This window comes from Eschscholzia californica, unplaced genomic scaffold, assembly GCF_041429995.1.
Source record: "Eschscholzia californica isolate CP2 unplaced genomic scaffold, dmEscCali1.0.p SCAF_5, whole genome shotgun sequence".
Taxonomy (NCBI): Eukaryota; Viridiplantae; Streptophyta; class Magnoliopsida; order Ranunculales; family Papaveraceae; genus Eschscholzia; species Eschscholzia californica.
In genome coordinates, this window is record NW_028238472.1 from 17,938,636 (window position 1) to 18,007,685 (window position 69,050).

A 69,050-nucleotide genomic window follows, 5' to 3' on the forward strand; every position below is an offset into this window, starting at 1 on the left:
ATAAAAATAAAAAAAACTGACATTTGGACCTGCAACTAATTTTTGGGCAAGAGTGGATTTTTTTTGGGTTTACCCCCAGATTTTGGACCTTTGACTCAAAAATCCTCTAAATAACATGGAAAATTGTTAATCAGGTCAAAAGTTAAAACGAAATTTAAATAAATACCAATATTACCCTTGTACTGATTTTATACTCTTTCTCTCTACATTATGGCAGTCGACAGAACCCTAAGAAATCCGCCATGGAAGCCGATTAGGAGCTGAGAAGAGGATAATTCCGCCGTGGTTCATGGTTCTGAGGCAAATATTTCGTTCTAGGGTTTCTTATTCTTTTATTGTTCGTTCTATACAAAGAATTAGGGCTTTTCTTGAGTGTCGAATTGTGGAAAATAGTTTCCAATCTGAATTTCAATGGTTCATCAATTATTTACATTCGTTTTTTAAGTTCATATTCTTTACTATTATTTAGATTTCATAATGGTTCATCAATTTCAATGGCCATATACATGTTGAATGTGGACGCAAGCTGTTCGATGAAATGTCTGAAAGAGATGTTCTTTTCATGTTTAGATTTACGGAAAGAAATTTGGGACAAAAATTTGTTGAATTTTGTTAGTTGCTCATTTCTTTCTTTGTGTCACTCTAATTCTGTACTTCAGCATGTGAAGAAGGAGGTTCCGTGATACATTTCATGGTGGGGCTGCTGGATGGAGGTGTTGTTAGCTGAGTTTGTAACTTCAGGTGGATCATGTGCTTGATAGATACATTTATTCATTTAATCCCATGCATATAGATTAGATAGAGGATCATGTAAGAGTCAATGTTATAGAGGTCTATGAATTGTGTGCTTGATAGATAAAGTGGATGAAGCTGACCTGTTGAAGTATTGGTGCCCCTTATTACTAGTATTTTGGGATGCTTTTCTCATTTGTCTCCCATCTTTATAATAACCCCCCTTAGGTAAATCCTAAAATCCGCCACTGCGTATATACAATCCGTGATCTCAAGAAATTAAAATGTCTATTTTCCTGATAAAATAAATGTGATTTGCTCTGGCGGTGATCCTATATAATTCTGTGTAACTTGTAGGACACATATAACTGATCCTTGGTAAATTTTATTTTCTTCAGTTCTATTTTTGTGCTTAATTATATGATCTTCTTGGATTGAGAAGATAACAACATTCAACATATCATTGGTGGTTCATGGAACAACTGCAGAGAACAATCCCTCTCTTAAAGTAAGTGCAAGCTACTTAAGATATATTTTTCTTGTCGTGTTGCCGCATTTCAAGTTTCATCGATTTGGTTCAAATAATTTAAGAATTTTTTTTTTAATTAATACTTGTAGGACTCGGCTGATCCTTATTCGGCTGGAAAGAGCTTGGGAATCTTCAGGACACTTGAAAGCCCTAAAAGCATAACAACCAGTTCAGTTTCCAAAAGGATCATTGCTAATGTTGAAGCTTGCAAGGTAATTATGTAGACTTTTGCATTAGTTTAACCAGGTGTAGCTACTCTCTCCCTCAAATTTCACAGACGCGTTAATTTAGATTGTTTGGTGGCTTGGTACTCTTAAAACTAGTATTGAACCGTTGTTAAGTTTTTTTCTTTATAATCTTTCAATCTCATATTGTGGATAGGGTTTGAGAATCAGGGAATCTTAAACATCAGCTGAAAACGGAAAAAGGTTTCAATTTTTTTCCAAGTATGATGGATCTTAGGATTCAATGCTAAGAGAAAAGGTGAACAAAATGAGCATCTTTTGAAGATGAATTGTTTGCTAAGTTAATGATTTTTTTGTAATCTTGTGTAGGTTGCTTTGATATTCAGGGGCGGACCTATGTGTAGACCAGCCTAGGCAGTGGCCCAGGCTGGTCTATACGAGTTTTGCAAGAAGTTATAGCCTGGTCTACACGAGTTTTCTAAGAAGTTATAGAGAATATAACAGCAGAAGAGGCTTGGCGTAGTGGTTAAGTCTTTGCCTCCGGCATGTCAGGTTGAGGGTTCGAATCCGCTGCTAGGCAATTACGCCTTACTTTTGTTGGTTTCCTTTTTTTTAGTTTTAGTTATAAACTTACAATCAAGTCACAGAATACCCCCCAAATTTTGCCATCTTCTGAAATAGTCCATTTGAATTACTGTACTTTTTTTTATTCTTTTTGTTTTGATAGTAATTACACATTATTTTAATACCAATTGTACCTTTATCATTTAGTTCTATGAAAGATAAAGGGTTATTATGAGGGAAAATAAGAGATGGGTTCGCTTGTAGGTTGAGACTAGTTTTTGGCAGGCGAATTTAGTTCTACTTTTTTCTCCCTCCCTATTTTTTAAAAAAAACTATCTAATTTATTTCAAGTAAAAAAAACTAAATTTGTAGATATATATATATATATATATATATATATATATATATATATTTGTAAAACTTGTACACATATAGGTAAGATCTAGATTTTTTAATAGTATTTTACACTTGCCCCGGCTAGTACAAAATCCTGATTCCGCCCCTGTTGATATTAAATCATGGAAAACAGTGGATTCGAGAGATTTCGGTATTACTTCTTCCACGATTTCGAATTGATCATGGATAGTTTTGAATATTCTTCAAAGAAAAGGTATATAATCACTTTATCTCCACCTCATTTTCTCTTACTCTCTTTCACTCTAGCTTTCTCCACAATTTCCAGAGATAGATCTTCATTAACATCTTCATCCACCTTCACTTTAAACCACAAATGAAATGAGTTTTATGAGGAAGAGAGCAAGGAGCAAAAGTACTTTTCCAAGAAGAAAGACATAACCAATAAAGAATTGCAGTGGGTTTAATGGAGGATTGAAATGATGAAATATGTTAAGAGTTAGAACTTCAAGATTAATGAAGAAAGAGAAAGTAAGAAGACATTGAAGAAGGGTATTAGACATAATGAGAATGTGTTTTCTCTCTTTCATTGTGTGTATTTGTATGAGTTGTTTGTTTTGTCAAGTTATTTTCCTCATATGAAACTCATTCTATGTGATATCTATTACTAATTGATTGTAAATGCTTGTGCTACAAAAAGTTGATAAAAATCACATATTGGGGCTCTTTGATGTAGTTTTAAGTGTTTCTTAGATTTTGATTACTATTCTATTTTCTTCAAATGAATCTCTCCGATTTAGGTAGGATTGGTAATTTTTTGTTTGATCCCAAAATCCAACTTTAGGGGGGAGTGGGGGTCCGTCTTTTCTCTTGTTGTCCAAGTTTGAATTGCGAGAATCTAAGGTCGAGTAAGATCGAATCAAGCGTCTGTCCAAACGAAAAACTTTGTGCAATCTAAGAAACTCAAGATTATATTCTCGATTTGCAAATCGAGTTTGCAAGATATGCAACTCAAGATTATATTTTGCAAAGCTTGCATATCATGTTTGCAATCTATATTTTGCAAACACAGTTTGTAGTTTACATTATGCAAACACATGTTTACAGTTTACATTATGCAAACACATGTTTGCAGATCAGATTGTTGCAAACACGTTTGTAGAAAAACGTAAGTTCTGGGAGTTTTTTTTTTTTTGAAAAAATATATTGAAAGTGGATCTCGTTAGAAAGCTAATGAAAAATCATTTCTAAATATATAATTTTTAAAGAAATCCGACATCTCAAACAAAAGTTATGTCGATTTAAAGTTTAAGGAAAAATAAAAGAATTTAGTTACACAAAATGACAAAAAGGGGTATTTTAGTATTTACACACTTTTTGACCTAAATAATAATTTTCAAATATTTTGTGCTTTTCTACTCATTTTCAATATCATTTTGACCTTTCTAGAAATTACCCCTTGTTAAAATTGAAAAGAAAAAAGAATTTTTGACGCATGTTCAATTATTTCTATTTTTTTTTACTTCAATTTTTTTTATTTGATTCTATTTTTAATAAGTCAAACATGAACTTTATTTAAATATTATAATTTTCAAGAATAAAGTGAAAAAATTTATGTTTTTTAAGAACACATGGCAAGTGATTTTCTCAAAATTTATGTTTTTTAAGAACAACAATAAATTTATGACTACTATTTTTTTTATTTGATTCTATTTTTAATAAGTCAAACATGAACTTCATATTCAATACTTATTGAGTACCATTTTGGTTGTAGTTTTGGGGAATTCAACTTATTAAGAATATGTTATTTATTGCTGACAAATATAAAGATTTTTCCTAAACTACCCCCATTTAATGTAGAGTATTTCATTGAATACAACATTGATACAAGTGTAGAACCAATTAAAATCTCTTAATGGTATTCAAACTAACCGGTAGTTTTGGAAGTTTTATCATGTTAATAATTAAATAAATGTGTCTTTTTTGAGAAATAATTAAATGAATGTTATAAAAGGAACAAACAGTTTGCATTAAATAACAACCAAACAAAATGGGGCGGAGGGGTATATGATTAACCTAGACATATTCTTGTATTAGATGAATTACATATTTACATTTGACAATAATTTTTTCCTATTTTATGTCTCCTACAACATCATTTATTTCTCTATAAATATATCAGTCCAGACAACCAATTTTTCTCAACTTCATTCTTCTTTGAAAGTGAAAACAAACTTTGTTAAGAACTTAACTAGAAATGGCAGAAACAACTAAGATTTTGATCATTGGAGGAACCGGTAACATTGGAAAGTTCATAGTTGAAGCAAGCGTTCAATCGGGAAATCCAACATTTGTTTTGGTTAGGGAAACCACACTTGCTGATCCTGTTAAACGACAATTAGTAGAGGGTTTCAAGAATTCAGGCGCTACAATTATCTTCGTACGTCTTCCTCACATGAATTATTTAGAATTTTTTTGTATACTAAGAGTATTTATATCAAAAGTTTAAAAATGGTTTATTAATTTTCTACAGGGAGATCTGTATGATCATGAGAGTTTGGTGAAGGCTTGTAAGCAAGTTGATGTAGTGATCTCAGCAGTAGGTTTTCCACAGGTTGCAGATCAGGTCAAAATCCTTGATGCCATCACAGAGGCTGGAAATATTAAGGTAAATCATATCTACAAACTTATATGTACAAAACAAACATCTCAAAATTCAATTTCTATCTAAATAAGGTGGAAACATCATCTGTTTACTAAAAGAATTTGAGCAGAGATTTTTGCCTTCCGAGTTTGGGCACGATGTGGATCGTTCGACTGCCGAGTTCCCAGCTAGGTTTATGTTCAATACCAAAGCTGAAGTTCGACGAGCAACCGAGGCAAAGGGAGTACCATACACATATGTATCTACCAATTTCTTTGCTGGTCTTTTCCTCCGAACTTTGGGGCAGCCTCGAGCTACCTCTCCTCCCAGAGACAAAGTTATTGTCTTAGGTGATGGAAATGTCAAAGGTATATTCTTTACTTTTGAAAGAGCTTAACATATCTTTCGTTCAATAAAAAACGTTATAATAACGTTTTTTTTTTTTGGGTTTCAGCTGTGTTTAATAAGGAAGAAGACATTGGCACCTACATAATCAAAGCTGTGAACGATCCAAGAACATTGAACAAGATTTTGTATATCAGACCACCAAACAATACTCTCTCCTTCAATGAACTTGTGTCCATTTGGGAAAAAAAGATTGGCAAAACCCTCGAAAAGGAGTATGTATCGGATGAGCAAATTCTGAAGAACATTCAAGGTCAGTTACCTCGACCCTAGTTGATCTCGGACTATCTCTTTAGTCGAAGTCATATTTTTATGCTCAGACAAATTCAGATGCAAAAAAAGTTAGATTTATGGCTTGTAGAAAAGCAACACTACTTAAAAGTTCATGGTCTTAAGACAATATTATTTTGTGTTTGTTTTCTGCAGAAGCTCCTGTTCCAACCAACGTGATTTTGTCGATTGCACATTCAGCATTAGTGAGGGGAGACCAAACTAGCTTTGAGATTGAACCTTCATTCGGTGTTGAAGCTTCAGAGCTTTATCCAGACGTCAAGTACACCACTGTCGAAGAATACTTAAACCGGTTTGTATGAGAGAATGGAGCTTTAAGATTGCTTCAGTCACTATGAGCAATTATTATCTTTTATAATTCCTATGAAATAATGTATTCAACTTGGTTTTATTATAAAATGATGATATTTTAGTTGAACCCCGTTAAATGAAATTGTTTTCCAACTTCATTTTTTGTTGTGTCGTCGTGAAACTTGTAAGGAATTTAACAAAACATTCTGACCATACGAGCCTATATATAGAGCTCTTGTTAAAATCAGAGCAGATTTGCAATCAATTCGATCATTAAAATAAAGAGACCTATGCACCATTATGACCATATGAGTCTATATATAGAGCTCTCTAATTTAAAGCCAAAGTATGCTCAAATACTTATCATGATGTACGAGATATTGAAAATCGAAGTGTTATGCACTTAACAGAAGTTCGGATTGAATCTCACATCAGTTAAAAACGAGGGTCATTTGTGAAGTGGTGTAGTGACGTTGGTTAAAACCAGGATCAAATGCAACGTGACATTAATTGTTGGGGGCTAACATGTATTTATGGATCTTCATGACCTAAAGGTGTTCCACCCGTTGAAAACAAAACAATCCTGAGGACCACAATGAGGGTGCGCGTTGGATATGCTTCAGGCACGCTCAAATACTCGACTCGTTGAACAAGGTTGAGTCAAGCACTGATAATCTAACGAATCTTGTTTTAGACAACAAGCTATTTAAATCATCTTAGCACTTCGGGATATGTGGTTAGTGGTGTGGGCATCACAAACCTTCTAACGGTTGAAGATCCAAACACAAGTGAACCGTCTTTTTTGAGCCAACGGCACAAGACCGCGTCCTTCACCCAATAGAAGTGAGGTTTTTTTGCAGATGCCCTATTGATTCCTACAAATAGCACCCAATATCACTTATTTTCTCATTCTAGATTTTTAGCGGTTAGAACATTGTTAGAACGTCATCCTAAAAGAATTCAAGTAAAAGAAGGTTGATTCTTTAGGGCATGAAAAATGTCTTTGTGCCATAAACATTAAGTCAAGAACCATTGACTTAGGGGGTGTATCTATTTTTAGCCTCAAAATCAACCTGATTGTTTTTTAGCCCTTAGTCTTCATCTTCATCTTCACATCAATTTCACCCACAAATTTCGACCACCATCACCACAATTATTGGCCGCCGGCAGCATTGTTTTCTCTCTCTCCCTATTATAGCACACAAACACATTCATGATAAATGCAAAACATTCTTACAAGGCCATGGCTTTGGGGAATAACAAAAGATCTCCGGGGAATAAAGGCTAAATGTGCATATTAATTTTTAGTCCAAAACATTTCTATTTTACCCCCTTCTCCCTTTCTTCCTCTCTTAATCTCTCTAAAACCTATCAGATTTGGGACGATGAAGACAATCATCATACCTGAATTTCTCAAGAACCCAAATCTGATCAAATCGACAAAAAAAAACGAAGAAATCATGCTGTAATTGGAAGAAATGAAAACCCAAAATGCAAATCTTCAATCTTTCTTGGATATGAAAAACTCAAAAAACCTAATTCTTATTTGTTCATTTTCTCAAAAACTCAAATCTGAAGTCTGATCAAATCGACAGAAGGAAGAAGAAATCATGCCCTAGTTAGTAAACGAACTATTTCAATCAACACCAGGGAAAGTAAAGAATGAAAGAGGCCAAACAATGAACAAACAACTACCCAAATATCTTGTTTTTCATGTTAGCATTTAGTAGCTCAAGCTGGTATTAGATATTTAATGGAAAACCCTAATTCTTATGTTCATAGTAAAATAGCCGGATTAGTTTAGTGAACCTCTTTCTAATCTATAAATCTGCTAATTCTTCAACCTACCCGGGCATCTTCAAGTTCTTCTTGAGGATTATATTCCAAATAACCTTTTCTGAACCAAATCAAACTTGTAAACCCACCAGGCCATTTTCATAGTAATATAGGAGATTAAATGCAATAGATTGAAGTGGCTAAAAGCTTAAGAGCTTGAGAGGGAGAGAAGTAGTGTGAGAAAGAGGAGAGATATAATGAAAATCATGGAGAGATTTAGAGAGAGAATGAGCAACTGTGACAAAGAAAATCAGCATGAGAGAGAAATATAGGCCAAATATTAAAAAGTTCATATTTTTGGACTCAACATAAATATGTCCTTTATTCCCCGGAGATCTTTTGTTATTCCCCAAAGCCGCGGCCTTCTTACAAGGGTAACTTACCTCTATGGAGCTGCAATTTTTCCTTTACCCATCTTCAACTCATTCCTAACAACCGACACCATTGTGAAGTCTTCAAAAATTTCTGCAAGATTTACAATCTCTAATGGTGTTTTCAGTGATTGTAGCTTTTTTTGGCCCACCTTCCTTTCGATGATCAGTAGCTAAAGTTTCTTTAGCGCTAGCAAAGAACTTAAACCAGTGCTTGTCAACTCTAGAGATACCGCAAAACAAGACTACCCGTGAACCCGTCCCAACTCCAAACACACTCTACCGGTCTATCTATTCATTTACTAACGTTTCAAAAACAAAACCTTTTTAATATCTTATATACCTCAATGATTTCAGAAGCTTAAAGTTAATAACTTCTAAAAATGGGAAAATGAGGAACCTTTTTTAATGGTTGAATCCATTTGGCTTAATTAATTTTTTTTAATCTAAATTCAAGTAATCTAGAAACAATCCGGCCATGTTTGGAGCGCGGAAATCACGTGAGAATGGAATGTGATTCCTTGGGAATCACAATCCTGACTACTGTTTGGTTTGCGAGAAGTATAGAGGAATGAGATTTCCCCTAAATAGGGTAAATAGGGTAATAGCAAACCTAAGGAGTGTGAGTTTGTGATTCCAAATTCCCGGGAGTGACTTGGTTAAATATTTATCGACTAAATTATACTTAATAAAATATTAGAATGATCACTAATATTAAAATCGTCCTTCACATAATATTTTAACTAAAAAAAAATTAGAAACCTAGGTTATCAGCCACCGCCATAAAAATCTTTTTCGCTCGAACATAACTCTCTTTCCTAACTTTAGTTTTTTCCTTCTCTCTCGTTCTTTGGTCATTCAAATCGATTTTAGAACGTTTGAAAAGATTTTTTTTATCCATGACCTTTATTTATTTTAAATAAATCTTCAAATACAACTTAAATGGGCATATTGCATGACTATTTCATATCTACAAATTTATATAAATAATACTGATTAAATCTATTATATATAAATAACAAAGTTGACCTATGATAAATGTACTTCAAGTAAAAAGATATAACAAGACTTTTATAAAAGTTCACAATCTTATCCCAACACAAACCAAGCAAAAAATTAGGAATCTATCGGGAATAATGGAATTTCTATTCTTGGTCAAACCAAACATCAAACTAAAATAATTGGGTTATTTCCCTAATGGCCCCCAACTTTGTGACCAGCTTCCCGCCTGACCCCTTACTTTGCGAGAAATACCCATATGGCCCCCTTCCGTTATAACACCGTTACTCTCTCTCCTCCATCTCTTTTTCTCTCTCTGCCATGTCACGCCACATCATCTGTTACGCCACCTCATCACCTTCTCCGCCAGAGGTCGCCGGCCGGCGACCTTCAAACTAAAAAAAAAAAAAAAATTCTCTTCTTCCTCTTCCTCTCTCTCTCTCTTCCCCTTTTTCTCACTCTCTAAAATGGCCGGCGAAGGGGGGAACCCTTCGTCGGCCGTCGGTCTCCTACGAGGTATGGGGAAACCAGACCTTCGAAGGCCTGGGATAACCAGACCTCGTCGGTCTGGTTTCCCAGACCGACGGCCAGCGAAGGGTTCTCCCCTTCGCCGGCCATTTTAGAGAGAGAGAGAGAGTGAGAAAAAGGGGAAGAGAGAGAGAGGAAGAAGATGAGAGAGAGGAAGAAGAAGAGAGAGAAAACAGGAGAGAGAGGAAGAGGAAGAAGAGAAAAAAAAAATTAGTTTGAAGGTCGCCGGCCGGAAATTTGGCCGACCGGCGACCTCTGCCGGAGAAGGTGATGAGGTGGCATAACAGATGATGTGGCGTGACATGGCAGAGAGAGAAAAAGAGATGGAAGAGAGATAGTAATGGTGTTATAACGGAAGGGGGCCATATGGGTATTTCTCGTAAAGTAGGGGACCAGGCGGGAAGCTGGTCACAAAGTTGGGGGCCATTAAGGAAATAACCCAAAATAATTTGATTTTCAAGAATCGCATTATGGGAATGAATCACATTCCATTCCCGTGCGCAAAACATGACCTCTTGGTGGTTTTGCACAAGAATGAAAGTTTCTCATAATTAATTTCTTCCAATACCTTACTCATTGATACCTTTATTTAACAATCTTACTCATTAATACCTTTATTTAACATTCTTTAGGCTTCCCTTCATATGTAAAGTTAGCGCACAGTAGTTCGCAAGAAGTATGAAAGGATTGACCATAGTCTTCACAGGTTTTTTATTGAAAATATGTGTCAGTGTTCATACTGAATTTCAATGTTCTGAATACATGGTTCACAAGAACCACCTCACTGTGTAATTATCTTAGTTAGTGAATAAGATGAGCATTTTCGGTTTTTCTAAGGAGCCGAAGCCTAAAAAATCTACTGACACATCTTTGTAATATGATCCAACATGAAATAGGGTCTTTCCCCAATTCTTTTTTTCCTGATAAGGCCACCTTCGAGATTCATGTTCAGCTTGAGTTAAAACTTGTATAATATTATGGGTTTTTTGCACAATGAACAACAACCCAAGTTTGTGGAACTTAGGCTGGCATCTGTTCTTGTTTTGCAGATTCAAGAGGAATTTGGCTCATTCGACAAATATTGCTGGAGTTCTGTGATCATCAACCAATAAGAATTGGACTCAATTATGCACATCAAGTACCGGTTAAGACCTCAGAGGTCGAGGTAATGAGCAAGGATCGTTTAATGAAGAGGGGCTTCCGATGTGTCGGACCAACGGTTGTGTATTCATTCATGCAAGTAACAAAGATAGTGAATGATCATCTTCTTAGCTGCTTCAGATACCAGGAATGCAATTCCAATATTCTTAAGGATTGTGAAGAACAACATGTTCAGAAGGTCGAGAATATGGAAGTAGTGGGGAAAGCTTTGGACATAATGTGTTTATCCCCCCTGTTTGAAATGCAGAGTTATCATTTTTTTCTTCTTTCCTTTTGGAGTTTCCCTTGGCAAACAACATACCATTCTAGTGATGATGATGAGTAGAAAATGTAAAAGCATGTACAGATATGACAAAAGCAGGTGTCTCTAATTCTGGCTGGTAAAGAAGATATTGCATTGGTCTTGGTGTTGCATTCTCTTTCTATGTATATGTTGGGTTATGGTGACTACTAGTGTTCTAAACGGAATCTCAGACATCTATTGTCTAACACTAGTATTCCCAGGATCACATGCATAAGCTAATAATTAGCTAAGACTTATATCTATGTCATTGATGTCTCTCCATATTCCCAATAGCCACTTTCATGTCATACTTGGTGGTCAAGGTGTCGCTTAGCTCTTCGATGTCTCTATAGTCGAGAAGATATTTTAGAGTCGTCAGCAAAGTCAACCTGTAAAGCGACTATTATGTGTTGAACCTTATTCTTGCCCACGGCTAGGGATAGCCTTTAGTGAAATACTTCACAAGACCTAGTGAGATTAGATTGATTATCGGTTTCAATCTCCACTGATCGAAATTTATCCCTTTTAACGTTCTGTACTTTCGCTCTGGTATACCAAGAGAGTCGCCGTTTAATGAACTATGCCATTCTTGGGGCATATCTCAGCGAAAGGAGATTCATCCTCTCCCCCTCGGTCACTTCTCAAAGCCTCATTCTTTTTGTTAAGTTGAGTTTCTACTTGGTTTTATAAAGCTCAAATTTTCCGATTAGTATGTAATATAACGGAACCAAGTGGAGTCATCGATAAAGGTGATGAAGTACGTTTTGCCACCTTAGGTTTGAACCATCTTTAATTTACATAGTTCACTGTAAATTAAGTCTAAAGACTTGAACGACGTCTTAGTCATTTTTGACTCTACACATGTTTGACATGTTCGTCTTGAGTTATTTCGAGTTTCAAAATTAACTCGAAGTTCATTAATTTCTTGACTTATTATTCACATCTCATAGTCTTTCATGACAAATATTGGAGGTCTTAACAATATACGCAAAATTATTAATTTCATTAATAATAGGTGCCTTCGTTATTACAGAGGTAACATTTAGTTTAAATAACCCTCCACATAAATCGCCCATACCAATATATATATATATCCCTTTCTTAAATAAGATAAAGATATCTGGCAGAAAGACCAGTTTGAACCGTTCTCACTTATAAGGGAACCAGAAATCAAGTACTTTCGAATGTCTGGAGCATGGAGTACATTGGTCAAAGTCAGTTCTATATCGGAAGTGAATTTTACCACGATCTCCCCCTTTACTTGGACTTGGGTGGTCGAGTCGTTTTCCTTGAATAAGGTCTATCCTTCGACTACCTCCGTATAGGAAGAAAATAGGCTTTTGTCACTACAAATGTGACGACTTGCCTCGGTGTCGAACCACCATTCTCTCTGATTGTTAACCAAGTTAACTTCATATGCCACTGCATAGAGGTCCATCTTCTGAAGTTTCTTAGATACTTTTTCAGTTTCAGTAGTCTTAAGGCAATGAATCTAATTTTCGATGTGTTTTACTAATGAAGCTTGGTTCTTAACCTTTTCCTCTCGATTGTCATATGTGGAGCGACAATCTTTGGCTAGGTGGTCCCGCTTTCCACAGTTGTAGCATTTTCCAAACTTCTTCTTTTTCTTCGGCTTCCCTCTGTTTTAAGACGTATGCTTGCGCTTCAGGGTGAAGTCAGTTCCCTTGAACTTCTCTGGTTTTTCTCTGTATGTAATATTAGGCGGAAGAACCCGTAGAGTTGTTCTTGTTCTTGCCATTTTTCTGAAACACACAGATAACCAAATCAAAATCTTATAACCAGAGAAATAATCGTTATAAAATGTCTTAAGATTGTTGTTCCTCTGGGTATGGTTTGAGTTCACTTTTTATCTTTGTCTTGTCTTGATTAAGACAGAGTCTGGGTTGAAGTAGGGAACTTCCTTTCTGTAAGTTATAGAGAGATAGACCATAAGCGAATAATGATTTATCAAAATTCCTTCATTCGGATTAACCGAGTTAGACAAAAATTAATGGAGTCGAGGCGAGAATAGATTATCTTTCCTTAAGACATTTTACACCCCCGTAACAGTACCATACGTTAGGGTGTATGCCTTCGGGACACGACGACTTTCCTTTCAGAATTTTAAGATGGTACTTTTATATTATGAAAGCGGACGAACCTTCGTAAATAATATGAGCTCTTGGACTGATGTAAATATATCTTTTAGACACTTGACTATTATAATTTCATTCAGATACCTCTCTTTGGAATTCCAAATACACCAGAATAAATACTGATTATAGAATAGAAGAGAAGAAGAAAATAGACGAGATTCACTTGGAGATTTCTTTCTTCAAAATTCTAGATATACTAGAATACTTCCAAATCAGATTTATATTCCAGACACACTAGAATACTGATTTTTAGAAGAGAGGAAAAGAAGAAGATGAATTGGATGAAAAATGAAGTGGGGTTGGGTTGTTTAAATAGGATTCGAATAGGTACATGTGGTTTTTGGGGTCAAAGGACATATCCCATCAAAGTGGCGGACTTAACTTGAAATAACTGTCTAGACAAGAGGCGGTGGCAATCTAGACCGTTGGATTGATCTCAAGAACACGGAAGGAACGCCTACCGTTGATCTGTCCCGAATCTGGTCTAACGCGCTAAAGCATGAGCCGTTAGATTAAGATCGTAGGATCCCACCATTAGCCCGATGCCGGATTAGTCCGGACCTTTGGATCTGCAAGGATCCAATGCTTATAGACGGTGACCGAAGCTAGCCCGAGGCTCCTAATCGCGCGACCGTCGGATCTTGTTAAATCCCGCGGAGTGAACGCGAGCCGTCCAGATCTGGATGCGTTCGTTTCGCTCAAATGGCCCCAAATTGACTTTTCCAATTTGACGCTTTAGTCTCTATTTTGACCGATCTTCGTTCAAACTTTAAACTTGAATTTCTCATTCATCTGGAATTGGAATTGAGTGATTCTTGGCTCTAAGTTGAAGAGCTCGAATAGGCGAACTCGATGGCACATTCTGTTTCTGAGTTTGATGAGTCGGTTCAAGCCAAAATTGGCTCCGATTCCAACATTGGTTACACGAGAAACCGAGATAAAAATGAATCAATTGGTGAATGAAAGAAATAAAAAGTCGATCATAAATTGATGTTAAACGATGTAACAGAAAAACAAAATCGAAAAATTGGAAGAAATGTAAAGGAGCTGACTATAGACCCCAATCTCCAGCAGATTATAGACCCATTAGTCTGCTCAACACCACTTATAAAATCATCACCAAAATTCTTGCCAATAGGCTTAAACCTATCTTAACTGAAATTATCTCCCCTTTCTAGGCAGCATATGTTCCAGGTAGGCAAATTACGGACAACATCATCATTAGCCAAGAGCTTATACACTCCTATAAGAAAATCAAAGGAGCTAAAAGCAATTTTGGTCTCAAGCTCGATATGTCCAAGGCTTTTGACCGTATTGAATGGAACTATCTGCAGAGCGTTATGCATATGATGGGTTTTACCCCTAATTGGATTAAGATGATTAATACTTGCCTCACTACCAGTTCCATGGCTGTTCTCATAAATGGGCGCCCTGGCTTAAACTTCGATGTTAGTCGTGGGATTAGATAAGGCGACCCGTTCTCGTCGTTCCTGTTCACGATAGCTATGGAAGGTCTCAGTCGGTTGTTAGAGAAAAAGCATAGCAATTCCTCCTTCATAGGCTTCCCTATTCCTGATTCGGAGCTCACCATCAACCACCTTCTTTTTGCAGATGACTGTATTATCTTCAGGCAGAATTCTCTTGACAACATCTATAATCTTAAGCTTATTCTGAAAGAATTCAGCGAAGCTTCGGGGCAGATGATCAACTATTCTAAATCCAATATCTTCTTCTCTAAAAACTCGCACCTGAAATTTAAACGTATGATCATCCGGGAGCTCAAAGTCCACCACTCTTCCGTGGGCGATAAATACCTTGGCACTAATCTTTTCATTGACAGGAACAAAAAGTTAGCTTTCCAACCTCTTCTTACCCAAATTAAAAACAAGATCGCCAAATGGCAGTCTCATCTCCTTTCTCAAGCTGGTCGCTCGGGTAGTTATTTCTACTATCGCAGCGGCCTTTCCCCGATACCAAATGCAGTGCTTTGCCATCCCGAAAGGCATATGCACCAGCATTGAGTCCCTCCAAAGGACTTTCTGGTGGGGAAAATCCAAAACGTTCCAAACTATCAACTGGTCGGCCATCTGCAAGCCGCGTAAACTTGGAGGACTTGGCTTTCGTCTTCCCCTTCTTGACAACCAGGCTTTCCTCAACAAGATCAATGGGCGCCTTATCAACAATCCCCAAGCTGTCTGGGTTCAAGTGCTTAAAGGAAAGTACTTCCCCAGGTCTCATAAACCCTCTCAACCTAAAGCTAATCACTCCTGACCTTGGAAATCCATCACCAAACAGTTCAATCAGATGGAGGGTCTGATCTTCTGGGATATCAACAAAGGAGAGAAGATCAATATCTGGCAGGACTTCTGGATTCCTAATCACTCCCCTCCCATTACTAACCAAAGTGGGTCAAACCTTAAATGGGCAACTCAACTCATAACTAACAATACATGGAATATAAATGCTTTATATAATTGCTTTAACAGTGACATCTGCAGCTCAATCCTGTGTATAAACCTTCAGAGTAACCAGGAGGATAAACCGACATGGACGCTAACTAAATCAGTAATTTTTCCATAAAATCGATGTACAATTTTTTGAGAACAGGAAGTGCTAACTTTATGCAGGATCAAAACGATTTGTTTTCCATCTGGAATATGAATAATATCCCTTGTATAAAACTATTTCTATAGAAATGTTGTACTAACAGTTTACCAATGAAGGCAAAAATCGGTAAATTCATTGGAAACTCATACTCTTGTATAAACTGTAATGAAAACGAAACATTGGACCACGTGATGCTACATTGTACTTTTGCGAAAGCGATATGGTTCCATTTTCAGGTTAGAACAGATCAAATAACTACGACAAATCAATGGATACAAAAATGGAAAAATTTAGATGAGAAACTTACTAATCTGTACGCCAAAATTCTTTGGTTTATATGGAAAGCGAGATGTGAAAACTGTTTTACCACAAACAAACAAAGTCCGAGACAAATGATAGACAGGATTAATAATACCTCTACTACGCCTCTTAAGATTGAATCTATTATAACTAACAAATGCAGGGAAAAAACTAAGCAACAAACATGGAGACCTCCATCGACACCATTCCTTAAGCTAAACGTCGACGCCTCTTTTTCCACTTTCTCTGAACCAGCCGGAATAGGATGTATCATTGGGGGATGCAGAATCAAACTTCATTGTAGCAGCAGCTGACACAGTTCGAGGCCAGAACGCGAAAGAATGCGAAGGCATGGCCATCCTCTCCAGTATAAGATAGGCCATACAGTTGAACATATCCCACGTTCATATAGAGAGTGATGATCAAGCACTAATACTTTTCATCAATGGTCAAAGTGTCGGACTTCAGTGACAATCCAAAAAGATTATGCAACAAGTGACGGACCTCAAAGACAAATTCGCCAGCATTATATTAACCTTTGTTCCTAGAGAATGCAATGCTCAAGCAGACGCTCTTGCAAAATGGGGTAGAAGACATGGGCACAGGAAAGTTTGGAATGTTGTACCTTCTTTTATTTTTGATGTACGCCTGAGACCTTGTTTGTGTGTGTTGTTTAATGTCATTTCCTTTCATCAAAAAAAAAAAAAAAGTAGCTACCATATGGACCTCCGTAAAGGAGTGTTTATAATGACAAAATTAGCGTGGACATAAAGATTGCAAAGAGAATTACAATAAAAGAACAATATGAAATAAAATCAGGAGAATCTTTGATCCCCTTGTCCTCTCTTAGCCCACTGTGGGGAGGGTGCCTGTTGACTGAGGCACCCTCATGGCCTCATCTGCTTCATAAGGCAATAGACTTTAAAAAAATAGACCACGTCCACCACTTCTTCCTCCACTCCACTCCACACACCACCACCATCACCTCCTACCACAAGCATCATTTTCCGCCTCTCTATGAGACGGAGAGTGAATGCTTCACATAAACTACAATGCTCGACCAGAACCCTCGATTAAGGATTTTAGGGTTTCAGGTGGAACTCGCCATAGAGGTTCTTTAAACCCTCTCGTCCGAAAAAGAGTTAAATTTTAGAGAAAGAGAGAGAAAAAGAGTTAGAATTTTAGAGAGATTCGGTAGGGAGATTTAGAGAGAAGAGAAATAGTGGTGGTTGGAGACCTGGAAAAAAATTTAAGGGTCGGCAATGATGGCGGTTTGCCCCTTGCCAGCATGAAAAGGAAGAACGGTGGTGCGGACTATGGTTTGGCCCACGACCAACAATGTACAATCCACTCTTGTCATAGGTCTGTCACCATCTGGACATACAAAATTTTCCAAACTGCAGAGCCACTCCAAGTACTCTCTTAAACACAGAAGGAAGCCAAACCATAAAACACAGACGGGGCAAAAAAGAATTTTCGTTCAGAGTAAATTTCTAAGAATTTGAAACAAAATATATCTTCATCATAGTTGGTATACACCCAGAAGTTTCCCCCTCCAGACCTCAAAAGAAGCGTGTCTGACTCAAGTTAACTTCATGCATTTCTAATAGTACTAGACTTGAAATCGCATAATTCAATTAATGACCATAAAGTATATGTTTTTTCAGAAAAAAAAAAATGAAGGCTAACTAGATCTTGACTATTTTGCTCAGGCTCATCTTCCTTTACTCGTTCAGGAGCAGGAACCCAAGAAAACTAAAAATCAATCCTACTCCCTCGGTAGGCCACCACTGCTACCAGCTGAAGGCTTCTTCTTGTCGTACCTCTGTTAGAATGTAAAATGGAAAGAATTAGTAGAAGAAATTCTCACCTACAAAAACGACTTCCACAATTCCGTCACCTAATGGAAAAGTATCTTGGTGGTGGTGGAAGGTAAAGAATAGGAAATTATTCAAGGATTACCTGTTTTCCAATACTGAATGGAATGTATTTATATTTGATCATGTGTAGAATTTGACGCTTCATCGTGAGGACAAAAAGAACAATCCAGTAAAGGAGCAATATAGGCCAGAAGACAGGGACATCAAACACCGAGAAAAAAGTCATAACAAATGCTACACAGAAAGCCTTGGTGATCGAATACCTAAAACCAGAAGATAGAGCAAGGTTATGTAAAGAATCAGAATCCCATCAACATAAACACAAAAAGTTCATCAGCAGAGAGAGAGAGAGAGAAACATAGTAGAATAAACTGGTAAGAGAAATGTTGGCATCAAAATGAACACATATCATTAGTACAAATATAAGATGCTTTCGAAAGCTTTAAGCCTATAACAATAAAATCGAACTATCAAACAAGTGTGAAAATTGGCGCCACGGCCACCACTCTCATTAGCACGTGTTTCATCCATCCCAAGTCATAACTACTGCAAGAAGTAGAAGTGAATCTAGTTTTGGACCTCAACTTCCCTTTTAGCTTCTCTGATTAATCTCTACCATACTAAACAACATATATGTAAATATTAACTATAGAAATGATATTTCTTTTATTATATGATTCAGCATCCAGCTCCAAGAGAGTAGTTTCCTAACATACCCAAAGCAATCAATCGGAAAAAAAAAGGTGCCTAGTTTGTACACATTTCATTTTTTATTTGAAGCAAACACAACCTAAGACCCGTTCGGAAGAGGGTGGTACTTATGTTACACTCAAATAAAGGTATATTGTTCAACAGATCTCCACTTTGAAAGCTATTAAAACCCAATCTGGTTAAGATTTAAGATGATAAGAAAAATACTAAGCTCTGAATTTCAAATACGATTATGCAGAGATCAATAACACAGTGATATTCTCTGAGATTATACCTATGAATCCCAAAACTGCAGTCCTAAATAGTAGCGTTCTGCTATACTGATCCTATTCTGCCATTCATAATGTTGTTCCATATGGAAATAAGTACTCCGTACTTAATTGATGGAAATCCGTCCAAATCCCTTATGAACTTATTTCCGTGCATTCATTAAATCTTACATCCAGACAATCACTCCATCAAAACTTCAAATAAAACGAAGAGATAAAATCACAGATTCACGTATTCGGAATCATTATCCAAATCCAGACCCGAGGGAGAAAATGTTTGCAGGGATCTAGCCTCTAGGACTGCTGATCGCAGAGAGATCATATATTTACCTCAAAGACTATATTTTTTTTACCTGAATGGTGCTACATCAGCAGTCAGCCACTTTCCATACTAAAACTCAATGATCAACAAGTAAGATACGGCTATTAATTACTATTCAGGAAAGCTATTAACTGCTTTCCAAGATGCAATTTTGCATAATAGTGGAACCAAATCGTGCAAATTCCGTGCATTATCAAACGGCATAAGAATACAGATTCCGATATTTATAATTATTATCCAAATCCAGATCAGAGGTAACAAAAAAACATTCTGCAGGATGCGTAGGTAGCCAACCAACCCGAAGAGATAAAAAACTATCAAAAACATGTTATATATGAGCTGTTTCTTGCCTTGAATGGTGCTCGGCTATTAATTACTCTTCAAGACACGCTATTAAGTATTAATTGGGTTGCTATTACAAATGCAAATTTGCATAAGAGTGAAATCAATTTGTGCTTGATAAATAGCTTAGCTAATATGGAAACTAAGTAAAGAGGAAGAAAATTTACCAGAACTTGAACTCAGGGAGTCGGCGGATGAAAGGCTTGAATTCATCTGAACCTTTTGTTGGCAAAGAAGCCCCATCCATAACTTCCATCTCCGGGTCAACCTTTGGTGATAGAAACCCAATTAAAAGATTCAAGATATAAATCCCAAGCCCATAAGAAATGATGTAAAACCCTTGAACATAGTAGACACGCAAAATATAAATCGATGCAACAGCTAAAGTTCCTAGCCATCTTTGAACTGGAAGAGGGGTAGATTTATCCAAATAGTGCTGAAAAACCCTAGAAAAATCACTTCTCCATTTTGCCATGGGCGCCATAACAGCTGGTCCCTCGTCCGCTCCAATTCCCTCCATCAAGATTTTTCAAGTCTTGATCCTTCCTGTAGATCAATTAAAGCAATGAACTGGTAAGTTTAGTGAAGAAATCCACTATACAAGTGCAAATACTAATTGAAGCAACAAAAATTAGGGTTCTAAATTGCTTGCTTCCTGTAGATCTTAAAACAACAAGAATATATACCAAGTTCAACAAAACATAACCTATCTACCCTAAGTTTAAGTTGCAGATCTTGGACGAAGAAAACCCAGATATCAATGAGAAACGTTCTAGCAATTTCTTTACTATTGCTATAAAACAAGAGTTGCGTTAGACTAGATCTGAGATATAGAAAAAAAAAACCGAAAAAGAAACCCTAGAACTTCAACAACAGGTGGTAAGTATTAGGGTTTCCATCTATAGAAATAAATATTAGATCAAGAACGAGTGAAGGAAAACGTTGGGTAACAAAACCTAGAGCAAAGAAATAAGGGAAAATTAGGGTTTACAAAGAAATCATGAATGGAGATCCGTAATCACCTTAGTAAAAAATTCTGCTCCAGAAAAGAGGGAATGTATTTTCTGATTTCTCTTTTCAGGATGAAGTAATCAAACTACTGACTATCTATCTAGTATTTGATTGTCGTTTCGTCTTGTATCGTTTTTTATCTTCAAAATGTTAATAGAGAAAAGATGCGTGGTCAAATTTTGATTAGGATAGAAAACAGAAGACAGAGGTGAAAACCCAACTGCCGGAAAAACGGCACCAAAATAACGTAACTGTCCAACAAAGTTTTTTTTTTTTTTTTTTTTTTTGAGAAATCGACTAGTAGTCGTTACAAGGCATTGATGCATCATTAAGATGTGATAAGCACGATAACCGCCTAAGTTAAACCAAAATTAAAGAGGCCTAAAGTCCGACAACATCTACTTTATTTAGTGCCTAAATTACATGGGATAAATCTTGGTGATAAACTGTTTCCACCAGACTCGATCCCATGACCTCATGAGCTTAAGAGGGATGCCCAACAAAGTTTTTCTTGGTTTGGTAGTCGTTGATTTTCGTGAGAGCAAACTCGACTGGGGTTCCCAAATGAAGGACTCTATAAGCACCCGACCATTTTTTAAGCACCTGGAAAGCAGGCGTCATTTGTTAAAATCTAATGTCTCTTTTAAAAAAAAAATAACAGTCACTGACTCTACTTTCTTTCTCTAACCGCATCCCTCACTAAAGGGTACCTCTCATTTATTATTAGAGATATGGAAATGGATTGGCCACCCGATCCATATTGACACCCAGTCCACCTGATACACACAACCGGCGAAGATAGGATAACTCCACATATTGTATTTAAATTACTATCATTACTTGTATAGTTGTATATCTTCATTAGTTGATTTACCCTAATTGTCATAGTTATTAGTATAAATACATGTATATTACTAATTTGATTAATATAATAGAAAGTTAACATATCCACAACTCATCTTTCTCTCTACTGTTCTTGGTTTCTCTCTCTCTTTATTCTTAATCAACCGAATTATCTAAGTGATAGTTCTCACATGGTATAAGAGCAACTTATCATTATTTATTTTTTTAATCCATGACCTCTACTATTGATATCTCTTCTGAAAATGGTGCAAACAACTCTTTTTCTCCTATGTTTATGTTCACCATTCGGACTCTCCGACTATTGTCTTGATTACCTTACTTCTATGTGGCGATAACTATGCCTTCTGGTCTCAGGGGATGAAAATGACTCACTGAGTTAAAGACAAGCTTGGTTTCGTTGATGGTTTTATCCTGAAACAAACTTCTCCTACTGAGTTGCACGCATAGGAATGTTGCAATGATTTTAGTCTCTAGCTGGCTTGTTAAACCCAGATTTTCGCCAATCTATTCTTTATGATGAAACCGTGACTGACATTTAGCGAAATCTATATGATCAGTTTCATGAAACTAATGCACCGATAATTTTTCAACTCAAACGTGCGATTTCATCGTTGAAACAAGTAGGTTCTTACGTCTCCACCTATTTTACACATCTCAAAACTCTACAAGATGAACTTGATTCATTATTGGTCGTGGAACCTTGCTTACGCGTACAAGCTAAATCATTACTTAATTGGTTTAATCAAGATCGAGCCATGGAATTCCTCCAAGGACTTTATGATCGTTTTACCGCTATTCGGAGTCAAATACTTCTTATGGATCATTTTCCTTCCATTCTTAAGATTCATAGTCTTGTTAAACAGGAAGAGGTTCAACAAAATCTCATGCATGACACCACTACAAGTCCTGAAGACGCTACCTTGGTCGTTGGTTCACATGGTCCCTCTTCGGCTCAACAGTTTGACCGTCCTGAACGGTCTGATAGGGCTGACCATTCTCGCCCAAAATGTTTACGGGTACTGTGACTATTGTAGGCAACATGGCCACCTTCAAGCTACTTGCTATAAGTTGCATGGATTTCCTCCACGTACCCGCCAAGCCCAACTCGATGGAAATGTTGTTGCTGGACCTGTTCCTGACCCTACCCATCCAGGAGTGCCTTTAGCCACATCTATGACTCGAGATCAATATCATCACCTGGTCCAATTATTTGGACAACAGAAGACACTTCAAGGCAATATGGATTCTGTAGCCGCTAAAAATTTTTGCGCTCCTCTCTCTTTCTTCTCCATTTTAACGATTGCTCCTCCAAATTATTTTGTTCGTTTACTTGATGGTTCACGGTCTCGTGTATTTCATATTGGTTTCGTTCCTTTTACTAAGTTTATCTAAACAATGTTTTACATATCCCTTCGTTCAAGTTTAATCTTATCTCGGTCTCTGAGATTACTAAATCGCTCAATTGTGACGTTACATATAATTCGTCTTCTTATATTTTTCAAGACAAAGTGACAACAAGGACGATCGGACTTAGTGATTCCCACGATGGGCTTTACTTCCTTCGCACAGAACCTAGAATTTTGTCTTCTTTTGTTTCTAGTATATCTAATTCTTTTGATGTATGGCACTGGCGTCTAGGCCATCCTTCTTTAGTTCGTTTCAAGTTTATTTTATCTAAGTTTTCATGTATGAAAAGCAGTTTAGTGGATAAAATTCCTTGCGATGTATGTCCCATTTCCAAACAACTCGTCTTTTTTTTTTCACATAGTTTTTCTACAACTTCTTGCCCATTTGAATTAGTTCATGCCGACTTATGAGGACCGTTCTCTGTGAATTCCCATTCGGGTTGTCCTTATTTCATCACCATTTTCGATGATTTTTCCCGTTGCACTTGGATTTTTTTAATGCATTCCAAGTCCAAAACGTGTAAATTTATTTCTAAATTTGTAAACTATACTATCACTTAATTTAATTCTACTATTTCCACTTTGCAAACGGTAAAGGGCGCTACATTTTTCCCACAATTACGAACATTTAGATCCAAATGGATCGAAATTCCTTTCTCATAATCCTCAACAATTCTCCAATGACAAAAGCATCATTCATCAACGGAGTTGTGCGTATACCCCTCAACATGGGTGGTAGAATGCAAACATCGTCACATTCTCGATGTGGCCTGGCCCTTTCGTTTTCAGGCCCACTTACCTTTGACTTTTTGAGGCAAATGTGTCTTGTTGTTTAATCAATAAGATTTTTACACCCGTTCTCAACGGTCTTTCCCCTTACGAAGTTCTCCTTGGTTCCCTTCTCACTCTCGATCACCTTCGTGTTTTTGGGTGCCTTTTGTTATGCCCACAACACGCAAGTTCGAAATAAAATGGATCCTCGTGCCTCTCCCGACATTTTTGGTGGCTATCCTAATGGTCAAAAAGGATATCGTGTTTTCGACCTCAATACACATAAAATATTCAGTTCTCGTCACGTCACTTTCCATGAAGATCGTTCTCCGATGGCACGTCAACTTTCACTAATGTCTACTTCTTTACCATTTCTGTCAATTCAAAACAATGAATCATTTGAATTTCTGATTCCCTCCCTGGAACATCAGCAGCAAGTAGTGGTTGACACCCCTTCTGCTGACAAGCGCTTTCGGCACCCTCCTCTCTATTGGGCCCTCCCTCTTCCGCTCCTGATCTCTCTATGTCTCCAACAGGGTGCCTCCAGACCATTTTCCCCTACCAGTGGGCTCTGATCCACCTTCTGTTGGGTCGTCCCCCCTCTTTCCACTCCCAATGCCATATGTAGGCACTCCCTCTTCACATCAAACAACTATACTGGCCACCACCAATCTCGATCGTCCCGTACGCTAGTGTCGTCCCCCCGACTCGTCTTGTTGACTATGATTTTCATAATATCTCTTTGTCGTTCTCCAATCATAAATCCGACGTCTCCTACTCATTGACTCACTATCTCTCCGTCGATTCACTTCTCACCAAAAAATTTGACATCCATTCTCTCGGTCTCTGAACCAACTTCCTTCACCCAAGCCATATCTTCGCCTCATTGGCGCGATGACTTGGCCAATGAAATCAAGGCCCTTGAATCAAATAATACTTGGACTATCACCGATTTGCCACACGACAAACATCCCATTGGTTGTAAATGGGTCTATAAGATTAAATTTCGATCTGATGGATCCATCGAACGGTATAAAGTCGGTCTCGTCGCGAAAGGATACACTCGAATAGAAGGACTTGATTACCACGATACCTTCGCTCCATTGCCAAACTTGTTACCGTTCAGAATCTTTTATCGATCGCCGCGATAAAAGGTTGGTACATTCACCAATTAAACGTTAACAATGCCTTTCTCCAAGGTGACCGTGATGAAAAAGTTTTCATGAAATTACCCCTGGATTTTCCACTAAGGGGGGGTCTCACGTTTGTAAGCTAAATAAATAACAGTGGTTTTCGAAGTTTTCCAATGTTCTTCTGAAACGAGGATTTGTTCAGTCCCTTTCAGATTATTCCCTTTTCACTTATTCCACCTTCTCTTCCTCGCTACATTTCCTGGTTTATGTTGATGACATCATCATTATCGGAAACAACAATTCTGCCATCTCTGATTTGATATCTTTCCTTCATTCAGTTTTCTCTCTCAAGGATCTTGGTCATCTCCAATTTTTTTTGGGAATTGAAGTCTCTCGGTCTTCTAATGGTATCTTCCTTTGTCAATTAAAACACATTGTTGGCATACACAAAGATTCTGGTCTTACTGCTTCTCGGGTTTCACCTTTACCTATGGATCAAAAGATCAAACTCGGCGATTTTAATGGTCAACCTCTTCCTGATCCCTCCATCTATCAACGTCTCATCAGACGTTTTATTCCCCACACTCTCTGCTTATCTTGATGTGGCGCATCGCGTTCTTCGCCACTTAAAAGGTTCCATCGGTAAGGGAATCTTATCTGCTTCGAGTCCGTTACGGATTTTCAGTTTTTGTGACTATGGTTAGGCGGGTTGTCCCACCACAAGACGATACACAACTGGTTATATAATATTTCTTGGTTCCAGCCCCCTTTCTTTGAAGTCTAAAAAGCAATATACTATCACCCGATCATCATCTGAGGTTGAATATCGAGCTTTGGCTACTCTTACTTGTGAGCTTCAATGGCTCAAACATCTTTTCCGTGATCTTGGCATCGATCACTCTACTATACCTGTTCATTGTGATAATTATGCCGCGTTACACGTTGCGGACAACCCCGTCTTTCATGAACGAACCAAACACATTGAAATTGACTGTCATTTGGTTCATGAGAAGATAAAGTGCAACCTTATTTCCCCTCGATTCACTCCATAGTCGAAACACACTAGCCGACATTTTTACAGAGCCACTTGGTGCAGACGCGTTCAAACAAATTGTTGGCAAGTTGGACGTCATTGATGGGACGACATTCTCAACTCATCTCACTCTACTGTTCTCGGTTTCTCTCTCTTTTATCTCAATCAACAAAACTATCTAAGTGATAGTTCTCACACTTATCTCTCAATAAAATTACACCCATTTTTTAATCACTCTTCAAACGACATTTTTTTCTCTCTATTGCTCTCTTCCACTCTCTACTGTTTCTTAAGGAATTGTCTATGCAGTTGGCAAAATTTTATAAGTATTTGTTTTAATCTTGTTTGAATAGCGAATGATTAATTGGTTTGTAACTAGAAAGAAAAATTATTTCAAACTCTTCTTTCAAAACTGATATTGCAGAAACAATTTAAATCTTAATAGCCACCACGGACTACTGTACCTTTTAGTCTGAATCCCTCCTTAAGCACCCTTAACTTCACAAGTTTTACTCGACCTCTTGCTTCTCTTTTATAGTTACTTCTCCTCTCGCGCTTGATTATGCGTAAATGGCGATATACAAGAATTAACATAACTAGGATTTAATAAAAAGAAAGTAGAATTTGAGTATCAACTCATAAATTTAGGTAGTGTTAAATAACTTCAATAATAGTAAAAGTTTGAGATGCAGAACATTACAAGTTTAGAAATGCTAAGACTGATGCTACTTTCAATGACACTACAATCAGATTATAAACTTACACGAATTTGAAACTTCTATCTTTTTCATTCACATAGGTGTTGCTGAAGAACGACACAAAAAGCTTTTTGAACACGCTAACACGAAAAAAAACATGTGTGAACCAGAAGTGAAGTAAAGAGAATTTTCTTTTGGAATAAGAAGATATAAGATGGAGGTGAAATTTACCCAGATTAGTTGACCAGGTGCGTATTGAGAGTTCGGGTCAATGACCATTCACCTGAGTCAAGAAAATGGTCACCCGCTTATAATAGTTTGGTTGGGTGCTTATAGTTACATCCAATTTTGGGAGCTCCTAATCTTTTCAATTCCAATAAGAACTTCAAAATGAAAGCTCCTAACTAAAAAAAATTGCATATGGAGTGAATCTTTTTTGTTCGTACCTTCTTCGAGACGGTGGATTACCTTTTATAGGTTGCTTTGACCGACTACAAGGAGGTAGTCTTAGGGCTAAAATTTCCAAAATGAAAATGGTAATTTTTTTTCAGTGTTTTGCTATTCTTTTCGCTTTAAATGTTTCGTTCAATTTTTGTTATGTAGTGTCATCTCACTTATACTCTCATTATTTGTAGCAGATTTAGAATAAAGGGAAAATGGTTGAATGAGTCAAAATATTATACATAGTAGCCAAAAAAGTCAATGACTTTTTCAATTAACTAAAAGTTTTCATAATATTATGTGTAATTGTATTTCAGGTTTAAGATATTATGGATAATTATTAACTAGGTCATTTTGTATGTTATTTATCCCAAAATTACCTCTCTCTTTATATGTAATATAACTTAGGGTTTTCTATTCCTACTAAAAGTCATTTTCTTTTTTCACATATGAGTTCTTCATCTCCATCTTCTTCTTCTTCTTCTTCTTTTTCCAGATTCGAGTTCTTATCGTTCTCTAAGTACTTCTTATTCTTCTTCTTCGTTTTCTTCTTCTTCTTCTCCATCTTCTTCTTCATTTTTTCTGGAGCTCAAACTTACCCACATCGTAGCTTCTCTGAAAAAGTTGCTTTATTGGACAACCATTTCCGTGAACTAGGTTTGAACAACAAAACTTATGTGATGGGTAGATTAGTTGAATCACAAGATTGGGTAGATACAACAACATACTGTACTTTACAATTTGTAATTAAGCCTTTAGCACTACGGAAGTATTGTTCTTTCTCTCATCCCAATCTCCACTCAAACACATCAGACATGATAATCTGGACACTATTAACGTGCTAGTTTAGGGTCTTCCAAGTGCTAGTTTATTTTAGGGTCATCCAAGTGATAGTTTTCAAGGGTTTCTTCGAAACCTATTTCGATACTGTTAAAGTTGTATATAAAAACTAACATGATTGTTTTATCAAGAAACTATACTTCCATGTTTGGAGTGGATATCAAGACATATTGTCATAATCAAATACCTTCTTTCTATTTGGAATTGCAAACGACTTTATACAAGGAGATGATTTTTTCTTAACGCCACCTGAAACAATTGATTATCTCCTTCTAGCCTGTTTTGAAGGTTGAAGGAAGTGAAAGTAGAGAGAGAAACTAGATAGAGCATGAATCTGATGTTGATGGTGACAAACCCTAGAAAAATCGAAACCTTAATTTTATTGATGATGAATCTGTTGATGATGATGGATTCGATTTTCTTGTTGATGATGATGCACAACCAGATCTGAAATCCTAATGAGGTTTTATCTGCTGACGAAGAAGAAATTTTTCAAATTTGAAGAAGAAATTTCAGTTTTTTCAATTTGCAAATCTACTTTGCAAAATCTACAACCGAGATTATATTTTTTTAAAGCTTGTATATCCATTTTGTTTGAAAATTTTGTTTTAATTTTTTCATAATCCATTGATATTATTTGTTCAATTTCAGATATTTAAAAATGAGTACATTTTATCTTCTTTCTTCAACTAGGTTTCCATGCGCCATATGGGTGCGGTATATCCATTTTGGCTAATGCTTTAAGAACTAAAAAATATTGTTTATCAGCATATCATCGTAGGCTCATTGTTCGTGTATCTTGAGGGTGTGCAAATATTCAGATGTGTATGCAACACGGTGTCAATTTCTACACCATCGAGGGTCACAAAAAGATACGAGATTCGCATAATGTATGTGAATTACATATCCCGATATAATGTTGGATGGTATTGGAATGGACATCGTGATGGATGCACATTTGGATATATGCATAGCCTCGAGATACACACACCACTGAGTCGTGGTCGACTGCAATCAGGGTTGTGGCTGACAATTTAGAGACCTCGTGTCAAATTTTTAGGGGAGCCTTTGGTACATAAAAGTAAGCGAAATAAAAGAAATATGTTACATGTAAAGAAATAAGTTTAAACGAATTTACCTGTAAGAAGTTATATTAATTAAATCATTGCAAAATCTAAAATCAAATAATGACATTGCTCCCTAATTGGCCTAACATTTTCTAAATACAATTTCTCTTTTGGGTAGGCTTTTACTTAAAAGTTAGGTTCTAACTTTGCAGTCTCACGCAATCCAAAATTAAGATCGGGAAAGATAACCCTATATATTAAAACAGCTCAGTCGGGTTATGTGAGATATAAGTCTGACCGTTCATTTTTATTGGGATTTTGATGAAGATCACATCCGACGGCTAGTATAAAATTCTATTCGTGTAAATTAAATCAAAATAGAAGGGTATTAGTGTAAATCGACCAGAATCAGTTAGGATATTCCTACAATAACTACTACTCACGTATTTCTCTCCCTACACACGTTTTTTACAACTTATTTATGAGTTGGTTAATATCCCTTTTCTATTTAATCTCCCTTATCTTCTTTATTTTCTTTCCGGACATTATCTTTGTTACTAATTGTTCTTTGTTTTTTCATTACTAGTGGATTCTTCTTTGTCCGGAAGACGCGGCAGAAACCTAGTTAATAAAGAGGAGAGATGAAAAAAAAATGGATAAAGATTTACAAATTAGGGGGAAATCTATATAATAAGGGAGGAGGGTATCTTTTTCCCTCCTCCCAACGGCCCAGATTTGTCCTCACAATATATAAAAGACGGCTGAGATTTTATCTCTTTAATATTGGGGGTTCAGATCTAATTACATTTCGTCCAATGGTTGAGATTATAACAGATAGCATCTTCTAAAAGATCCAAGTTTTCTTTACAAAACCCAAACAGCCAAACATGTCTCTTCTTCCCGTCAGCTCTCACGCACCCTCACAAACTCTCTTCTCTATTCGAACTCTCCTTCCCGCTCATCTCCTATCTGTTCCCTCAACTTCTCATTTCATCGATCTCTCACGCAGGTACGCCTCTCTCACTCTCTCTTTCATCTCATCCTAAGTTTCAATCTATTTCAATGGTGATTTAGGTTTAAATATGTTATTTAGGTTCCATGTAGAGAAAGATTAACCAACTCTATTATGGCAAGAGATAGCATAACCTAAAATGTATATAAGGTGTTTGAAGAAATGTCTAGCTGAATTTTTGCTTTATTTTAGTTTTATCTCTTAGGATAGTGTTAAAGGCATCTCTGAAGAGTATTATTGTTTAGCCCCATGTTCTCAATTTTTTGTGTCTATGATTTTTATGTTAGTTTTTGTGTTTCGTTACAAACCGAGTTTATAACTCTACTACTTTGGTTGTAGTCTTGATGTCAAACTCTTTCTTTGGTTATCTTTATAATTCTGAATTTTTGCTTTATTTACTTCTTTCTTGGGTCTGTTTATTTCTAATTCAAGTAAATCATTTTTCTTTTCGGCTTTCGCATTGATCGTGCATCAATATCAGCAGACGATTATTCTAAAATTGACACTAAACTATAGTAGAAAGAAGACTATGTATAAAGCTACGTAGTTTCATTAACTTGGACCTCACGACGAAGTATATACGCGGGTTCAAATATGGACAGGAAAGTTCCTGTGCCCGTTCCGCAGAGGTGTTGCCTCGGAAACACATTTTTCTTTGGGTTATATATATGTTTTCTCTCTCCCTCTCCACTTTAGTTGGGTCTAATTTATTCAATAATACGTTCCCAATATCGAGCAACTCAATCAATTTGCTAATCATTTTTTCTTTCTTTCCTACATTACTTAAACTGTTGATAGTACCCATGTTTTTATTAAAAATTTAGTCTAAGGGTTAGTCTCAGAAACTGTTTCTTTGATTCATTTTTCTTGGTAAACCGAATAACCCTATTTCTCTCAAAGTCAATCAGATCTCTCTCTTCTTCAATCTATTTCTCCCTTCTTTTAACTGTGAAGCTAAAGGTTTTTTTCATGTTACACTTTCTAGATTTTTAAAGTTCCTAAAGTTTATAACTCTTTTAATACATCTTTTTGTTTATTTTGTTTGCAGGTGACTTTAGGTTAAACATTTGGTGTTTTCAAGTCTGACCTCACTGTAGCTTCATCCAAAAAATGTTTAATGATAACTTCTGTTTTATGGTAAGTTCTCTGCTTCTTTTATATTACTTCAACATTTTTTTTTGTTACTCTACAACTTCTAACCATAGTGGTTTTCCTAGAGGTTAGAAATTTCTTTTAGTTCGGTCGTTCAATCTTAATAATGTCCTACTTTTGGTTTCGTTTATATAGGTTTTGAATTGTTTTTCGGATAAAAATTATGAAGAGATAGATTCAGTTATGACTTTTATATTTTTTGATTATTTCTTCTTCATACAGAAAAGTTATTGATGTAAGTTCGCTATCTTATTCGGTTTACTTTCATTATTTTTTGTTTAAGGTTCTTAAAGTTAAAGGAGTGCAAGACGATAAATGATGAGGAATGTTGATGTACTAAAGGCCATTCATGAGGGGAGAGCTACAGATGAGTAATTACTTCTACTTCGGCTTTGCTCACTGATTGTATATACTTCCTTCTTGCTCACTGACGATAAATGATGAGGAATGTTGATATACAATCAGTGAGCAAAGCCGAAGTAGAAGTAATTACTCGTCTGTAGCTCTCCCCTCATGAATGGCCTTTAGTACATCAACATTCCTCATCATTTATCGTCTTGCACTCATTTAACTTTAAGAACCTTAAACAAAAAATAATGAAAGTAAACCGAATAAGATAGCGAACTTACATCAATAACTTTTCTGGATGAAGAAGAAATAATCACAAAATATAAAAGTCATAACTGAATCTATCTCTTCATCATTATTTTTATCCGAAAAACAATTCAAAACCTATATAAACGAAACCAAAAGTAGGACATTATTAAGATTGAACGACCGAACTAAAAGAAATTTCTAACCTCTAGGAGAACCACTATGGTTAGAAGTTGTAGAGTAACAAAAAAAAATGTTGAAGTAATATAAAAGAAGCAGAAAACTTACCATAAAACAGAAGTTATCTTTAAACATATTTTTGATGAAGATACAGTGAGGTCAGACTTGAAAACACCAAATGTTTAACCTAAAGTCACCTGCAAACAAAATAAACAAAAAGATGGATTAAAAGAGTTATAAATTTTAGGAACTTTAAAAATCTAGAAAGTGTAACATGAAAAAAACTTTTAGCTTCACAGTTAAAAGAAGTGAGAAATAGATTGAAGAAGAGAGAGATCTGATTGACTTTGAGAGAAATAGGGTTATTCGGTTTACCAAAAAAAAAGTTGAATAAAAGAAACAGTTTCTGAGACTAACCCTTAGACTAAATTTTTAATACAAACATGGGTACTATCAACAGTTTAAGTAATGTAGGAAAGAAGGAAAAAATGATTAGCAAATTGATTGAGTTGCTCGATATTGGGAACGTATTATCGAATAAATTAGACCCAACTAAAGTGGAGAGGGAGAGAGAAAGCATATATATAACCCAAAGAAAAATGTGTTTCTGAGGCAACACCTCTGCGGAACGGGCACAGGGACTTTCCTGTCCATATTTGAACCCGCGTATATACTTCGTCGTGAGGTCCAAGTTAATGAAACTACTTAGCTTTATACATAGTCTTCTTTCTACTATAGTTTAGTGTCAATTCTAGAATAATCGTCTGCTGATATTGATGCACGATCAATGCGAAAGCCGAAAAGAAAAATGATTTACTTGAATTAGAAATAAACAGACCCAAGAAAAAAGTAAATAAAGCAAAAATTCAGAATTATAAAGATAACCAAAGAAAGAGTTTGACATCAAGACTACAATCAAAGTAGTAGAGTTATAAACTCGGTTTGTAATGAAACACAAAAACTAACATGAAAATCATAGACACAAAAAATTGAGAACATGGGGCAAAACAATAATACTCTTCAGAGATGCCTTTAACACTATCCTAAGAGATAAAACTAAAATAAAGCAAAAATTCAGCTAGACATTTCTTCAAACACCTTATATACATTTTAGGTTATGTTATCTCTTGACATAATAGAGTTGGTGAATCTTTCTCTACTTGGAACCTAAATAACATATTTAAACCTAAATCACCATTGAAACAGATTGAAACTTAAGTAACATAAACCCTAATAACCTAAATAACAAACCTTAAAAACTGAATCAAACCTTAACAACATAATAGATTGAAATAGTACACTGTAAATCAAACAAATGTGAATCAAACTAAATCAGATTGAAACCCTAAATAACTAAGTCAAAGGCCTATATCAAGACCCTAAATAGCATTTCAACACAAAAAAAAACCTAGGATGAGATGAAAGAGAGAGATAGAGAGGCGTACCTGCGTGAGAGGTCGATGAAATGAGAAGTACAGAACAGATAGGAGATGAGCGGGAAGGAGAGGTCGAATAGAAAAGAGAGTTTGTGAGGGTTTATGAGAGTCTGACGGGAAGAAGAGACATGTTTGGTTGTTTGGGTTTTGAAAAGAAAACTTGGATCTTTTAGAAGATGCTCTCTGTTATAATCTCAGTCATTGGACGAAATGTAATTAGATCTGAACCCCCAATGTTAAAGAGATAAAATCTCAGCCGTCATTTATATATTGTGAAGACAAATCTGGGCCGTTGGTAGGAGGGAAAAAGATACCCTCCTCCCTTGTTATATAGATGTATATATTCATGTAGATACACATATACATAAAGTAGATATTATATACATGCATACCTATTTATATGTACTTACATGTACATGTATACATACATACATATATATGTTCATGGGTTGCATGAAGAAAGGTAGAGAAAAATAAATAACTAAAACAAGATTAGAAAAGTTTTTTTAATCAATATATACATAAAAATATTCATGGTTTTGATCAATACATAATTTACTTAATTTAATAATAAACTACTATCTACATAATTGTTAGTTGCATCATTATATAGAGAAAGTTTTTTTTGTTGTTGAAAGGTACAGAGAAAGTTAAGAGAGAAGAAAATTACCCAACCTATAGGTCAAGTATATATGGAGAAAATGAGAGATTAGAAAAGTTTTATGGTAAAAGACGAAATGAAGCATTTGAGAGTTTCTTAAAAAGTTAGATATCTCTAATCTTGCGTTGGTTTAGGGGTGGGATTAAAGATCGTAGGTACCCGAGGCCCGTTATTTATACTGGGACATGTTGTCCGCTTACGGACGCTACCCACCCGTAATGGTTAGGAAAAACAGGCGGGTGCGGGTGAAGAGAAGCTAATCTTGTAAAATCTAGTATTCTCATTGTCTCACCTATTATATTAGAGTATCTTCTAAAATCTAATCTTCCTCTTTTCTTTCTCTTAGCTTTTAAGAACCCTAACTTTTTTTTTTCTCACGACTCACTCTCAATGCTCACATAATTTGAGGGTTGTTTATATGTTCTCTATCTGAAACCCTAAAACAGTAAAAGCAAAGTTCTTCTGGTATTTGCTCAAATTTGAGTGTTATCTATTGGAATATTTTACCTTATTATACATGCATATAACCAAATACAAATACCATATAATATGACATGTATAATTTAAACTAGACATGCTCTCCACAAGATTCAAAGAGATTAAACTTAATCACGGAAGCGTACCTTGATCCATAGCTTGAAGATGGTTGGGTAGGGTTGATCTTCCACTTAGTTCTTCTTCCTTTAGAACCTCTCTTGTGATGAAGGGATTTCACACTTAACCAAAATATAGAGATTAGGGAAGAAGCCCAAATGGGGAGCATAACCCCTATATATAGACTTTTATTTCTAATTTGGCCTCTCATCAAATTAGAAATCACTTAATGGTCTCTACACGTTTATTCCATGACACTTTGATACCTACTAGTCAAGTCAATCCATATTAGACCACTTTACGACTTGACAATTTACTGAGACAGCCATACACATGTCTATACATATGTGAGCCCACATATATTGGAATTTCTTCCAACATTATCTTCTTGTGTTCTTGTTCATAATTGAGTGTTATCTTCTTCAAGTCCTACTTGTTCAGAACTAGCTTTACCATGAAAACTTAGGATCTGGATTTTGATTATACGACTTTCTTCGTCGAATTCGATTTATCACCTCTCACTCTTTCTTTATCGACTTCTTCATTAAATTTCTTTGACGACTATCTGAAAGGTTTATTACTCTAGTCTCCTATGTTACTTTAAATTTTATTTATATTCTTAGATATGAATGTTCTTAAATTTGATTTTATTACTTTAAAAGATTTATATTAAGAATGTGTAATATTTAGATATTATTTCTTAGATCTGATTTATGAATGTTTTAAAAAGAAATTCTCAAGTCTATTTGTATTATTTTAGATATGATATATCTTACTTTAGATCTAGTATTTTAGATATAATCTATACTTTTTTTATGAATGTTCTAAATGTTATTCTAAAATTAAGATTTTATCATAGAATATCTTAGGTCTGACAATTTTTTCTTGATCTGCTTTTATTGTTAGTCTCTTATGATATGCTATTATTATCGTTTGGTTTCAGGTTTATTCTTGAGTCTTGAGTCATTATCTTATTTAACAGTTCTACAACCAATTACCGGCTTTCTTTAACTATAATGTTCTGGACCCTCTTTTATACTAATATATATGTGTGCTATAGTAGTATGTTATGATCTGTTATCCGGACATTTTTATACATGATTTTTAGTCGTCATTTTTATACATGATCTGTAGTATCTCATTTTTATACATGACCTGTACTATGTAGTCTGGCATTTTTATACATGATATGTAGTCTGTCATATGCTTACATTTTTTTTTTGTCGGTCATTTTTATACATGATTTGTGGTATGTAGTATATCATTATTATACATACTAGTATGACAATTAGCATGAACAATTACCATATATATATTTATGATTACAACAACACTGTCAAAGTCAATCAAAGCTTTGGCTTTCTCCATGTATATACTCTGTTGAAATAAAAGTCAAACTCTGTGGAAGTATGATTTAGCCAAGGGGGTAAGTTATTTGGGGAGTTTTCTCGAACATGTTATGTGCACATTAGAATCGTAAGATCTATGTATTCATGTAAACTAAAATGAACTACAGATAGGTATTAAAGCAAGCTAAAACTGATCTAACAATGAACTATGATTTAGCCAAAGATGTAAGATATTTGGGGAGTTTTCTCGAACATATTATGTATTCAAGTAAACTAAAATGAATCCTTTTAAGGAGTTTTAGCTAAATTTCCCTTGAGATTTGTTGTTACAAGAATATGACCTAGGTCTTTTATAGAGTTTTAAGTAAACCTCCCAGCCTGGCCCTATGAACTAATCATTGCGAGCACTCTTTCTAAATCATGTATTGGCAAATCCACTACACATGAAATCATTATTGAGATCACTATTTTCTAAAGTGTGTTGGAGCAAAAGTTGACTTTAAAGAACACGCATGCAACAAATTTTTAAGTTGTCACTACCTCATAGGCCCATTAGGAATTGCCCACTGACACACACTCCGCTTTTGCTTCTTCTTCCATCCCATTTTGCCATCTATAAATTTGGGGAAAGCCTTCTTCCCTAATCATCCTCCTATTCTTGGTTTGTTGTTATTTCTTCTCACAAATTCAATTTTCCATTTGCATAACAAAGATGAAAACTATCTCTGGTTGTTTGGTGTTACTAGTGGTGCTTTCTTTGCTCATGATAAACAAAGCTCCGGTAACCATGGCTGCTACTTGCCAAGCCATACAACTCGCCCCGTGCTATACTGCAATCACATCTAGGGCACCTCCCTCAACCGCGTGTTGTAGTAAACTAAAGGAACAAGCATCTTGCCTTTGCGGCTATATGAGAGACCCTAACCTCTCCAAATATGTCAAAACTCCAAATGCTAGGAGAGTTGCTAAGGCATGTAAAGTTTCTACCCCGAATTGCTAGACCATATTTTACCATCTTAGTAGCAAACTTATGTTTTATATTTTGGGTACCAAAATAAAATGGTTTATGAGTTTCTTTACATGTCTTACTATGCAAATGATCTTAAAAAATTTGCTCTCTAGGAAGGTGAGTTTACCATTACTAGTTCTGTAATGTTTGGAGCTCTCTTTCGAAATAAAAGGTTAGTGATGATGAAATTAAATGTTTGTCGTTTGTTATTTGTCATAGTCTATTTGGATAAAGAAAAATCTAGATTCCATAGATTTATTGGAATTTTAGTCTCTTTCGTCCATAATCGAATTCAAAATTCATGCATTTTACTTTCCACAGAAAACGAAAAGTTTACCAAAAACAAATCCTTCCTTATTATTTTTAAGAAAGTAACGCAATGCTCAAGGGTACCGAGATGGCACAAGGCACAAAGCTATGAAATAGAAGACTTGAGCCAAAGAAATACACTTACATGCATATTAGACATCAATGTTTCCCAATATCTACAATAATTATTCCATTCGAAATCGTGGAAAGGCGGTGTCTACGATCCCAAAATGAAGAGAAGGCGATTGACTGACATGATCAGCCGCCGACAATGGTTTTTCTCCACTTCTCAAATTCGAATGAACGTACCAAGCAGAAAGTCGGACTGAGTTTGCAATTCAGATACAAGTAGCTAACTAGTTTATTCGTCATAATATGAGAGCCAACTTCACTAATTAGTTCTTCATAAAAAAAAAACAACTTCACTAATTAGTGAATTGGGGACTTCCAAGTCTAGCTCGGCTGCTTCAACTCATGAGAAGTCAAATATGATTTATTTATGACTTAATTCCTATTTGGCCCCCTACTCTGCGACTTCCTTTATGGCCCCCTTTTTCTGTAAATTCAAATATGGCCCCCTTTTGTTAACACCGTCAGTCAACTTTTATGGTCAATACCATTTTTTTTCATATTTACCCTTCTTATTAGAATGATTTCTAAATACAAAATTGACCCCCTTTTGAATTTGAGTCAATTTCAAAAAAATTATACAACTTTAAAAGAAACAAGGGGGCTAAAATAGAATACATATAAAAAAAAATTAAAAACACCTCATCCCACCCTCTCTCTCCTCCATCTCACTTCCACATCATGTATCTCGCCACCTCATCATCTTCTCCGAATGAAGGTCGCCGGCAGCCCAAATTTTCCGGCGACCTTCCATTTTTTTTTCATCTTCTCTCTCTATTTTTTCTCTTATCTCACTCTCTCTTTCTCTCTAATCTCTCTCTATCTATCTTTCATTTCTCTCTCTCTTTATCACATTTCTCTATCTCATTCTCAAAAAAAAAATTTATCTCTCTCTCTCTCATCTCTTTATATTATGGCGAAGGGGACGAGCCCCTTCGCCGGAATAACCAGACTCGAAGGTCTGGTTTTAAAGGTAAACCAGACCGAGATCTGGCTTCAACCAGATCTCTGTCTGGTTTGAAACCAAATCCTGGTCTAGTTTCAAACCAGACCGAGTCTGGTATTAACCAGACCGAGTCTGGTATTAACCAGACCGAGTCTGGTATTAACCAGCCCTTGAAGGTCTGGTTTACCTTTAAAACGAGACCTTCAAGGTTTGGGTATTCCGGCGAAGGGGCTCCCCCCCTTCGCCGGAATATAGAGAGATGGGAGAGAGAGTTATTTTTTTGAGAGAGAGAGAAATGTGATAGAGAGAGAGAAATGAGAGAGAGAGATTAGAGAGAAATAGAGAGGGAGATTAGAGAGAAAGAGAGAGGGAGATAGGAGAAAGAACAGAGAGAGAAGATGGAAAAAAAATGGAAGGTCGCCGGAAAATTTGGCCGGCCGACGACCTTCATTCGGAAAAGATGATGAGGTGGCGAGATACATGATGTGGAGGTGAGATGGAGGAGAGAGAGGGGGTGGGATGAGGTGTTTTTAATTTTTTTTTATATGTATTCTATTTTAGCATCCTTTTTATTCTAAAGTTGTTATAATTTTTTGAAATTGACCCAAATTTAAAAAGGGTTCAATTTGGAATTTAGAAATCATTCTAATAAGAAGGGTAAATATGGAAAAAAATATTAACCATAAAAATTGACTGACGGTGTTAAGAAAAGGGGGAAGTTCAAACCTCGCCGGAGAGAGAGAAGCGAATTGAAAACCGGCCTCAAATCCCCTCGCAATCGAAGGTGAAAGTGGGAAAAAGACGACTCGAGTGTGGTCTTTAACCCCCCCCCCCCCCCCCCCCCCCCCCCCATTTTTTCGGTTAAAAGCACCCCCTTGTAACAACCATTCCCAAGTGTATATTTTGACCGAACGGCAAAGATGAGGTTAATTATATTCCATACGAACCCCTCCACCCCGTCTCCTATATGGTGTTAAAGAATAATATTATAGCTAAACTATTTTCAACTCCAGTACTATAACGAATACGGAAAAGTCGGATTCGGTACCCTTGAGTCGAATTTCCTTCACGAATTCGGTATGCTCTCACCAAAAATTTACACATCAATTCGGTTGAATCAGACCGAAGTACCTTTCGTGCTACCTCTCGTGCTCCATAATTTTATTTCTTCATATGACAAAAAAATAATGTGTTAGGGAATGTTCATATTCTCCTTAGGACTGAATTATGTCCATAAATCGATGCATTAGAGTCCTTTGACCCGCGACATTTTTAGAACATAGTGATTTGCAACAACGAAGATACTTCTTGACTTCCTAAAACCAAGCCTGGTCAATAACATTAAACCAAGTCAATATATTTGTGGAGGGCCCCTTAACAAAAACAAGAGACCCTATAAAATTTCTCAAGAAAAAGAAAAAAAAAGTCTTTAACAGACTTCTTTTGAATGCGCCGATATGATGGACCATGTGGAAAATTGCCTTCCACATGTCGCTCAATTTGCATGTGTTTCTATATAAGTCAAAATAATCAGCCACCCACCAAAATTAAGTTGTTTTCAAATATTGAGTTGAAAAATACAGTTGTGCAGTCTTTTTCTCCAGTCTGTACTATATTAGGTCAAGCTTAGCCGTCACTTATTCCCTTCGGCCCTAATTTGATTTAGGGCTAATCTATTTATGATTGTTTGGTCCAAAGTAATTCAGTAAATTGGCAAAACAAAAAAACCACCTCAACATCCAATTTTGCTCACCAAAATTATAAAGCCTAATGGCAATTGAGTAAAACAAAATAAAAAATTGATCAAATTACGATTTGCTCGTCGATAAATTCGTCCACCTATGTGGGTGATTTTAGTTCTGTGGTGAAGTCCAAAATACCTTTGTTCATGTCGACTCCCACTTTATTCTTCTTCCAAACTAAGCTGTTTGAAGATGCTGAAGCTTCATTTTGTTGAAGTTTTCCTCCTCGATATGTTGAAGTTTCAATCTTCTTCTTTCAGATTTGTAAACAAACGAAGCCACGAAGGCGGTGGTCATTGATGTTTTAATATTTTGGATCTGTTTAGCTTCTTTTCTTTTCTTTTTTGCATTAAACTTCGTTTCTTTAGCTTTGTTTCTTCATATATTCCCCAAAAACCAGATAGACGGTTTTGCAGACCTATCATTTGTTTTGTTTTAAGACAATTTTGTGATCTGTTTTGTTTCCATTTTTAGATGTATTTTGAGATCTTGCATTTCTACTTATGATGTGCTAGCTATTTTTATTGGTTTAATGGTTTTGTTTGTTTATTTGGTTTTGCTTGTCATTTGGGTTCAAATGAGTTTAATGGTGTATGTGTTGATGGATCTTTTCTATTGGATGTGTAATATCGTAGAGAACAAATGATTCTATTTTTCTATTAACACAGAACATTTGGACAAACAACATGTGACCGGATATATTTTAGACAAATAACAGGTGATCGAAACGTAAATTGTAGTTTGGTAGAAACAAACTACAGTTTTTTCTAAAAGTATTATGTTCCGTAAGACAAAAGACCCGAACAAACAATAGTATAGTAGAAACAAACCTATGTTTTTTTAGACATACAAAAATCATTTTGTCAGAGAAAAAATGAAATAAAGTAAACAAACTTTACTTCAAGAATACGGAGTTTTTTTGTCAGCCAGAAGCCGTCACAACGGAAGCAAAAACCGTCACAAAGAGATCCTTGAGAGAGAAAGTGGAGATTGAACCCTTTCTATCTTCTGAAATTGACTGAAAATTGTTGCTAGTTCATCTTGGCTACCCATTGTTGGCGATTTGAGAACTCCCTTTCTCTCTTCTGGATGCTCTCCAAAGCGGACGAAAGAGTGAGTAGAGTTGGATGTTAGAGCTTTACCCTACTGTAACGGCTATAGCCGTCATAAACAGAGCTACTGCTGCCGCGTTCCGTTGTCACGCCATATTTTGTCTTCTTTAACTTGTATGGCGCCATCATTTGGCCTTTTGTAATGGCTGTTATTTTACAAAGCGGTTACAGAAACCCAAATTTTAGGCGCTAACAGTGACGCCAATTTAATTAGTTAGTTATGACGGCTTGACTCGAAAGAAATCGTTATAATTTCATGTTTATGATGGTTTCAGAGAGCCGCCATGAGTGTGCAACAAGTAGAAGGATGCGGGTCTGTGTTTTCCTCTTGTTTGACGGATTTTTCATGGTCTGGACGTCATAAATAAACTATATGTGACGGCTTACAAGAAACCGTTATAACATATCACTACAAATAGTCCGTAATTTTGTAATGCTTGTGTATGTTAGAAACATACAATTGTGTGTTAGACAAATAGTACTATGTATTTACCTTTTTTTTGTTGAAAGTAAATACATAAACTTAAGCGTCTGTTACAATATCCAAAATAAAAACAAACATAAAGGTACACAAATTACAACAACATAAAACCGATATGAGGAATTGCACAAAAAGCTTCGTTTGGTGGTGCTTCCTTCATTCTGAAGCTTATCAGCCCTCCAACTCTTCAAGAGAATGCTATGACAATTGATCTTGAGAGACCTTTCGATTAATTGAAAGACGAAGGTAGTACCTGTTCTTCTGGTTGGTTTAATGATGAAACTTTTACCTAACTTCCTGTGACATAGAAGATGGATTAAACAAGCACCTACAGTTTCAAGAAGAAACATCGGTGACTGCAAGATGGAATCAAAAATTGATTCCGAGGTATCCCGCCAGTATTCTCCATGTACAGAGACCATATCCGCTTGAGTTCTACCGAGTAGAATCAGGTCAGACACCTGGTAAATGGGATCGCCGTCATAACCCGAGTATAAATACCCTGCTAATCCGACAAACGATCGCAAATGAATTGCGACAAAGGGTGGAAGTGAAAATGTTACAGAACTTAGATCGAAAGTTAAATCAGTTTGATAACCAGCTTCAAAGGTAATCAACAAAAAGTGATCTGGAAGGAAAACAACAGAAACTGCACCACAGAGTAGAAGAATTATATTCAACATATAATGTCGTCCGGGGTCGAATGGAAAGTTGAGGTGTATTCTATATGTTATTCGGCTGATCCAGAGGCCAAAGTGGCCAGCTACTGTTCGATTAATGTTCCTAAATTGATAACAGTTAATGATGGATGAAACTAACATGGAAACCCGATCAAAACGATCACAAGTAGATCGACGATAAGCTAACATAATGTAACGAGGATAAGTTTTAAGAACGAAGTATGCATAAAGGTTCAACATGACCGGTCGACCCACTGAATTGAAATCAGATACTAGGCTATACTTCGAAGTGAAGAACACTAAACTAACATGAAGGTGATGATAGGCAATAATATCAGATTCAAAAGATGAATCTAAATTGAAGCTCTAAGTGATGAAATATTCACCTATTTAGATACAAAGGATAGAAAAAAAAAGGCAATATGAAGCCAGAAGAAGAAGATCGATTTCACCTATATAGATAAAGAGTAGCACTAGATAAAAAGCTAAGAATTCAGAGAAAGCAGATTAAATTAAGAGATAAGAGAGAAAGAAGCTTCCCTGAACTCCCTGGAAAATGATGAACTAAGCAGATTAATTCAGAGTCTCCATGCTTTTCTCCAAGAGGTTTCTTCTTTCTATGATTTGGTTCCAAGTGAAGCTATTTTACTCTGGATAGATAAGATTTTCGTGAGATGATCTCTCCGTAAGATCTAGTTGAAAGAGGCAGCGATTTTCTTGTTGTGTTATTTGATTGTGATTGATTTGGATTATAAAAATTAGGGTTTACTTGGGGTGACTTAGTTAAGGTGGTTTAGAGAACAATAATGGAGGTAAGGAGTTAATTGATTTGGATATAGGGTTATGCTGGTATGTTAAATGAGAAGATGCAATTGCATGTATGATTTGGGTGGTGGAAGAAGGTGGATTTGGTTGATCTAAAAGAGGGTTAGGGTTGGTTTTTGGGGGAAAAAGATGGAAGAAAGTCAATTTCCTTGACTTTCTCTCTCTTCAAAAACCCGTTAGTCACCACATATCTCACACTACTATGTATTTACCTGGTAAAAATAATGAAATTGTTAGAAAAACTGTATGAGACGTCAAAATAAATTAGTGAAAATAATTTATTTTTTGACAAGTTTATAGTTTCTCCCTTAATAGACTTAACAGTGTTTTGAAAGATTTTCTATCATTTCTAAAATATTTTTGAACGAAACAGTAATCGCCTTAATATATTTTAGGTAGATCATGATCTATTCATGATTCTATTTTTCTGACCTAGGAAGTGAACCCTTGCAGTCTGATGTTATTTAAAATCCGCACCATATGTGTCCAAAAAACTTGACTAATCATCAAAATGAAATTCCTAACCGGAAAAAAAAAATCTTGAATTGGTTTTAGGTTATAGTTCTACAGTAAATATGTTAATTTTTTTTTGTTGAAACTACCAATATGTGTATGATTTACATTTTCGTATCAAGAAGTTTAGCCTTTTGTTGTTTACAAGGTGAGATATTATTTTTTCTTTTTAAGATTCGTATATATGATCTGAACAGACTGATTCTAAATTGTGAGTTTCGTCTTGAACAATTTGAATATCTTGTGCATCTGAGTTGTTTGAATAGTTAACTGGAACTAACTTTGAATCTGTTTGAGTCAGACCTAAATAAATTTAAAACAAGAATGTATCACCCCGACACCCGCTATAAACCTGAAATTGTTATTGTATCCCTAAGTAAATTAATTTAGAATTATTTAGGTTTAGACTAGTCAAGATTAAAAGAGAAATTAAAAAAAGAAAAAGAAAACATTGACCACCACCTTATTATATCATTATCCATTAAATATTGCAGTCTACAAAATTGACTACTTCCTCTCACTAAAAGTCTAAAACGTGCGGATAAAGGCTTATCAAAGTATTTAATCTAAGTGATTAATTAATAGGACTAATTCAATACTAATTGCCCACAAGAATGTTCCAAAAAGATCAAAATTGAATGAGTTTCAAATAAAATAAAATAAAGTAGACTTTCAAAATAATTAAAAACACAACTATGTAAGAGATCAGAAACTACCCACGACCACTAGAATTATAGAAAGAGAGAGAGAGGACCATTTACTTCCACACCCTAACTTAAGCTTATATATAGCTTATATCATTAGTTGAATATCAACACAATCAAACTCATCATCAAATCAATAAGAAAACTCAAGAGTATACAATTCAAAACTCAATTAGTCTCGACCATGATGAATGGTTCTTCAAATTATTCATATGATGAATATGATCATCAAAGAATTCATTTTGGGTATGAAAAGCTAAGCAAATACAATAACCATGATGAATTTGATGTTCATCAAAAGTTAAAATCATCATCAGTTAGAAAGAACATGACTTGGTTACCTACAGCTTCTTTATTCCGATCGAAAACCACGACAGCTAACAGGTCAGTAGTCGCACCGGAGGTGCCGATGCCGAGTAGATTGGGGACGACAACCACTAATGGAGTTGCTTTGGAGACTAAGCCAACACCCATAATGAGTAAGAGCTATAGTCAAAGGGTAGCAAAAAAGCTAGCCAAGGCTCATCCGTTATTCAGCTTTTCAGGTATGAGTAAAAGTAAGAAAGCCATGGCTAAGCCTGAGTTCTTGAGGTATATACAGTATTTGAAGGAAGGGGGTACATGGGCTCAAGCTTAATTGATTACTACTTGTAAGATATTACTATTTATGTAATAATATACTTTTTCAATTCATTCAAAAATAGTAAAGCTCAATTTCATTTCCCTTAGTATTAACATGTGTTTTTAAATTTGAGATACCAACGTTCAATTCTTATGGTATTAGAGGATGTCTACCCTTGCCACAAGTCCTAGTTCTAATAAGAACTCTCTTGAATTTCAATCTAAGAGAGATTCGACGAATGGACAAGAGTAATACGATGAAAGGACGTAATACATCAATAAATAATAATGATAATATAGGTTTGGGTGAGGAAAACTATTTCCTTAAATATGTATTTGCATCCATTATAGATGATTGAGAAAAGTTTACAAAAGATTGTACAATCGATGTAGAAAGAGAATAATCTTAACATGAAATTGGGCCGAAGACCAATTTTAAATTTTTTAAAAAAGACAAGTTACATTTTTTTTTGTTAAAAACTTAAATTTTGTAATTTTTTGTTAAAACCCCAAATATTTCTATTTTGTTTGGTTAAAAACCCAATATTTTTTTACAAAGGTGTTGTAAGGTGTTGCAAGACGCTCCAAAGCTGTTGCAAAAGCAGTTGTAAAGTTGGTGGAAGGCGTGCAAAGCTATAGGAAGGCGTTGCAAAGCTATCGGAAGGCGTTGCAAAGCTGTCGCAAGGTGTTGAAAATTAAAAAAGTATCCAAGAAATTGAGTGATCCTTTTTAACCAAAGTCCAAATTATTTATGGAGTTTGGCCAAATTTCCCTAATCTTAAAGGAGAAAAGAGTTATTTACAAGTTAGGGTATCAGAGGTGTACTTACATAGAATCAATATAATTTTTCGGCATTTTTAGTCACTTCAGTTCCCAAAAAATAATAGAGAGAACCCAAACCTTTTCATGTCAAATTCAGTTCTCAAAGATGAAATAATACGATGAAGAGTAAAAGAATAACCACCAGTCAACACAATATCTTCTACATAAAGCAAAAGACAAATACTACCTACAGAACAAGATAAAATGAAGAGAGATACTGGACTACTAGCCTTCAAACCCAATTTCAACAAAAACTACTAAATACGAGGAGTTTGCCTTAGTCTGTAGAGAGCCTTTTTGAGATGATATACTATCAGAATATGTCTTAATCACAAAATGACAAAGTCACCCTTTTCAAGAAAGAGGGATAAAGGACTAGTGAATATATAAAACTCATACATAGGGATGTTTGCAGACCTATGAATACAGTGGCCAGAGCTAAATAGAATTATTTTGCCACGTGCACTAACAACTTCAGACAGTACGAAAACATACAACTCATGAAGTATAAGTCAGAATTGTTTGAAAAAGTTCAAAAGAAGTACAAAACGAAGTAAGGAATCACCTTGGCAAGAAAATATAAGATATCTAAATGGATTAGAATGGTGGATATTTGATAAGGAATTTGATGACCATCTAAGGAGTTATGAAACAACTTCCCAACTCGCTCCAAGAAACACATCAGATGGATGGTGGGTCTAGTGGGAGTAATCGAACATTGTTAGACATGATTCGATCAATGATAATCAGCAAAGTGTACGCGGATTAGATCCGCCAACTAAATTGTCACCGAAAACCAAGTATGAAAAGTAATACAGTGGACTGAGGCATTAGGTTCATTCAAGAATAACCTAGACCAGTAATTGAGTGTGTAAAGGGAGGACGCAGGAACAACTCAAAATTTAGGAACTCTTGTTATAAAAAATAAAATAGTTTATTTCGTCGTTTTAAATTGGTTTAGTATTTAACGGTAGTCCACAAATAATGAAATATTCTAAATAGGTTTATCAGATGTGTAATCGGATAAATGAAACCCTATGAAGTGAACTTGAAATTATTTCGTTATTTGTTTCCCTAGTCCTGGTCATTAAATGGACAATAATGACTTACAAAGAGTAGCTTTTGAGATTGACTGGTAGCGTTGTTTCATGGGTATAGGAATAAAAGTATTCAAGTCAACTACTAAGGTGTATGGTACACTAGATAATCCACCATAAGAGTACTTCAAAAGGTTGATCGTCAGAAACTATCATTGACAGATTCCTTAAAACATGAGTGTTCCACTCATCTTATGTAAGGAATGTCTAACTTTGGTTCCTTTAAACTTTGTGCCATAAAAAATGGCTATAAAAGAGTATACCAGGTAAGGCATGATAAACATGAAGTTGAGTGGGACTATAAGAATGGATTATGTCCATCTATTAAGTTATGAATAGTATCTCCGGGCACCTTAAAGAGTAGCAACTGAAAAATGCATGGTCATGCACAAATGAATTAAATAGTTATCATTTGGTTGACAGTTGTTCTCTAGATCAAAATAGTCTGAAAGGTATGACGTATCAAATGACATATGAAGAGATAAAAATCGAGCATCGCACTTGTTCTAAGTACAAGTAGAGACTGAAGAAGATGTCCTTCGACCTATATGACAATGTGTTCAATTTTTCATAATGAATAAATGGTGAAGAAGATCATCAAGAAGATGTCCTTCGGTCGTTGAATTACTTAAAGATTTGCGACTAACTACAACCAAATCCTACAATCGATTACACCAAATAACATTGGCTCGATTGGAAAGATATGACTAGAGGGATCAAGGATAAAAGGGATGGATTAGATCTGTAATATGTCCGAAAAGTCCGGCTAAGAGAAGACCAAAGATAGCACGGGTTGGGCAAAGTGCCCAGGCAAAAGAATGGTCGGGCATAAGGCCTGATCCATGTAAGGGATCGACCATTGTTATGGTCGGCTATAATAAGTGGCCCAACTAGGCCAAGCCTACTTATTGGGTGCCTTGCTCGGACACTACAATGGAGAATCCCAAATGGGATAAACTCCATCTGAGAATCCCACTCAGAAAAGATTTTTGCGTCTTACTTTTCTATGGTCCTTATTGAATCCTATTTTGAATAGGATTCTGACAATAGGTTTTCTATATAAGGACCTTACTAGAACAGAAAAATGGTGGACTTTCCTCCAAGGGAATATCTATCTATCTAGTCTAAAGAAGAACTAGTTGTTCGTCTTAACCTCTGAATAAGATCCTAGATGATTTTAAAGGAAGGAGATCAAGTTGATTGTGTGGGTGTCTCAGATAGAGGAGTTGCAATTTGGAGTTCTCTATCTTTGGATAAAGCAGTCAGTTTAGAGCATGGGAAAGCGATTCAAGTATAGTACTAACCTGAACTAGTTCATTATTAGTTTATGCATGAGGTCATGAGAAACCTTGTGTTCGACGTATAAACGTGTAAGATTCCACTTAGAACATTAGGAGACTCCATCACCCAACACAAAAACCATCAATGTCGACTTATATTAGGAAATACGTCTTAAATCACAATTTGCATGGGTGCATCTTGGTCCTTTATAATTCCACCTGGAACTCTATCACACATGCACAAAAGTCATGTCCTAAACAACCATGAAAATGATTTATCTTCATTAGACAACAACTCGCAACCTAATAGAATGGCCGGTCTATGATGGCTTACTCCAACTAACGGGGCAAAAGGAAGATGACACTTATATAAGTCGTGTCAAACGTCACAACATCTCGAAATTCTTTCTATGTCTCTCCACTTCTGTTTCTGCCCCAAAACATTATGTAAACGAGACCTATGGTATACTTCCACCGGAAAAAAATAAAATCATTGTTATTTCTTTGCATAGCTAAAAAATATTGTTGAATCGTCACAATGTATCCTTCCCCAATAAGTATCATGCTCTTCTTTTCGAACGAATTTCTTACATTTCTTTCAGTAACGGCACTTTCTCATGTCCACCGGCTGCCACCACTTGTTACTTAAAGCTACGACTCATCTTAGTCCCAAATCAAATATTTCAAGTTGTCTAGCTACATGGGTTAATCTTCCTATTACATCTATAATGATGAACTTTTCCTAGACTTAGGTGTTAGGTTACGATATCACCTAATATTTTAATTGGAATCTCAGATGTCATGCATCTAACACTAGGTTGACCAAATCTCATGCAAAAAATTAATTTTGAACAAGCTTAGAGAATGACCTAAATTTGCTTTTTTCCTTGGACTAATTTGATGTGTTTTTCCTGAAGCTATAGAGCTCTATTTGTGCTGCTCTATCTGTGCAGCTCGTCTATTTGAGATGCCCGAGTAATCAACTTGATCTTTCCCTCTTTAGGTTAGCTAGAACCGAATGAAAACACTTCTAGATACTTCTTTAACGGTAAAGATGAAGTACGCTTTCTTTAAACTGAATAGCTAACTTGGGATTTTTTTTTTATCTTCTACTAATGTTGCCACAGAGATAGAAAAGTTATAAGAATTTTCCACACTTATTTCTTTTATAATTACGTCCTACTATAGTGACTTCTAAAGTCATAACCTTTAAACAAAAATATGACAGACTTTTTCTAGAATAGGGATTCCCAGATGGGCAGTAATCCCAACTCGCATTTCCCATGGATGTGGCTAACCAGGAGTCCCATTCTTAGTAAGACTTGGCCCGGTCGTCCATGCCTTATGTGATGGGCTTTAGGCATGGATCGGGCCATACCTTGGCTCGATCACTTGATGGCCCGATCACTTGGCCTGGCCATTGTGCTATGTTGGGCCAACTCCCAGTCAGGCCATTTGGATACTTCTTTAGGATTTAATCCGCATTTTGTTATCTCAATCCCTCTAGTTTGATCTTCCGATCGAGTTGACACTTTTGTGTGACTCTTTGTAGGATACGATCGTCGTTAACCGTGGATCACCGGATGAGCCGCATATCGTAGTTGGCTTTACGATGCCTAAAACGACCAGACTGGATGATCTTCATCATTGTCCTACTCGACAAACTAATCGCATCTCTGTCTTGATCGAAGGATATCTCCTTTATAAGGATATGGGTATACTCTAGATCCAAAATTTTGCTTTCTCTATTTCTATTATCTTGTAATTTAGCATTAAGTCTTTCTTTGCAATCATGTTTGTTACTTGGTTGGGGATTCCTTGATGTCAATGTACACTTCCCCTGCTTAGCACATTCTATTGCAGCACATCTTGAAATTCCTCGTACTCTTCTTTGTGATGTCTTTTTGCTAGATGTCCCACTTTTTTGGCGTCACGAATACAATTATCGTACAACTCTATAACACCATTAAACCTCATTCCAATCCTAGGTACTTCAAATTCTAATCAAACATTGTATTTATCATCATCAGACTCATAAAGCTTACATTCTCCACTTTCTTAACTTTTTGGAGACATTTCTCCACATAAACTCTATGTGTTGTTACTAAAAATCAAACAAGAAGTACCGAAAGATGTAAATCCAATTAATAACTGATCACAAATGCAGGTAAATGTAAGTTAAATAGATAACATACGCCACGATTATACGAAAAAATAAAGATTGGTTCTAAAACATACCTTAACCCAATTCATAAATAGCATACCTAATTTGAGTACTAAAATACTAATAACAAACATATAACAAGATGTGCTCAATCAAATTAAAACTAGATATTTTCATAAAACTAAATCTAGATATTTTCAAAAGCTAATTTTGAACTGTGAAGCAAAAAAATAATGGAAACCTTCTCACAAGCCTTACCTCGGGTTTTCTTCACATATTGGCCGGGATAAAACTGAACAAAATATGAGCAATCAAAACACAAGCTAGGTTTTATAAGTAGTAAACCTTATTGCTAAAATAGAAATGGAAAATTTTTAACTTTCTTACCTAGAAATATCTTCATAAATTTGGATTAATTTTAGCTTCAAACTGGTTGAATCTTCAAAGAAACAAACTTCACCAATTTTTTGGAGTAAAACTCTTTCGAATCATTGAAACAATAGAGAAAGAACTCCGATAGAGGTAAGCGAAAGAAAGATAGAAAGTGAGTCAATATCAGTAGAGGGAAAGAATTACGGTTTAAAGTGCAAGGAATCAGCTTTTTAGATCTGGACTATGGATTACTTTCAAAGGTCCACATCAAAATATGACTAGGGACCTAATCGCGAACAATTACATTTTATAGACCTAATGTGAAAATTGTAAGGAACCCGTGTTTTCTGGCGCCAAAGTGGAATAACCTTCCACGTGTCACAGTTTGATTTAATAGGTTTGTCGCATGCTCACTTCTTTTTTCGCCCCTAATCTTCATCTCTTCATTTCTTTTTTCTTTCTCGTTATCTCTTCTTCTTTATTTTTCCTCCCGATCTTTCACTCACTTGCTCTCGGTCTCTCTCCCTCTCTCTCCTCACGGTTTCTCTCTATGTCTCTTACTATCGTATGTTCTCTCTCTTACTGTCTCTCTTTCGCTATCTCACTTTCTCGCTGTCTATCTCTCTCACACACAATGTAGTTTAAACTGAACTCATCAGACCAAAACTGCTCAAGGTAACTGTCTATAGAAAAAAAAAATTACTTTTCGAATAATCAGACTTCGGAGTCTAGAAAAAAAATTACTTCCCAAATAATCAGATTTCGGAGTCTAACAAATTTTTTTAACAAAAAGTACTTAGTCGTAGAGTTCTCTGGTGTAGTTTTTAGTTTACTGTTTAAAATATCAATTTAGCATGTCAAAGAGAAAACTTCGTTTGCTTAATTTGAATCTCTAGTCAGATACTTAAGTTCTCAATTTAATCATAAAACCCTAATACACACATAAAGTTATAATAAGATTGACATGGTTAAAAAAAATACATAAGTTAACTCAGCGCAGATGATTATGATTAGAATAAAGTGATAGAACTTCTCAATGGAGATCTAATACTCGAATAAAATAACCAATCAGAAACTAAAGTTAAAATGACTAATGGCACTACGAAATTGAGGTACATGAGAAGTCAGTTCAATTGAAAATGAAGAAGTTTAGATAGAAATCGAAACCTTTAGTGAATGAATCCAACATTCTTGTGTGAGAAAATAAGAGGGACAAGTTTTTTAAGATTTGTTCGATTTCCTGTCTTCTTCTTTGTTCATGGATTCTGTTTGCAGAAAGAAAGAAATAGAGCAAGATGTAGGGTTTAGGGAGATCTACGGAGAGAGAGAGGAACATCTATAGAGAGAGACATCGAGATATCTAAATCTAGAGAGTTCTACAAGAAGAGAGCGCAATAAGGAGAGAAACATAGATAGTGAGAGTGTGTGGGGTCGGTGGTCCGTAATGGTGGTGGTGGTGAAGGTAACGAGAAGACGAAGATTAGGCGACAAAGTTCAATCAAGTGAATTTTTGGGCCAAAAAATAAATAGTCTCCTCAAGTCAATCTTGATTGACCAAGTCTTTATGCTCCGAAGACTTTTCTTTATTTCCCAAAGGATCCACCTTTTAAATTTATTGAACTAAAAAATTTTTGCGTATATCAAATTATCTTTTTGTGTTTTCCACTTTAATAAGTTCAGAAAGTTTTTTATTTTTATGTTTCCCAGCAACAACCTAATTTTTCTAAGGTCGCGGCTTGAGGGCATAAAGAATAATCTCCAGGGAATAAATTCTCTAGGAAATCCATAGTTTTCTTTACTTTCTCGGGGGAATATTATTTTTTAACCCAAAAATTAACTTGATCAAACATTGCCCCCTAATCTTCATCTCCTCTATCACCATCACCACCACAACTTCCCACTACCACCATTTTGACTACCATTGCCTCCTCTTCTCTATCCTTTCTTCTCCTCTCTCACTTACTGTTATCATCTGTCTCGGTCTCTCCCCCTCTCTCTTTATTGCTCTCCCTATGTCGCTCGATCTCTCACTGTTTCTCTCTCAATCTTTCATTGTTTCTTGATCGATTTCTCATTGTTTTTTTTTCTCTCTCACACACAGACACCGTTCCAGCGAAGGATAGTGTTCCCTTCGCCAGAACTAGACCTCGAGGAAGGTTTTTGGCAAAACCCTTCGAGTATTTCGTGGCCACGAAACATTTCGTGGTCACAAAACGTTTTGTGACCCTGACCATAAATGTTTCGTGGCTGCAAAGCGTTTCGTGGCCACTAACTTTGTGATCTCCTCAGAGAGATCTATACATACTGCAAAAGAGAGAGAGAGGACGAGAAAGAGGCTGCAAGAAAGAGAGATAAAGACTGCGAGAGAAAAAAAAAAAGAAAATTTGATCTAAGTGATAAATTAATAGGATTCATTTAATACTAATTGCCCACGAGAAAGTTGCAAAAAGATCAAAATTGAATGAGTTTCATAAAAAGAAATTGGACTTTCAAAATAATTAAATAAATACGTAAGAGATCAGAAACTACCTATGATCAAAATTGACCATTTATTTCCACTCCCAAACTTAAGCTTATATATAGCTCATATCATTAGTTGAATATCAGCACAATCAAACTCATCATCAATCAATAAGAAAACTCAAGAGTATACAATTCAAAAAGAAAAACAACACTCAATTAGTCTCGACCATGATGAATGGTTCTTCAGATTATTCATATGATGAATATGATCATCAAAGAATTCATTTTGGGTATGAAAAGCTAAGCAAATACAATAACCATGATGAATTTCATGTTCATCAAAAGTTAAAATCATCATCAGTTAGAAAGAACATGACTTGGTTACCTACAGCTTCTTTATTCCGATCGAAAACCACGACAGCTAACAGGTCAGTCGTCGCACCGGAGGCGCCTATGTCGAGTAGATTGGGGACTACAACCACTACTCGAGTTGCTTTGGAGACGATGCCAACGCCCATAATGAGTAAGAGCTATAGTCAAAGGGTAGCAAAAAAGCTAGCCAAGGCTCACCCATTATTCAGTTTTTCAGGTATGAGTAAAAGTAAGAAAGCCATGGCTAAACCTGAGTTCTTGAGGTATATACAGTATTTGAAGGAAGGGGGTACATGGGCTCAAGCTTAATTGATTACTACTACTAAGATATTACTATTCATGTAATAATACTTTTTCAATTCATTCAAAAATAGTTACTACTACTAAGATATTACTATTCATGTAATAATACTTTTTCAATTCATTCAATGAATAGTATTTGTACAATAGATATAGAAAGAGAATAATCTAAAAAAAGAAAAGAGTTATCTACAAGTTAGGGTAGGAGAGGTATACTTAAATTGAATCAATAATAATTTTAGGCATTTTTAGTCGCTTCAATTTCCAAAATATAACAGAGAGAACCCAAATTTTTAGATATCAAATTTAGTTCTCAAAGATGAAATAATACGAAGAAGAATAGATGAATCACCACTAGTCAACACAATATCGTCGTCTACGTAAAGCAAAAGATAAATATTACCTGCAGAACCAGATAAAATGAAGAGAGAGGTACTGGACCAATTTGAACAAAAGGTATTAAAGCGGTCATACCACGTAATAGGAGCTTGCTTTTCTCCGTAGAGCCTTCTTGAGATGGCATAATACTGGAATATGTCAGTAGTCTAGTGTTCTAGCCGGAATCTCAGATGTTTAACGTCTAACACTAACCACTAACAAGATCGCATGCACAAACATGTAATGAAATAGTTTGGGATATTTAGCGTTTGGGTCAAGGATAAGTACTGGTTTTAGTGTTTAGGTCACAAGTTTGTCCGTTATAGGGTCTGGGTCACGGACTAACCATTGACCACATTGACTAATGACGCAGTTAACTAGCATCATTAGTCAACGGGTCAATGGTTAGTCCGTGACCCAGACCCTAAAGTCGGTACTTATCCTTGACCCAAACACTAAATAGCGTTGCTGTGAGCCGTTCCAAAGACGGAAATAAATTTGAACGCATTAAAATCACAAAAAGGATTTGAACATCAATTCTTTCAGGTCTTAAAATTGATGGATCAATTTGGTCTTTGTTGTTCATAGTAATCACCATGATTCTTTCTTCAACCAAGTAGAGAAAATTTCGTCCATGAAATTCAAAATTCCTGATAAACTTATAGATGTTGATTTCTCATTCAAATATAGATCTAAATCTTTAATAAAAATAACTAATCGTTTTGTTGTTTGAAGAAGAAGCATTTTTAGGTCAGAATCATCAGTAGCATTTGATATATTTATATCGTAGATATCGTAGTTCTGGAATTTAGCCATGGCGGAAACGAATGATGATTTTCCAGTTTATGGAAGACCGAAGAAGATAGCTTTGTTTCCAAACAAGACGTAATCGATGATAAAATTGTTTTAATTTAATAAAAGATTCTATATCTGATTTTACCTTGTTTTTTAGATGTGAATCCATGACAATTGTATCGAAAGTTGTTAGATGAGTAAATGAACAGATCTTCACCTTTTATTATGAAAAGGGGGAAAAAGCTAGGGTTTTCTGAAGTTGGGGGTTTTCCAGGGTTCTTGAGAGTTAGGGTTCTTGAGAGTTAGGGTTCTTGAGAGTTAGGGTTTAAGAGAGCTTGAAAAGAGGGAAAGAGAGAGAGAGATGACCGACAAAAGCTTGGTCGACCGGCCAATGCTTACGCCGACACGGGAAGAAGGAGTTGAGCTCGGCTCATGGAAGGTGGCAGCAGCTTGGACGTTCATGGAAGCACCCTCGAGTTTGGGATTTCAAGGGACTAACTCGGTTTTCATGGCAGCAACAAATGGGACTTAGAACGGCTCACATCAGCTCGTGTTTAGTGTTTGGGTCAAGGATAAATACCGGCTTTAGGGTCTGGGTCACGGACTAACCATTGACCATGTTGACTAATGACGGTAGTTAGCTATCGTCATTAGTCAAGGGGTCAACTGTTAGTCCGTGACCCAGACCCTATAACGGACAAACTTGTGACCTAAACACTAAAACCTGTACTTATCCTTGACCCAAACACTAAATATCCCAAATAGTTTAAGCAGAAATCATACTTTATTTCGGTTCTCTCTAACTCAACCAAATTACTCCTTTTGTCTAAGATTGAGAAGGCCAATCATAGTTTCTGCACTTGAGACACATGCACAATTGACTTGATCGGCAGTATTTTGGTCAACAATAACCGAATTCAAAACCCTATTCATTTTAAGGGTGAAGTTCAAAACACCTTCTGTTCAAGGGCGTAATTATGTAAAATTATGGGCCAGGGGAACAAGGCCCTTCCTGACCCTTAATCTTTTTCAGCTACTGGCTTTGTAAAAAAATTTAATTCGGTCCCCCCTGGCCATTAATCTTTTCCAGCTGCTGGCTTTGTAAATTTTTTAAACAAAAGCCTTATAGTTCACTGGCCCCTCTTAATCCAAGTCCAACAATAACATCAATTCCTACCCACCATCCAATGACCTAATAAATTACCTGAAGTTTAAGTCCAACTATAACATCAATTCCTACCCACCATCCAATAACCTAATAAATTACCTGAACTTTGAGTCTTGTGTTGGACTAATTGGTTTAATTGTCCTTCTCGAATACACAATTCGATAATGATTCTGCTCGACAAATTATATAATCAAGTAAGCAGAATAACAAGTAATAGTTTTATGACCGAGTCGAGTATTGGATACTCTCTCCTTAAGACGTTATTCGTCCCGCAATGGTGCTAAGCCGGGTTGTATATACGAACCGTCTCCCAGGATAAAACAGTCTTACCTTCTTGAAGCGCAGCACTTCGTTCTTCAAGAAACTTCGAACCAAATAAGTAGAGAACTCTCTTAACTCCTTAGACTTATAATGGAAACTCTAAACTCAGAAAACTAATTAATTTTTCTGTCTCTAAAATGAAATCTGGATTATGTATATATAGAGATGATTGTGACTATATGGAGAGACATCTATATGGAGAGACATGATCCTAGGGATGTGTCTCTTTTAATTTTAATTCAACCAAGGCAATGGTTGAACCAAGGCAATGGTTCAAATTGCCAACATCTTCCACTGCTCGCAATACCCACTCTACTTTACCCTAATGTCCATAGTCCCAAATTCAATCTCATATTATTATAATGTTTTAACTGGCAAAATTCGTTGAATCTTTCTGTCTATGTCCTGCTCCCTGTGTATGTCTCTCTCTCCTTTGCAATTACATGTTACTGAATAATTTTTAAGTTTTTGTGACTGAACATTAATTTAATGTCAACATATTTTGTTTTTAAGTAGGTATGACGATTTAAACAGTTAGCAGGAGCATTCGAGTTATTAATGACGATCCAAAAGTGGCATCGAAAAAGGTTAGTTCTTATTTTATTACTATGCTTACGAAGCCATTCAGCTTCTTCTCCAGCTTTGTCTAAAGCAATAAACTCTGACTCCATGGTTGATCTTGCTACGCAAGTTTGTTTTGAGGACTTCCATGAAACTGATGCACCACCTACAGTAAAAACATAACCGCTTGTGGATTTAGAATCGTTTGTATCTGAAATCCAATTTGCATCAATATACCCTTCAAGAACTGCAGGATATTTGGTAAAATGTAACCCATACTCCTTAGTATATCTTAAATATCTAAGAACTCTTATCAGAGCACTCCAATGACTTGTATTTGGATTGTTCGTAAACCTACTCAATTTACTTACTGAGTATGCAATATCAGGTCGTGTACAATTCATTAAATACATCAAACTACCAATTATCCGAGAATATTCTAACTGGTTAGTACTGTGTCCCGTATTTTTAGTTAGATGTAGACTAACGTCTACTGGAGTTTTAACAACTTGATTATCATTTTTGTTGAACTTCTCTAAAATTTTCTCAATATAATGTGATTGAGATAAAACTATTCCATTAGAAGTTCGACATATCTTGATTCCAAGAATTAAGTCTGCTTGACCTAAATCTTTCATATCAAATACTTTTGATAGCATTTTCTTCGTAGATTTGATCATATCTAAATTGCTACCCATTATTAACATGTCGTCTACATACAAACATAGAATTATAACTCCGTTGGCAGTAGATTTAGTGTAGACACATTTGTCACACTCATTAATACTAAAACCATTTGACAACATGGTTGTGTCGAATTTTTCATGCCACTGTTTTGGTGCTTGTTTTAGCCCATACAATGACCTTAATAATTTACAAACTTTCTATTCTTGACCAGATACTATAAACCCTTCTGGTTATTCCATATAAATTTCTTCTTCTAATTCGCCATTCAAGAAAGCTGTTTTAACATCCATTTGATGTATCTCTAAATTATATAGGGCTGCTATAGCAATTAGCACCCGAATTGATGTTATTCTCGTAATAGGAGAATATGTATCAAAATAGTCTAATCCTTATTTTTGTTTAAATCCTTTTGCGACAAGTCTTGCTTTGTACTTGTCTATAGAACCATCCATTTTTAATTTTCTCTTGAAAATCCATTTATAACCCAATGGTTTACACCCCGGTGGAAGATCTACTAACTCCCATGTATGGTTCTGAAGGATAGACTCAATTTCGTTATTTAAGGCCTCTTTCCTAAATTGAGATTCAGGAGAAGACATTGTTTCTTTGTATGTTTGCAGTTCTTGTTCTAACAAATATGTAAGGAAATCAGGACCGTATGTTTTGGCAATTTTCTGTCTCTTGCCTCTTCGGAGTTCCTCTTTATTTTCTCCTGCTTGTGGTTCTTGAACCAGATTCTCTTTATCATTTTGGTTTGTATTTTCATTGTTACTAATACTCTCAAATTTCCTCGTTTGAGAACTTTTTTCATCGTCTAATTTACATGGAAATATGTCCTCAAAAAATGTAGCATTTCTTGATTCGGTTACCGTATCAACATGTAAGTCTTGAATTTCAGATTTATGTATGAGAAATCTGTATGCACTACTATTATGTGCATATCCTATGAAAATACAATCGATAGTTTTTTGTCCAATTTTGACCTTCTTTGGTGTAGGAATCCCCACTTTTGCTAAACACCCCCACACTTTGAGGTATTTATAAGAAGGCCTTTTTCCTTTCCATAACTCATAAGGAGTTTTATCCTTTTTCTTATGAGGCAATTTGTTTAAAATATAGTTTGCTGAAAGCAAAGCTTCCCCCCCACAAATTTTGGGGTAATCCTGAACTTATAAGTAATGCGTTCATCATTTCTTTTAAAATTCGATTTTTTCTTTCAGCGACTCCATTTTGCTGAGGCGAATAAGGAGCCGTTGTTTGATGGATAATACCACTTTCGGCACAAATATCAGCAAATGGTGATTCATATTCACCACCTCTATCACTTCGTAAAGTTTTGATCTTTTTATCGAGTTGATTCTCAACTTCACTCTTATATATTTTAAATTTTTCTACGGCTTCATCTTTACTTCTTAACAAGTAAACATGACAGTATCTAGTACTATCATCTATGAATGTGATGAAGTATTTTTTCCCACCTCTTGTTTGAACCGTTTTTAAGTCACATATATCACTATGTATCAGTTCTAACAGTTCTGTGTCTCTTTCAACTGAACGGAAAGACGACTTAGTCATTTTTTATTCGACACATACTTCACATTTGTGATTGGGATTTAAGTCAAATTTAGGTATAAGGTCCATGTTAATTAATCTTCTTAAAGAATCGTAATTAACATGTCCTAACCTCTCATGGCACTTAATACAAGAATCAACAATATAAGCGGAATTGTTAATTTTATTAATCTTAGGAATAACAGTCATTACATTCATCTTGAATAGACCTTCACTTAATACCCCTTTCCCACGTACATCCCATCTTTAGTAAGAATAAAATTATCAGTTCAAATACAAGCTTAAAGTCATTCTTACTTAATAAAGAACCAGAAACTAAATTATGTCGGATGTCGGGTACATGAAGCACATTTTTCAGAGTTACTTCCTTGCCATATGTGAATTTCAGAATGACTGTACCGTTGCCTTCAACCTTTGAAGTTGCTGAATTTCCCATAAATAAAGGTTCAGCATTTTCTATCCTTGTATAAGATGATAATGCTCCTTTATCTGAACAAACGTGACGAGTAGCACCAATGTCTACCCACCATTCCCTTAAATTATTTACCAAGTTTGCTTCAGAAATGAAAGCACATAAATTGATCACCTTAACATCACTAGACATGTTGTCAATCACTTTGCCTTTTGTCTTTTTATTCTTGAATTTTTTTTTCCAAGTTTTGGAACGACAATTTTTGACATGATGTCCTTTCTTGTTACACGTATAACAAGTCCCTTTGAACTTCTTAGGGTTCCCTTGATATTTTTCTTTTGCTCCACTAAACTTCTCAGGATTTTCTCAATGAGTTGGAGGGACAGAAATGTTGTTTCCAATATCACTTCCCATTTGTCTATTGAATACACAATTTATAGACTAATAAGAATTATGAATGATAATAGATCTTTCTTGGTAGTAGACCTTCTTAATGATAAATTCTAAAATTCAAACTTGAAATTACAGAATCAATGAAACATGAACAAACTCTAGCATAAATCGAAATCAACATAGTATTTAACTCATACTCCAGAACATATCATAAATAGGTTTGATATGCAAAGTGATATTTCTGTTTAATCCCGTTAATATAATATAAATCACTATGTTAATACTACTTCAACTAAATATAAGCAGAGAACTATAACTAATTACGTCACAATAGTCAACAATTGTTTTGGTTCATAAGAGTGCCTCTCCAAACAATATGCAATTGCGTCACAATAGTCACCAATTGTTTTGGTTCAGTGACTAATAAATTATTAGTTTATGCCAATTAACTAACTAACAGATTCAATTACATTGGTTCTAAGACTAACAATTCAACCAACCAACAATTGATATTACTAGAGAATTAAAGATGACAGAGAATGCATACAATTCTCATGCAAGGATAAATAAGTGAAAATGTTAACAAACCCCTTTCTCTATTTTTTCCCTTAACGGAGGCAAACAAAAAGACAGACAGAGATTTCAATTATTTATCTACTACTATTTTATTAGTTTTATCGAGTTCATAAATTGAAAATCAATTGATAATACCACTTGGTATAAGTGGGCAGATTTATCTAATATGATATACTGAAGAGTCACAAAGAAGTGAACTAAAGTTCCTTTTCATGCAATAGTCACCCACGTTCAATAACCAGTGACATCTCGATTTAAGTTCTCTAACAGTGAAGAACAGATGATAATTGTACCCAATTTATGTATTCTTGGAGGCTAATTAATTTCTTCTATGGTGAGGGTTGAACTTTCAGGATGGGTTAGAATTTATTAGAACACACAATTCGATCAAATAAACAGTAACTTAGAACAAACAGTAACTTAGTACAAATAATATAGTACCACTTACAAAACAGTAACTTAAATCAAATCAAATAATTTTGACAAGCGAAATCCTACACACGCAATAACGTCTTAAGATTGTTGGACTAATTAGTTTAATTGTCCTTCTCGAATACACAATTCGATAATGATTCCGCTCGACAAATTATATAATCAAGTAAGTAGAATAACAAGTAATAGTTTTATGACCGAGTCGAGTATTGGATACTCTCTCCTTAAGACGTTATTCGTCCCGCAATGGTGCTAAGCCGGGTTGTATATACGAACCGTCTCCCAGGATAAAACAATCTTACCTTCTTGAAGCGCAGCACTTCGTTCTTCAAGAAACTTCGAACCAAATAAGTAGAGAACTCTCTTAACTCCTTAGACTTCTAATGGAAACTCTAAACTCAGAAAACTAATTAATTTTTCTGTCTCTAAAATGAAATCTGGATTATGTATATATAGAGATGATTGTGACTATATGGAGAGACATCTATATGCAGAGACATGATCCTAAGGATGTGTCTCTTTTAATTTTAATTCAACCAAGGCAATGGTTGAACCAAGGCAATGGTTCAAATTGCCAACATCTTCCACTGCTCGCAATACCCACTCTACTTTACCCGAATGTCCATAGTCCCAAATTCAATCTCATATTATTATAATGTTTTAACTGGCAAAATTCGTTGAATCTTTCTGTCTATGTCCTGCTCCCTGTGTATGTCTCTCTCTCCTTTGCAATTACATGTTACTGAATAATTTTTAAGTTTTTGTGACTGAACATTAATTTAAGGGATATTTAGCGTTTGGGTCAAGGATAAGTACCGGCTTTAGTGTTTAGGTCACAAGTTTGTCCGTTATAGGGTCTGAGTCACGGACTAACCATTGACCATGTTGACTAATGACGTAGTTAACTAGCGCCATTAGTCAACGGGTCAATGGTTAGTCCGTGACCCAGACCCTAAAACCGGTACTTATCCTTGACCCAAACACTAAATCGCGTGTTGTGAGCCGTTCCAAAGAGGGAAATAAATTTGAATGCATTAAAATCACAAAAAAGAAAACAATTTTGAACATCAATTCTTCCAGGAACTAAAATTGATGGATCAATTTGGTCTTTGTTGTTCATAGTAATCACCATGATTCTTTCTTCAGCCAAGTAGAGAAAATTTCGTCCATGAAATTCAAAATCCCTGATATACTTATAAATGTTGATTTCTCATTCAAATATCGATCTAAATCTTTAAAAAAAATAACTAATCGATTTGTTGTTTGAACAAAAAGCATTTTTAGGTCAGAATCATCAGTAACATTTGACAGATCTATATCGTAGATATCGTAGTTGAGGAATTTAGCCATGGTGAAAACGAATGATGATTTTCCAGTTCCTGGAAGACCGTGAAGAAGATAACTTTGTTTCCAAACACGACCTAATCGATGATAAGATTGTTTTAATTTAATAAAAGATTGTAGATCTGATTTTACCTTGTTTTTTAGATTTGAATCTATGGCGATTGTATCGAAAGTTGTTGGATGAGTAAATGAACAGATCTCCACCTTTTATTATGAAAAAGGGAGAAAAGCTAGGATTTTCTGAAGTTGGGGGTTTTTTAGGGTTCTTGAGAGTTAGGGTTTAAGAGAGCTTGAAAAGAGGGAAAGAGAGAGAGATGACAGGCAAAAGCTTGGCCGACCGGCCAATGCTTACGCCGACACGGGAAGGAGTTGAGCTCGGTTCATGGAAGGTGGCAGTAGCTTGGACGTTCATGGAAGCACCCTCGAGTTTGGAATTTCGAGGGACTAACTCGGTTTAAATGGCAGCAACAAAGGGGACTTGGAACAACTCAAATCAACTCGTGTTTAGTGTTTGGGTCAAGGATAAGTACCGGCTTTAGGGTCTGGATCACGGACTAACCATTGACCATGTTGACTAATGACGGTAGTTAGCTATCGTCATTAGTCAACAGGTCAACTGTTAGTCCGTGACCCAGACCCTATAACGGACAAACTTGTGACCTAAACACTAAAGCCGGTACTTATCCTTGACCCAAACACTAAATATCCCTTAATTTAATGTCAACATATTTTGTTTTTAAGTAGGTATGACGATTTAAACGGTTTGCAGGAGCATTCGAGTTATTAATGACGATCCAAAAGTGGCATCGAAAAAGGTTAGTTCTTATTTTATTACTATGCTTATTACTCTTACTTTTTACTATCATGTGTAGCCTTCATATGATATTTTATTAATTTACAGTCTAACATCTCTCTTGCGATCGATCAATTTTTTAAAGAAAAAAAATTTGCTTGGAGCATGATCCAAGAATTGAAATCAATGAGGTTGAAATAAGTTCTTTGGAGCATGATCCAAGGTTACGTCCTCAAATATGGGCTTATAATGTTAACCAACAAGATGAAGTTAAAAGAGACTATATTAAACTCGGTCCACTCCAACCTCTACTATGATTCTACATAAAATCTGGACATGCTACTCATCAACTAAGCTTGCGATATTTGTGGTTTAAATTCTTTTATAAGGAATACTCAAAAAAAAAAATATGAAAACTTCAAACCTAAAAGTAATCCGTAAAGTCTGGAAAACTTCGAATATAACCGATATTCGATCCATCTCTAACTTTCATTTCCATGTCCAACTATGATCAATCCTACACCATTTGAAAGATATTTATATCCTTAATATTTAGTTATAAGAAGTCTTCGCTAAAATCAGATTAAATTTGTGACGCCCCGTGTTCCGAACCGAATCACAGTTTGCGAGTCAGATTATAAAAGAAATTCGGTCTAATTCTCACTCAAACCAGTTTTGAATATAAACTCAAGTTAAAACTCTCATCACGGGTTACAAATCAAGAACAAACGCAACGAAAAATCAAATATAATTTAAACATTTTGAAAATGTGTTGGGAAAACATGTAATCCAGAATAGTTTCCATAAAGATAAAAACTACTTCAATTCATGTATATGAACAATTCACAGAAGAAACTAAATTTTAACAGAGCCCTCCTAACATGTAACATCCACCAAAGGAAATGAGCGTTCTTGCGTCTCAAGGTAGGGTAAACCTTTTTTAGAGCCAAGTTTTTACAAGTTTTTAGAAGTTTCCACTTTCAGGGATTAAACATTTTCTTATTAAGAAAACTCGGGCAAACACCCTCTTTCATTTCGGTGAAAATATTGGTAGTATCAACCACAATTCATAACATAATTCAAACCACACACACCAGTGTCTTAGCAGAATAAATATACAAACATGGCATTGGGTCAGTCCCTTAATCACTCCAAGGGTCGGAATACCCCAACTCTCGATCTCTCTCGGACCCTATTCTAGGTAAACTGGAATAGTCATTACCAAACGGCTGGCCACGCACCGAGTGTAACCCTTAACATGAATTCATGGCTAATCCATAACAGAAAATAAACAAGGGGACCAACCAATGCCCGACGTCAAACAATCATTGCACGTAACACCGTCCAGGCGCTTCCGCCACCATCTTATACAGGCAGCTCAAGCGATTCACCCACCACGTGTTTACAATGCACACAAAACAACCACATACCTCAAATGATTCCGCCACCACGTGATTATTTTTCAGAAAAACTATTTTTTTTTTCAAAGATGAGCATCCATAACAGAGAGCATACCACTTATATTCACACCATATCATAATTTAAACTAGAGAAACATAAAAAGAAAATAATAACTAAATATATATATAAAGTGGTGAAACGGAGAATACACGTGCTCCAAGTAAGATTCATAGGATCCTACTTCTTAATGCGTCTTCAGTGATGTCTTCTGACAAAGCTCCACCTCTCCTCGAACTCCCTATTGCAGTACATCTACTGAAATATAAAAGGACAAAACAGTCATCTAACAGTTTACATAACTGTCAAGAGTTCTCTTGCAAAGCAAGAATGCATAAAAATGAATGAAACTAGACTAAAAATGTTCTGTCGGTACTATGCAGTCCACTAAGATGTTTCATTGAATACTTGAAATGTATACAAATCAACCAACAAATTTCCCATAAACTCTATTTTACATTTCAAAGTCTCATAAGCTGTCAAATGATATAACGAACCACATAATATAACTCTAAAACTGAAAAGATTCATTGAAGAGAAATATGGCAAAGTTTGGGTAACCATCTATGTTCCAATTCATTCCCAAAACTAGTTCAAATATAAAATTCGAGCAGTAAAATAATTCGGCAGCACCCTGTCTATATATGGACATCCCAAAATAGTCCATAATATCCTAAATATGTTACTGAACATAAATTATTCGAAGAAATTGAATAATAACCATCTAAATAGCTCCAAATTAGTTGCCCAATGAAAATCTTACCCAACCATATAACATTAGAAATAACTATCATAAAACCATCAAATTCGGGAGAACTAGAAAAGTCTAAACTGCTAAATATATAGAGCGAGTCGAATAGGATTACCTAGAAGAACTTTCATTGAATTCCAATCACCGAGTACGAAGAAATTGAGCAAAGAAGTCGAACCAAAAAACTTTCCGAGCACCTCACGACCAAAAACCTTTTCATTCTCTCTCTCTCCCTCTCTTTGTTCTCTTTTTTTTTTTTTTTTTGTTAAGGGCCCTCTCTTCGTTCTCTGGTTTGGTGGGTTTAAAAGTGGGAGAATGTATCACTTATTAAAGTGTTCATGTTACTTAATTAATTATAAGTCCTTCATCTACATAGACCTCATAAACAAGTCCCTCTAAATTTGTATCGAACTAATTTAACCTCATTACTTACTATTTGACCCCCAGTTTAACTTTTCTTTTACTTCTTCGTCCCACAACCAACCATGAAAAAAGTATATGGTCCCTCTTAATTCAATACCGAAGAAAATTGTCGAATACAAAACGATAGGCAAACTTTGTCCGATCTGTACGTGTGACCAAATCCTAAAAAAAATCACTAATTCTGCTCAGCAATCTAACTCGTCTATTCTCTAACTCGAAGATCATGGTGTTACAAAATCATCTTCGAAATCAACAAAATACCTTAGATGTTTCCTAACAACGCACTACTCGCTAAAAAAGTCATAACTTTCTCGTCCAAGATCCAAACGACTTGTACCTTACAATTTTCCGAAAGCTAACATCTTAAGCTACGACTTTCATGTTTCAGGAAAGTCTGTCTGAGCAATATATCTAGCTCAGAAAAGAAAACAGTAGAAAATTTTAGTCTCTGGATTCGTCGTTCGATCGCAATTAAACTCTCTTATATCATTTAAATTCTAAAATTACCTAATCCCCAACCATATAAATCTTACGATTGCATGAATTATAAACCCCCCCCCCCCCCCCCCCCCCCCCCAATTTCATAAACCTTAAATCCTAGAATTCTGAAACAATTAAATTATATCATCAAAACATAAATACTTGATTAAGATGTTCTTGATTACTTTCTTCATAATATCTTTCCATGCTTCTACTTATTCGAAGTAATAAGGCTCAATTAAAACCAAAAAAATTGAAAAAATTCGAATTTTGATGAGTACGTAAAGTACTCCATTTTTGGGCTTTATTTTATAGTTTTTACATGTTAATTTTGATGAAGTTAATTAAGTTACATGTTTTTGAAGGAAACTCTCAAATGTACAAACAAGTTACTGATTACAAGAAGATTAGTGTGATCTCCAAAGAAATATGTGATTTGGGAACTATTAAAGATGAAGCTGGTTAAGAGAAGGTTGTGTTTGCAAGAAGACATTTACTAGGGGCTAAATGCTAAATAGTGAAAGGTGGTAAGGGTTGGAATCAAACTAATTAAAGAGCTGCTGTTGGCTGTTGCTGCCTACGTGAGAATAAAATATAAAGTGGTGATAACATCAGCATGATGTCAGCATCCACTAATGGGTAAAATTTCATAGGCGGTGGTGTTGTTTCCGGAATTTGACGGGTTTCCTAAACTCAATGCTTACCTATTTTTTAATAGTTTCCAAAATCTTTGGCTATTGAGGTGATATAAAAAGAGGTCTAACCCATACAATAACAACACAACTCCACCACAACATTGAGTGCAATATTAGAGGAGCAACACAAGAGACTTATTAGCTTTCTTTTGGAGTCTAACTTTTGGGAGATTCTTGAGCTACAATTGAAGACAAGTTTTGGAGAAAGACGGGAGTAACGGGCTTCATCAAATATCAATTCGGTTTTATCTTTTTCTGTCTTCTCTTTTACTTGACTATTATTATTGAACCATGTATTTAATATCCATGGGTTTCTAACTCTTGCACTAGGATAGAGGATGAAACCCTAACATGAGTATTTGAACCCTAATATCATATTTATTTTATTATCTCTTTTAATGTGCTTAAAGTTTAAAAATTAATCGTACTTCAGTTAGTCTAATAAACTAACAACCTAGATTTGAATTGCAATATATTTTAAGTGAAGTAGGTTATGGGTTTTGATCATTGTTAAAGTGTTTAATTGTCTTATTTTCCGAAAATTGAAGATTGATTTCTAACAATTTTTGAGTTATCAAAAGAGGGATAATAGTTTGAATTAGATATTAGATTCGAATATAATTGTTAGTGGTGAATTCCAATATCCTAGATTTACCAACTTATAGTTTTCCTCACAACTTTATTTTGTTTTCTAAGTTTCACTTTTTAGTTTTCCAACATCCTCGTGGGATCGACTTCGTAATACGTACCATATTCACATACGGTTCGTGCACTTGCGAGTTTTAATTTTGTCTAATTAGCCTATTAATTAGGTAAACTAGATTTCACATCAAATTTCTTAGCAAAGATTCCATAAAATCATGCTAGATCACTTCCTTATACTTTAATTCAACCAAAGCAAGATTTTCCTTTTGATTTCCACCCAAACTCTCAATTTTCTTTCATTGAATCTCTTCCAAACCCTAACCCCAATTGAAAAGATCGAGCAGAGAAAGAAGAAAATAATGGTTTTTCTTTCTTTTAAGAAGTCTCACGAAATTTCGATTTAGTCCCTGAGTTTTGACCGGATTGCGAAATACCCCCAAATTTGCATTGTTTGCTGATTAAGGGCCTATTTTAACTTAAACCAAACGCCAAATAGTCCCTAAACTGACCTTAACAACATGGGACGTTATACCATAACCCAACACAAACACCATCGATGTCTTGTATTAGAAAATACGTCTTGAATCACAATTTGCATGGTTGCATCTTGGTCCTTTATAATTCCTCCTAAAACTCTATCGCTCGTACGCGAAAGCCATGTCATAAACAACCATGAAAATGTTTTTTTGCATCTTCATTAGACAATAACTAACAACCCAATAGAATGGTCTGCCCATAATGGCTTACTCTAACTGCCGGGGCAAAAGGAAGGTGACACTTATTCGTTATATAAGTCGTGTCAAACTTCATAACACTCGAACTTCTTTATATGTCTCTCTACTTCTCTTACTACCCAAAAACATTATGTAAACGAGACTTATGGTATACTTCTACCGGAAAAACAAAATCATTGTTATTTCTTGGCATAGCCAAAAAATATTATTGAATCGTCAAAATTCTCCTTCTCCAAGAAGTATCGTTCTCTTATTTTCGAACGAATTTCTTGCATATCTTTCATTAGCGGCTCTTTCTCATGTCCACCGCCTGCCACCACTTGTTACTTAAAGCTACAATATGTCTTAGTCCCTACCAAATCACATATTTCAAGTTGTCTAGCTACACATGGGTTATTCTTCCTATTACATCTACAATGATGAACTTTTCCTGGACTTAGGTGTTGGGTTACGATGTCACCTAATATTCTTAGTGGAATCTCAGATGCC

General features: G+C 35.6%; 3 protein-coding genes across 5 annotated transcripts; 2 read left to right on the forward strand and 1 right to left on the reverse strand.

The window, feature by feature from the left end:
• The first annotated feature begins 4,567 nt into the window (after nt 1-4,567).
• Nucleotides 4,568-6,132, forward strand: LOC147537591 (phenylcoumaran benzylic ether reductase Pyrc5-like). The gene is made up of 5 exons (XM_086641745.1): nt 4,568-4,804; nt 4,898-5,032; nt 5,139-5,376; nt 5,463-5,666; nt 5,840-6,132. Exons 1-5 carry the CDS (start codon nt 4,622-4,624, stop codon nt 6,004-6,006), a joined length of 927 nt encoding a protein of 308 aa, XP_086497871.1. The 5' UTR covers nt 4,568-4,621; the 3' UTR covers nt 6,007-6,132.
• Nucleotides 6,133-17,709: 11,577 nt separating this feature from the next.
• On the reverse strand, nt 17,710-20,989 carry LOC147537592 (protein RER1B-like). 3 transcript variants are annotated; one of them, XM_086641360.1, is made up of 4 exons: nt 20,783-20,989; nt 19,928-20,306; nt 18,199-18,379; nt 17,710-18,061 (listed from the first exon to the last, which is right to left on the reverse strand). In XM_086641360.1, exons 2-4 carry the CDS (start codon nt 20,278-20,280, stop codon nt 18,005-18,007), a joined length of 591 nt encoding a protein of 196 aa, XP_086497486.1. In that variant the 5' UTR covers nt 20,281-20,306; nt 20,783-20,989; the 3' UTR covers nt 17,710-18,004. The 3 variants fall into 3 exon arrangements, with proteins under 3 accessions (XP_086497486.1, XP_086497487.1, XP_086497488.1); XM_086641361.1 differs by lacking the exon at nt 20,783-20,989 and adding an exon at nt 20,475-20,751; XM_086641362.1 differs by lacking the exon at nt 20,783-20,989 and adding an exon at nt 20,447-20,691.
• A 15,641-nt stretch (nt 20,990-36,630) lies between these two features.
• LOC147537593 (non-specific lipid-transfer protein 2-like) lies at nt 36,631-37,275 on the forward strand. The gene has a single exon (XM_086643541.1). It carries the CDS (start codon nt 36,715-36,717, stop codon nt 37,000-37,002), a length of 288 nt encoding a protein of 95 aa, XP_086499667.1. The 5' UTR covers nt 36,631-36,714; the 3' UTR covers nt 37,003-37,275.
• The last annotated feature ends 31,775 nt before the right edge of the window (nt 37,276-69,050 follow it).

Excerpts from the sequence above, each read along its gene's own strand:
- LOC147537591 (XM_086641745.1), top strand. The coding sequence starts at position 4,622 with ATGGCAGAAACAACTAAGATTTTGATCATTGGAGGAACCGGTAACATT. Across the intron at positions 5,377-5,462 it reads AGGTGATGGAAATGTCAAAG|CTGTGTTTAATAAGGAAGAA; the intron begins GTATATTCTTTA and ends TTTGGGTTTCAG. Across the intron at positions 5,667-5,839 it reads AATTCTGAAGAACATTCAAG|AAGCTCCTGTTCCAACCAAC; the intron begins GTCAGTTACCTC and ends TGTTTTCTGCAG.
- LOC147537592 (XM_086641360.1), bottom strand. The coding sequence starts at position 20,280 with ATGGAGGGAATTGGAGCGGACGAGGGACCAGCTGTTATGGCGCCCATG. Across the intron at positions 18,380-19,927 it reads CTCCCTGAGTTCAAGTTCTG|GTATTCGATCACCAAGGCTT; the intron begins GTAAATTTTCTT and ends TTCTGGTTTTAG. Across the intron at positions 18,062-18,198 it reads CATTCAGTATTGGAAAACAG|AGGTACGACAAGAAGAAGCC; the intron begins GTAATCCTTGAA and ends ACATTCTAACAG.
- LOC147537593 (XM_086643541.1), top strand. The coding sequence starts at position 36,715 with ATGAAAACTATCTCTGGTTGTTTGGTGTTACTAGTGGTGCTTTCTTTG.